The sequence below is a fragment of the Leiobunum rupestre genome, chromosome 3 (assembly GCF_980474605.1).
Source record: "Leiobunum rupestre chromosome 3, qqLeiRupe1.1.hap1, whole genome shotgun sequence".
NCBI lineage: Eukaryota > Metazoa > Arthropoda > Arachnida > Opiliones > Sclerosomatidae > Leiobunum > Leiobunum rupestre.
In genome coordinates this window covers 69,636,839-69,708,927 of record NC_143386.1, presented here as the reverse complement: position 1 = coordinate 69,708,927, position 72,089 = coordinate 69,636,839, and the positions used below count along the sequence as shown (strand labels likewise).

Genomic DNA, 72,089 nt, shown 5'->3' with positions numbered 1-72,089 from the left:
AATTTACCATCCTATGTTAAAGAGTGGCCCCCGCCACCCTCAGGATACCCGGGTGGGCAAACCAATACAAAAGCTGTTCAGGCCATGTGATTTCCTAGCGTGTAATATATACTTTACCATCCTATGTTAAAGAGTGGCCCCCGCCACCCTCAGAATACCCGGGTAGGCAAACCAATACAAAAGCTGTTGAGGCCATATGATTTCCTAGCGTTTGATATATAATTTACCATCCTATGTTAAAGAGTGGCCCCCGCCACCCTCAGGATACCCGGGTGGGAAAACCAATACAAAAGCTGTTCGGGCCATATGATTTCCTAGCGTTTGATATATAATTTACCATCCTATGTTAAAGAGTGGCCCCCGCCACCCTCAGGATACCCGGGTGGGCAACCAATACAAAAGCTGTTCAGGCCATATGATTTCCTAGCGTTTGATATATAATTTACCATCCTATGTTATAGAGTGGCCCCCGCCACCCTCAGGATACCCGGGTGGGCAAACCAATACAAAAGCTGTTCAGGCCATGTGATTTCCTAGCGTTTAATATATAATTTACCATCCTATGTTAAAGAGTGGCCCCCGCCACCCTCAGAATACCCGGGTAGGCAAACCAATACAAAAGCTGTTGAGGCCATATGATTTCCTAGCGTTTGATATATAATTTACCATCCTATGTTAAAGAGTGGCCCCCGCCACCCTCAGAATACCCGGGTAGGCAAACCAATACAAAAGCTGTTCAGGCCATATGATTTCCTAGCGTTTGATATATAATTTACCATCCTATGTTAAAGAGTGGCCCCCGCCACCCTCAGGATACCCGGGTGGGCAAACCAATACAAAAGCTGTTCAGGCCATATGATTTCCTAGCATTTGATATATAATTTACCATCCTATGTTAAAGAGTGGCCCCCGCCACCCTCAGGATACCCGGGTGGGCAAACCAATACAAAAGCTGTTCAGGCCATATGATTTCCTAGCGTTTGATATATAATTTACCATCCTATGTTAAAGAGTGGCCCCCGCCACCCTCAGGATACCCGGGTGGGCAAACCAATACAAAAGCTGTTCAGGCCATTGATTTCCTAGCGTTCGATATATAATTTACCATCCTATGTTAAAGAGTGGCCCCCGCCTACCTCAGGATACCCGGGTGGGCAAACCAATACAAAAGCTGTTCAGGCCATATGATTTCCTAGCGTTTGATATATAATTTACCATCCTATGTTAAAGAGTGGCCCCCGCCACCCTCAGGATACCCGGGTGGGAAAACCAATACAAAAGCTGTTCGGGCCATATGATTTCCTAGCGTGTGATATATAATTTACCATCCTATGTTAAAGAGTGGCCCCCGCCACCCTCAGGATACCCGGGTGGGCAAAAAAATACAAAAGCTGTTGAGGCCATATGATTTCCTAGCGTTTGATATATAATTTACCATCCTATGTTAAAGAGTGGCCCCCGCCACCCTCAGAATACGCGGGTAGGCAAACCAATACAAAAGCTGTTGAGGCCATATGATTTCCTAGCGTTTGATATATAATTTACCATCCTATGTTAAAGAGTGGCCCCCGCCACCCTCAGGATACCCGGGTGGGAAAACCAATACAAAAGCTGTTCGGGCCATATGATTTCCTAGCGTTTGATATATAATTTACCATCCTATGTTAAAGAGTGGCCCCCGCCACCCTCAGGATACCCGGGTGGGCAAACCAATGCAAAAGCTGTTCAGGCCATATGATTTCCTAGCGTTTTATATATAATTTACCATCCTATGTTAAAGAGTGGCCCCCGCCACCCTCAGGATACCCGGGTGGGCAAACCAATACAAAAGCTGTTCAGGCCATGTGATTTCCTAGCGTTTGATATATAATTTACCATCCTATGTTAAAGAGTGGCCCCCGCCACCCTCAGGATACCCGGGTGGGCAAACCAATACAAAAGCTGTTCAGGCCATATGATTTCCTAGCGTTTGATATATAATTTACCATCCTATGTTAAAGAGTGGCCCCCGCCACCCTCAGGATACCCGGGTGGGCAAACCAATACAAAAGGTGTTCAGGCCATATGATTTCCTAGCGTTTGATATATAATTTACCATCCTATGTTAAAGAGTGGCCCCCGCCACCCTCAGGATACCCGGGTGGGCAAACCAATACAAAAGCTGTTCAGGCCATATGATTTCCTAGCGTTTGATATATAATTTACCATCCTATGTTAAAGAGTGGCCCCCGCCACCCTCAGGATACCCGGGTGGGCAAACCAATACAAAAGCTGTTGAGGCCATATGATTTCCTAGCGTTTGATATATAATTTACCATCCTATGTTAAAGAGTGGCCCCCGCCACCCTCAGGATACCCGGGTGGGAAAACCAATACAAAAGCTGTTCGGGTAATATGATTTCCTAGCGTTTGATATATAATTTACCATCCTATGTTAAAGAGTGGCCCCCGCTACCCTCAGGATACCCGGGTGGGCAAACCAATACAAAAGCTGTTCAGGCCATATGATTTCCTAGCGTTTGATATATAATTTACCATCCTATGTTAAAGAGTGGCCCCCGCCACCCTCAGGATACCCGGGTGGGCAAACCAATACAAAAGCTGTTCAGGCCATGTGATTTCCTAGCGTTTAATATATAATTTACCATCCTATGTTAAAGAGTGGCCCCCGCCACCCTCAGGATACCCGGGTGGGCAAACCAATACAAAAGCTGTTGAGGCCATATGATTTCCTAGCGTTTGATATATAATTTACCATCCTATGTTAAAGAGTGGCCCCCGCCACCCTCAGGATACCCGGGTGGGCAAACCAATACAAAAGCTGTTGAGGCCATATGATTTCCTAGCGTTTTATATATAATTTACCATCCTATGTTAAAGAGTGGCCCCCGCCACCCTCAGGATACCCGGGTGGGAAAACCAATACAAAAGCTGTTCGGGCCATATGATTTCCTAGCGTTTGATATATAATTTACCATCCTATGTTAAAGAGTGGCCCCCGCCACCCTCAGGATACCCGGGTGGGCAAACCAATACAAAAGCTGTTCAGGCCATATGATTTCCTAGCGTTTGATATATAATTTACCATCCTATGTTAAAGAGTGGCCCCCGCCACCCTCAGGATACCCGGGTGGGCAAACCAATACAAAAGCTGTTCAGGCCATGTGATTTCCTAGCGTTTAATATATAATTTACCATCCTATGTTAAACAGTGGCCCCCGCCACCCTCAGGATACCCGGGTGGGCAAACCAATACAAAAGCTGTTCAGGCCATATGATTTCCTAGCGTTTGATATATAATTTACCATCCTATGTTAAAGAGTGGCCCCCGCCACCCTCAGGATACCCGGGTGGGCAAACCAATACAAAAGCTGTTCAGGCCATATGATTTCCTAGCGTTTGATATTTAATTTACCATCCTATGTTAAAGAGTGGCCCCCGCCACCCTCAGGATACCCGGGTGGGCAAACCAATACAAAAGCTGTTCAGGCCATTGATTTCCTAGCGTTCGATATATAATTTACCATCCTATGTTAAAGAGTGGCCCCCGCCACCCTCAGGATACCCGGGTGGGCAAACCAATACAAAAGCTGTTCAGGCCATATGATTTCCTAGCGTTTGATATATAATTTACCATCCTATGTTAAAGAGTGGCCCCCGCCACCCTCAGGATACCCGGGTGGGAAAACCAATACAAAAGCTGTTCGGGCCATATGATTTCCTAGCGTGTGATATATAATTTACCATCCTATGTTAAAGAGTGGCCCCCGCCACCCTCAGGATACCCGGGTGGGCAAACCAATACAAAAGCTGTTGAGGCCATATTATTTCCTAGCGTTTGATATATAATTTACCATCCTATGTTAAAGAGTGGCCCCCGCCACCCTCAGAATACCCGGGTAGGCAAACCAATACAAAAGCTGTTGAGGCCATATGATTTCCTAGCGTTTGATATATAATTTACCATCCTATGTTAAAGAGTGGCCCCCGCCACCCTCAGGATACCCGGGTGGGAAAACCAATACAAAAGCTGTTCGGGCCATATGATTTCCTAGCGTTTGATATATAATTTACCATCCTATGTTAAAGAGTGGCCCCCGCCACCCTCAGGATACCCGGGTGGGCAAACCAATACAAAAGCTGTTCAGGCCATATGATTTCCTAGCGTTTGATATATAATTTACCATCCTATGTTAAAGAGTGGCCCCCGCCACCCTCAGGATACCCGGGTGGGCAAACCAATACAAAAGCTGTTCAGGCCATGTGATTTCCTAGCGTTTAATATATAATTTACCATCCTATGTTAAAGAGTGGCCCCCGCCACCCTCAGGATACCCGGGTGGGCAAACCAATACAAAAGCTGTTCAGGCCATATGATTTCCTAGCATTTGATATATAATTTACCATCCTATGTTTAAGAGTGGCCCCCGCCACCCTCAGGATACCCGGGTGGGCAAACCAATACAAAAGCTGTTCAGGCCATATGATTTCCTAGCGTTTGATATATAATTTACCATCCTTTGTTAAAGAGTGGCCCCCGCCACCCTCAGGATACCCGGGTGGGCAAACCAATACAAAAGCTGTTCAGGCCATTGATTTCCTAGCGTTCGATATATAATTTACCATCCTATGTTAAAGAGTGGCCCCCGCCACCCTCAGGATACCCGGGTGGGCAAACCAATACAAAAGCTGTTCAGGCCATATGATTTCCTAGCGTTTGATATATAATTTACCATCCTATGTTAAAGAGTGGCCCCCGCCACCCTCAGGATACCCGGGTGGGAAAACCAATACAAAAGCTGTTCGGGCCATATGATTTCCTAGCGTGTGATATATAATTTACCATCCTATGTTAAAGAGTGGCCCCCGCCACCCTCAGGATACCCGGGTGGGCAAACCAATACAAAAGCTGTTGAGGCCATATGATTTCCTAGCGTTTGATATATAATTTACCATCCTATGTTAAAGAGTGGCCCCCGCCACCCTCAGAATACCCGGGTAGGCAAACCAATACAAAAGCTGTTGAGGCCATATGATTTCCTAGCGTTTGATATATAATTTACCATCCTATGTTAAAGAGTGGCCCCCGCCACCCTCAGGATACCCGGGTGGGAAAACCAATACAAAAGCTGTTCGGGCCATATGATTTCCTAGCGTTTGATATATAATTTACCATCCTATGTTAAAGAGTGGCCCCCGCCACCCTCAGGATACCCGGGTGGGCAAACCAATACAAAAGCTGTTCAGGCCATATGATTTCCTAGCGTTTTATATATAATTTACCATCCTATGTTAAAGAGTGGCCCCCGCCACCCTCAGGATACCCGGGTGGGCAAACCAATACAAAAGCTGTTCAGGCCATGTGATTTCCTAGCGTTTGATATATAATTTACCATCCTATGTTAAAGAGTGGCCCCCGCCACCCTCAGGATACCCGGGTGGGCAAACCAATACAAAAGCTGTTCAGGCCATATGATTTCCTAGCGTTTGATATATAATTTACCATCCTATGTTAAAGAGTGGCCCCCGCCACCCTCAGGATACCCGGGTGGGCAAACCAATACAAAAGCTGTTCAGGCCATATGATTTCCTAGCGTTTGATATATAATTTACCATCCTATGTTAAAGAGTGGCCCACGCCACCCTCAGGATACCCGGGTGGGCAAACCAATACAAAAGCTGTTCAGGCCATTGATTTCCAAGCGTTCGATATATAATTTTACATCCTATGTTAAAGAGTGGCCCCCGCCACCCTCAGGATACCCGGGTGGGCAAACCAATACAAAAGCTGTTCAGGCCATATGATTTCCTAGCGTTTGATATATAATTTACCATCCTATGTTAAAGAGTGGCCCCCGCCACCCTCAGGATACCCGGGTGGGCAAACCAATACAAAAGCTGTTCAGGCCATATGATTTCCTAGCGTTTGATATATAATTTACCATCCTATGTTAAAGAGTGGCCCCCGCCACCCTCAGGATACCCGGGTGGGCAAACCAATACAAAAGCTGTTGAGGCCATATGATTTCCTAGCGTTTGATATATAATTTACCATCCTATGTTAAAGAGTGGCCCCCGCCACCCTCAGGATACCCGGGTGGGAAAACCAATACAAAAGCTGTTCGGGCCATATGATTTCCTAGCGTTTGATATATAATTTACCATCCTATGTTAAAGAGTGGCCCCCGCTACCCTCAGGATACCCGGGTGGGCAAACCAATACAAAAGCTGTTCAGGCCATATGATTTCCTAGCGTTTGATATATAATTTACCATCCTATGTTAAAGAGTGGCCCCCGCCACCCTCAGGATACCCGGGTGGGCAAACCAATACAAAAGCTGTTCAGGCCATGTGATTTCCTAGCGTTTAATATATAATTTACCATCCTATGTTAAAGAGTGGCCCCCGCCACCCTCAGGATACCCGGGTGGGCAAACCAATACAAAAGCTGTTCAGGCCATATGATTTCCTAGCGTTTGATATATAATTTACCATCCTATGTTAAAGAGTGGCCCCCGCCACCCTCAGGATACCCGGGTGGGCAAACCAATACAAAAGCTGTTCAGGCCATATGATTTCTTAGCGTTTGATATATAATTTACCATCCTATGTTAAAGAGTGGCCCCCGCCACCCTCAGGATACCCGGGTGGGCAAACCAATACAAAAGCTGTTCAGGCCATTGATTTCCTAGCGTTCGATATATAATTTACCATCCTATGTTAAAGAGTGGCCCCCGCCACCCTCAGGATACCCGGGTGGGCAAACCAATACAAAAGCTGTTCAGGCCATATGATTTCCTAGCGTTTGATATATAATTTACCATCCTATGTTAAAGAGTGGCCCTCGCCACCCTCAGGATACCCGGGTGGGAAAACCAATACAAAAGCTGTTCGGAACATATGATTTCCTAGCGTGTGATATATAATTTACCATCCTATGTTAAAGAGTGGCCCCCGCCACCCTCAGGATACCCGGGTGGGCAAACCAATACAAAAGCTGTTGAGGCCATATGATTTCCTAGCGTTTGATATATAATTTACCATCCTATGTTAAAGAGTGGCCCTCGCCACCCTCAGGATACCCGGGTGGGAAAACCAATACAAAAGCTGTTCGGAACATATGATTTCCTAGCGTGTGATATATAATTTACCATCCTATGTTAAAGAGTGGCCCCCGCCACCCTCAGAATACCCGGGTAGGCAAACCAATACAAAAGCTGTTGAGGCCATATGATTTCCTAGCGTTTGATATATAATTTACCATCCTATGTTAAAGAGTGGCCCCCGCCACCCTCAGGATACCCGGGTGGGAAAACCAATACAAAAGCTGTTCGGGCCATATGATTTCCTAGCGTTTGATATATAATTTACCATCCTATGTTAAAGAGTGGCCCCCGCCACCCTCAGGATACCCGGGTGGGCAAACCAATACAAAAGCTGTTCAGGCCATATGATTTCCTAGCGTTTGATATATAATTTACCATCCTATGTTAAAGAATGGCCCCCGCCACCCTCAGGATACCCGGGTGGGCAAACCAATACAAAAGCTGTTCAGGCCATGTGATTTCCTAGCGTTTAATATATAATTTACCATCCTATGTTAAAGAGTGGCCCCCGCCACCCTCAGGATACCCGGGTGGGCAAACCAATACAAAAGCTGTTCAGGCCATATGATTTCCTAGCGTTTGATATATAATTTACCATCCTATGTTAAAGAGTGGCCCCCGCCACCCTCAGGATACCCGGGTGGGCAAACCAATACAAAAGCTGTTCAGGCCATATGATTTCCTAGCGTTTGATATATAATTTACCATCCTATGTTAAAGAGTGGCCCCCGCCACCCTCAGGATACCCGGGTGGGCAAACCAATACAAAAGCTGTTCAGGCCATTGATTTCCTAGCGTTCGATATATAATTTACCATCCTATGTTAAAGAGTGGCCCCCGCCACCCTCAGGATACCCGGGTGGGCAAACCAATACAAAAGCTGTTCAGGCCATATGATTTCCTAGCGTTTGATATATAATTTACCATCCTATGTTAAAGAGTGGCCCCCGCCACCCTCAGGATACCCGGGTGGGAAAACCAATACAAAAGCTGTTCGGGCCATATGATTTCCTAGCGTGTGATATATAATTTACCATCCTATGTTAAAGAGTGGCCCCCGCCACCCTCAGGATACCCGGGTGGGCAAACCAATACAAAAGCTGTTGAGGCCATATGATTTCCTAGCGTTTGATATATAATTTACCATCCTATGTTAAAGAGTGGCCCCCGCCACCCTCAGAATACCCGGGTAGGCAAACCAATACAAAAGCTGTTGAGGCCATATGATTTCCTAGCGTTTGATATATAATTTACCATCCTATGTTAAAGAGTGGCCCCCGCCACCCTCAGGATACCCGGGTGGGCAAACCAATACAAAAGCTGTTCAGGCCATATGATTTCCTAGCGTTTGATATATAATTTACCATCCTATGTTAAAGAGTGGCCCCCGCCACCCTCAGGATACCCGGGTGGGCAAACCAATACAAAAGCTGTTGAGGCCATATGATTTCCTATCGTTTGATATATAATTTACCATCCTATGTTAAAGAGTGGCCCCCGCCACCCTCAGGATACCCGGGTGGGCAAACCAATACAAAAGCTGTTCAGGCCATATGATTTCCTAGCGTTTGATATATAATTTACCATCCTATGTTAAAGAGTGGCCCCCGCCACCCTCAGGATACCCGGGTGGGCAAACCAATACAAAAGCTGTTCGAGCCATATGATTTCCTATCGTTTGATATATAATTTACCATCCTATGTTAAAGAGTGGCCCCCGCCACCCTCAGGATAACCGGGTGGGCAAACCAATACAAAAGCTGTTCAGGCCATATGATTTCCTAGCGTTTGATATATAATTTACCATCCTATGTTAAAGAGTGGCCCCCGCCACCCTCAGGATACCCGGGTGGGCAAACCAATACAAAAGCTGTTGAGGCCATATGATTTCCTAGCGTTTGATATATAATTTACCATCCTATGTTAAAGAGTGGCCCCCGCCACCCTCAGAATACCCGGGTGGGCAAACCAATACAAAAGCTGTTCAGGCCATTGATTTCCTAGCGTTCGATATATAATTTACCATCCTATGTTAAAGAGTGGCCCCCGCCACCCTCAGGATACCCGGGTGGGCAAACCAATACAAAAGCTGTTCAGGCCATATGATTTCCTAGCGTTTGATATATAATTTACCATCCTATGTTAAAGAGTGGCCCCCGCCACCCTCAGGATACCCGGGTGGGAAAACCAATACAAAAGCTGTTCGGGCCATATGATTTCCTAGCGTGTGATATATAATTTACCATCCTATGTTAAAGAGTGGCCCCCGCCACCCACAGGATACCCGGGTGGGCAAACCAATACAAAAGCTGTTGAGGCCATATGATTTCCTAGCGTTTGATATATAATTTACCATCCTATGTTAAAGAGTGGCCCCCGCCACCCTCAGAATACCCGGGTAGGCAAACCAATACAAAAGCTGTTGAGGCCATATGATTTCCTAGCGTTTGATATATAATTTACCATCCTATGTTAAAGAGTGGCCCCCGCCACCCTCAGGATACCCGGGTGGGCAAACCAATACAAAAGCTGTTCAGGCCATATGATTTCCTAGCGTTTGATATATAATTTACCATCCTATGTTAAAGAGTGGCCCCCGCCACCCTCAGGATACCCGGGTGGGCAAACCAATACAAAAGCTGTTGAGGCCATATGATTTCCTAGCGTTTGATATATAATTTACCATCCTATGTTAAAGAGTGGCCCCCGCCACCCTCAGGATACCCGGGTGGGCAAACCAATACAAAAGCTGTTCGAGCCATATGATTTCCTATCGTTTGATATATAATTTACCATCCTATGTTAAAGAGTGGCCCCCGCCACCCTCAGGATACCCGGGTGGGCAAACCAATACAAAAGCTGCTCAGGCCATATGATTTCCTAGCGTTTGATATATAATTTACCATCCTATGTTAAAGAGTGGCCCCCGCCACCCTCAGGATACCCGGGTGGGCAAACCAATACAAAAGCTGTTCAGGCCATATGATTTCCTAGCGTTTGATATATAATTTACCATCCTATGTTAAAGAGTGGCCCCCGCCACCCTCAGGATACCCGGGTGGGCAAACCAATACAAAAGCTGTTGAGGCCATATGATTTCCTAGCGTTTGATATATAATTTACCATCCTATGTTAAAGAGTGGCCCCCGCCACCCTCAGGATACCCGGGTGGGCAAACCAATACAAAAGCTGTTCAGGCCATATGATTTCCTAGCGTTTGATATATAATTTACCATCCTATGTTAAAGAGTGGCCCCCGCCACCCTCAGGATACCCGGGTGGGCAAACCAATACAAAAGCTGTTCAGGCCATTGATTTCCTAGCGTTCGATATATAATTTACCATCCTATGTTAAAGAGTGGCCCCCGCCACCCTCAGGATACCCGGGTGGGCAAACCAATACAAAAGCTGTTCAGGCCATATGATTTCCTAGCGTTTGATATATAATTTACCATCCTATGTTAAAGAGTGGCCCCCGCCACCCTCAGGATACCCGGGTGGGAAAACCAATACAAAAGCTGTTCGGGCCATATGATTTCCTAGCGTGTGATATATAATTTACCATCCTATGTTAAAGAGTGGCCCCCGCCACCCTCAGGATACCCGGGTGGGCAAACCAATACAAAAGCTGTTGAGGCCATATGATTTCCTAGCGTTTGATATATAATTTACCATCCTATGTTAAAGAGTGGCCCCCGCCACCCTCAGAATACCCGGGTAGGCAAACCAATACAAAAGCTGTTGAGGCCATATGATTTCCTAGCGTTTGATATATAATTTACCATCCTATGTTAAAGAGTGGCCCCCGCCACCCTCAGGATACCCGGGTGGGCAAACCAATACAAAAGCTGTTCAGGCCATATGATTTCCTAGCGTTTGATATATAATTTACCATCCTATGTTAAAGAGTGGCCCCCGCCACCCTCAGGATACCCGGGTGGGCAAACCAATACAAAAGCTGTTGAGGCCATATGATTTCCTAGCGTTTGATATATAATTTACCATCCTATGTTAAAGAGTGGCCCCCGCCACCCTCAGGATACCCGGGTGGGCAAACCAATACAAAAGCTGTTCGAGCCATATGATTTCCTATCGTTTGATATATAATTTACCATCCTATGTTAAAGAGTGGCCCCCGCCACCCTCAGGATACCCGGGTGGGCAAACCAATACAAAAGCTGCTCAGGCCATATGATTTCCTAGCGTTTGATATATAATTTACCATCCTATGTTAAAGAGTGGCCCCCGCCACCCTCAGGATACCCGGGTGGGCAAACCAATACAAAAGCTGTTCAGGCCATATGATTTCCTAGCGTTTGATATATAATTTACCATCCTATGTTAAAGAGTGGCCCCCGCCACCCTCAGGATACCCGGGTGGGCAAACCAATACAAAAGCTGTTGAGGCCATATGATTTCCTAGCGTTTGATATATAATTTACCATCCTATGTTAAAGAGTGGCCCCCGCCACCCTCAGGATACCCGGGTGGGAAAACCAATACAAAAGCTGTTCGGGCCATATGATTTCCTAGCGTTTGATATATAATTTACCATCCTATGTTAAAGAGTGGCCCCCGCCACCCTCAGGATACCCGGGTGGGCAAACCAATACAAAAGCTGTTCAGGCCATATGATTTCCTAGCGTTTGATATATAATTTACCATCCTATGTTAAAGAGTGGCCCCCGCCACCCTCAGGATACCCGGGTGGGCAAACCAATACAAAAGCTGTTCAGGCCATGTGATTTCCTAGCGTTTGATATATAATTTACCATCCTATGTTAAAGAGTGGCCCCCGCCACCCTCAGGATACCCGGGTGGGCAAACCAATACAAAAGCTATTCAGGCCATATGATTTCCTAGCGTTTGATATATAATTTACCATCCTATGTTAAAGAGTGGCCCCCGCCACCCTCAGGATACCCGGGTGGGCAAACCAATACAAAAGCTGTTCAGGCCATGTGATTTCCTAGCGTTTGATATATAATTTAACATCCTATGTTAAAGAGTGGCCCCCGCCACCCTCAGGATACCCGGGTGGGCAAACCAATCCAAAAGCTGTTCAGGCCATATGATTTCCTAGCGTTTGATATATAATTTACCATCCTATGTTAAAGAGTGGCCCCCGCCACCCTCAGGATACCCGGGTGGGCAAACCAATACAAAAGGTGTTCAGGCCATATGATTTCCTAGCGTTTGATATATAATTTACCATCCTATGTTAAAGAGTGGCCCCCGCCACCCTCAGGATACCCGGGTGGGCAAACCAATACAAAAGCTGTTCAGGCCATATGATTTCCTAGCGTTTGATATATAATTTACCATCCTATGTTAAAGAGTGGCCCCCGCCACCCTCAGGATACCCGGGTGGGCAAACCAATACAAAAGCTGTTGAGGCCATATGATTTCCTAGCGTTTGATATATAATTTACCATCCTATGTTAAAGAGTGGCCCCCGCCACCCTCAGGATACCCGGGTGGGAAAACCAATACAAAAGCTGTTCGGGTAATATGATTTCCTAGCGTTTGATATATAATTTACCATCCTATGTTAAAGAGTGGCCCCCGCTACCCTCAGGATACCCGGGTGGGCAAACCAATACAAAAGCTGTTCAGGCCATATGATTTCCTAGCGTTTGATATATAATTTACCATCCTATGTTAAAGAGTGGCCCCCGCCACCCTCAGGATACCCGGGTGGGCAAACCAATACAAAAGCTGTTCAGGCCATGTGATTTCCTAGCGTTTAATATATAATTTACCATCCTATGTTAAAGAGTGGCCCCCGCCACCCTCAGGATACCCGGGTGGGCAAACCAATACAAAAGCTGTTGAGGCCATATGATTTCCTAGCGTTTGATATATAATTTACCATCCTATGTTAAAGAGTGGCCCCCGCCACCCTCAGGATACCCGGGTGGGCAAACCAATACAAAAGCTGTTGAGGCCATATGATTTCCTAGCGTTTGATAAATAATTTACCATCCTATGTTAAAGAGTGGCCCCCGCCACCCTCAGGATACCCGGGTGGGAAAACCAATACAAAAGCTGTTCGGGCCATATGATTTCCTAGCGTTTGATATATAATTTACCATCCTATGTTAAAGAGTGGCCCCCGCCACCCTCAGGATACCCGGGTGGGCAAACCAATACAAAAGCTGTTCAGGCCATATGATTTCCTAGCGTTTGATATATAATTTACCATCCTATGTTAAAGAGTGGCCCCCGCCACCCTCAGGATACCCGGGTGGGCAAACCAATACAAAAGCTGTTCAGGCCATGTGATTTCCTAGCGTTTAATATATAATTTACCATCCTATGTTAAACAGTGGCCCCCGCCACCCTCAGGATACCCGGGTGGGCAAACCAATACAAAAGCTGTTCAGGCCATATGATTTCCTAGCGTTTGATATATAATTTACCATCCTATGTTAAAGAGTGGCCCCCGCCACCCTCAGGATACCCGGGTGGGCAAACCAATACAAAAGCTGTTCAGGCCATATGATTTCCTAGCGTTTGATATATAATTTACCATCCTATGTTAAAGAGTGGCCCCCGCCACCCTCAGGATACCCGGGTGGGCAAACCAATACAAAAGCTGTTCAGGCCATTGATTTCCTAGCGTTCGATATATAATTTACCATCCTATGTTAAAGAGTGGCCCCCGCCACCCTCAGGATACCCGGGTGGGCAAACCAATACAAAAGCTGTTCAGGCCATATGATTTCCTAGCGTTTGATATATAATTTACCATCCTATGTTAAAGAGTGGCCCCCGCCACCCTCAGGATACCCGGGTGGGAAAACCAATACAAAAGCTGTTCGGGCCATATGATTTCCTAGCGTGTGATATATAATTTACCATCCTATGTTAAAGAGTGGCCCCCGCCACCCTCAGGATACCCGGGTGGGCAAACCAATACAAAAGCTGTTGAGGCCATATTATTTCCTAGCGTTTGATATATAATTTACCATCCTATGTTAAAGAGTGGCCCCCGCCACCCTCAGAATACCCGGGTAGGCAAACCAATACAAAAGCTGTTGAGGCCATATGATTTCCTAGCGTTTGATATATAATTTACCATCCTATGTTAAAGAGTGGCCCCCGCCACCCTCAGGATACCCGGGTGGGAAAACCAATACAAAAGCTGTTCGGGCCATATGATTTCCTAGCGTTTGATATATAATTTACCATCCTATGTTAAAGAGTGGCCCCCGCCACCCTCAGGATACCCGGGTGGGCAAACCAATACAAAAGCTGTTCAGGCCATATGATTTCCTAGCGTTTGATATATAATTTACCATCCTATGTTAAAGAGTGGCCCCCGCCACCCTCAGGATACCCGGGTGGGCAAACCAATACAAAAGCTGTTCAGGCCATGTGATTTCCTAGCGTTTAATATATAATTTACCATCCTATGTTAAAGAGTGGCCCCCGCCACCCTCAGGATACCCGGGTGGGCAAACCAATACAAAAGCTGTTCAGGCCATATGATTTCCTAGCATTTGATATATAATTTACCATCCTATGTTAAAGAGTGGCCCCCGCCACCCTCAGGATACCCGGGTGGGCAAACCAATACAAAAGCTGTTCAGGCCATATGATTTCCTAGCGTTTGATATATAATTTACCATCCTTTGTTAAAGAGTGGCCCCCGCCACCCTCAGGATACCCGGGTGGGCAAACCAATACAAAAGCTGTTCAGGCCATTGATTTCCTAGCGTTCGATATATAATTTACCATCCTATGTTAAAGAGTGGCCCCCGCCACCCTCAGGATACCCGGGTGGGCAAACCAATACAAAAGCTGTTCAGGCCATATGATTTCCTAGCGTTTGATATATAATTTACCATACTATGTTAAAGAGTGGCCCCCGCCACCCTCAGGATACCCGGGTGGGAAAACCAATACAAAAGCTGTTCGGGCCATATGATTTCCTAGCGTGTGATATATAATTTACCATCCTATGTTAAAGAGTGGCCCCCGCCACCCTCAGGATACCCGGGTGGGCAAACCAATACAAAAGCTGTTGAGGCCATATGATTTCCTAGCGTTTGATATATAATTCACCATCCTATGTTAAAGAGTGGCCCCCGCCACCCTCAGAATACCCGGGTAGGCAAACCAATACAAAAGCTGTTGAGGCCATATGATTTCCTAGCGTTTGATATATAATTTACCATCCTATGTTAAAGAGTGGCCCCCGCCACCCTCAGGATACCCGGGTGGGAAAACCAATACAAAAGCTGTTCGGGCCATATGATTTCCTAGCGTTTGATATATAATTTACCATCCTATGTTAAAGAGTGGCCCCCGCCACCCTCAGGATACCCGGGTGGGCAAACCAATACAAAAGCTGTTCAGGCCATATGATTTCCTAGCGTTTTATATATAATTTACCATCCTATGTTAAAGAGTGGCCCCCGCCACCCTCAGGATACCCGGGTGGGCAAACCAATACAAAAGCTGTTCAGGCCATGTGATTTCCTAGCGTTTGATATATAATTTACCATCCTATGTTAAAGAGTGGCCCCCGCCACCCTCAGGATACCCGGGTGGGCAAACCAATACAAAAGCTGTTCAGGCCATATGATTTCCTAGCGTTTGATATATAATTTACCATCCTATGTTAAAGAGTGGCCCCCGCCACCCTCAGGATACCCGGGTGGGCAAACCAATACAAAAGCTGTTCAGGCCATATGATTTCCTAGCGTTTGATATATAATTTACCATCCTATGTTAAAGAGTGGCCCACGCCACCCTCAGGATACCCGGGTGGGCAAACCAATACAAAAGCTGTTCAGGCCATTGATTTCCAAGCGTTCGATATATAATTTACCATCCTATGTTAAAGAGTGGCCCCCGCCACCCTCAGGATACCCGGGTGGGCAAACCAATACAAAAGCTGTTCAGGCCATATGATTTCCTAGCGTTTGATATATAATTTACCATCCTATGTTAAAGAGTGGCCCCCGCCACCCTCAGGATACCCGGGTGGGCAAACCAATACAAAAGCTGTTCAGGCCATATGATTTCCTAGCGTTTTATATATAATTTACCATCCTATGTTAAAGAGTGGCCCCCGCCACCCTCAGGATACCCGGGTGGGCAAACCAATACAAAAGCTGTTCAGGCCATGTGATTTCCTAGCGTTTGATATATAATTTACCATCCTATGTTAAAGAGTGGCCCCCGCCACCCTCAGGATACCCGGGTGGGCAAACCAATACAAAAGCTGTTCAGGCCATATGATTTCCTAGCGTTTGATATATAATTTACCATCCTATGTTAAAGAGTGGCCCCCGCCACCCTCAGGATACCCGGGTGGGCAAACCAATACAAAAGCTGTTCAGGCCATTGATTTCCAAGCGTTCGATATATAATTTACCATCCTATGTTAAAGAGTGGCCCCCGCCACCCTCAGGATACCCGGGTGGGCAAACCAATACAAAAGCTGTTCAGGCCATATGATTTCCTAGCGTTTGATATATAATTTACCATCCTATGTTAAAGAGTGGCCCCCGCCACCCTCAGGATACCCGGGTGGGCAAACCAATACAAAAGCTGTTCAGGCCATATGATTTCCTAGCGTTTGATATATAATTTACCATCCTATGTTAAAGAGTGGCCCCCGCCACCCTCAGGATACCCGGGTGGGCAAACCAATACAAAAGCTGTTGAGGCCATATGATTTCCTAGCGTTTGATATATAATTTACCATCCTATGTTAAAGAGTGGCCCCCGCCACCCTCAGGATACCCGGGTGGGAAAACCAATACAAAAGCTGTTCGGGCCATATGATTTCCTAGCGTTTGATATATAATTTACCATCCTATGTTAAAGAGTGGCCCCCGCTACCCTCAGGATACCCGGGTGGGCAAACCAATACAAAAGCTGTTCAGGCCATATGATTTCCTAGCGTTTGATATATAATTTACCATCCTTTGTTAAAGAGTGGCCCCCGCCACCCTCAGGATACCCGGGTGGGCAAACCAATACAAAAGCTGTTCAGGCCATTGATTTCCTAGCGTTCGATATATAATTTACCATCCTATGTTAAAGAGTGGCCCCCGCCACCCTCAGGATACCCGGGTGGGCAAACCAATACAAAAGCTGTTCAGGCCATATGATTTCCTAGCGTTTGATATATAATTTACCATACTATGTTAAAGAGTGGCCCCCGCCACCCTCAGGATACCCGGGTGGGAAAACCAATACAAAAGCTGTTCGGGCCATATGATTTCCTAGCGTGTGATATATAATTTACCATCCTATGTTAAAGAGTGGCCCCCGCCACCCTCAGGATACCCGGGTGGGCAAACCAATACAAAAGCTGTTGAGGCCATATGATTTCCTAGCGTTTGATATATAATTCACCATCCTATGTTAAAGAGTGGCCCCCGCCACCCTCAGAATACCCGGGTAGGCAAACCAATACAAAAGCTGTTGAGGCCATATGATTTCCTAGCGTTTGATATATAATTTACCATCCTATGTTAAAGAGTGGCCCCCGCCACCCTCAGGATACCCGGGTGGGAAAACCAATACAAAAGCTGTTCGGGCCATATGATTTCCTAGCGTTTGATATATAATTTACCATCCTATGTTAAAGAGTGGCCCCCGCCACCCTCAGGATACCCGGGTGGGCAAACCAATACAAAAGCTGTTCAGGCCATATGATTTCCTAGCGTTTTATATATAATTTACCATCCTATGTTAAAGAGTGGCCCCCGCCACCCTCAGGATACCCGGGTGGGCAAACCAATACAAAAGCTGTTCAGGCCATGTGATTTCCTAGCGTTTGATATATAATTTACCATCCTATGTTAAAGAGTGGCCCCCGCCACCCTCAGGATACCCGGGTGGGCAAACCAATACAAAAGCTGTTCAGGCCATATGATTTCCTAGCGTTTGATATATAATTTACCATCCTATGTTAAAGAGTGGCCCCCGCCACCCTCAGGATACCCGGGTGGGCAAACCAATACAAAAGCTGTTCAGGCCATATGATTTCCTAGCGTTTGATATATAATTTACCATCCTATGTTAAAGAGTGGCCCACGCCACCCTCAGGATACCCGGGTGGGCAAACCAATACAAAAGCTGTTCAGGCCATTGATTTCCAAGCGTTCGATATATAATTTACCATCCTATGTTAAAGAGTGGCCCCCGCCACCCTCAGGATACCCGGGTGGGCAAACCAATACAAAAGCTGTTCAGGCCATATGATTTCCTAGCGTTTGATATATAATTTACCATCCTATGTTAAAGAGTGGCCCCCGCCACCCTCAGGATACCCGGGTGGGCAAACCAATACAAAAGCTGTTCAGGCCATATGATTTCCTAGCGTTTTATATATAATTTACCATCCTATGTTAAAGAGTGGCCCCCGCCACCCTCAGGATACCCGGGTGGGCAAACCAATACAAAAGCTGTTCAGGCCATGTGATTTCCTAGCGTTTGATATATAATTTACCATCCTATGTTAAAGAGTGGCCCCCGCCACCCTCAGGATACCCGGGTGGGCAAACCAATACAAAAGCTGTTCAGGCCATATGATTTCCTAGCGTTTGATATATAATTTACCATCCTATGTTAAAGAGTGGCCCCCGCCACCCTCAGGATACCCGGGTGGGCAAACCAATACAAAAGCTGTTCAGGCCATTGATTTCCAAGCGTTCGATATATAATTTACCATCCTATGTTAAAGAGTGGCCCCCGCCACCCTCAGGATACCCGGGTGGGCAAACCAATACAAAAGCTGTTCAGGCCATATGATTTCCTAGCGTTTGATATATAATTTACCATCCTATGTTAAAGAGTGGCCCCCGCCACCCTCAGGATACCCGGGTGGGCAAACCAATACAAAAGCTGTTCAGGCCATATGATTTCCTAGCGTTTGATATATAATTTACCATCCTATGTTAAAGAGTGGCCCCCGCCACCCTCAGGATACCCGGGTGGGCAAACCAATACAAAAGCTGTTGAGGCCATATGATTTCCTAGCGTTTGATATATAATTTACCATCCTATGTTAAAGAGTGGCCCCCGCCACCCTCAGGATACCCGGGTGGGAAAACCAATACAAAAGCTGTTCGGGCCATATGATTTCCTAGCGTTTGATATATAATTTACCATCCTATGTTAAAGAGTGGCCCCCGCTACCCTCAGGATACCCGGGTGGGCAAACCAATACAAAAGCTGTTCAGGCCATATGATTTCCTAGCGTTTGATATATAATTTACCATCCTATGTTAAAGAGTGGCCCCCGCCACCCTCAGGATACCCGGGTGGGCAAACCAATACAAAAGCTGTTCAGGCCATGTGATTTCCTAGCGTTTAATATATAATTTACCATCCTATGTTAAAGAGTGGCCCCCGCCACCCTCAGGATACCCGGGTGGGCAAACCAATACAAAAGCTGTTCAGGCCATATGATTTCCTAGCGTTTGATATATAATTTACCATCCTATGTTAAAGAGTGGCCCCCGCCACCCTCAGGATACCCGGGTGGGCAAACCAATACAAAAGCTGTTCAGGCCATATGATTTCTTAGCGTTTGATATATAATTTACCATCCTATGTTAAAGAGTGGCCCCCGCCACCCTCAGGATACCCGGGTGGGCAAACCAATACAAAAGCTGTTCAGGCCATTGATTTCCTAGCGTTCGATATATAATTTACCATCCTATGTTAAAGAGTGGCCCCCGCCACCCTCAGGATACCCGGGTGGGCAAACCAATACAAAAGCTGTTCAGGCCATATGATTTCCTAGCGTTTGATATATAATTTACCATCCTATGTTAAAGAGTGGCCCTCGCCACCCTCAGGATACCCGGGTGGGAAAACCAATACAAAAGCTGTTCGGAACATATGATTTCCTAGCGTGTGATATATAATTTACCATCCTATGTTAAAGAGTGGCCCCCGCCACCCTCAGGATACCCGGGTGGGCAAACCAATACAAAAGCTGTTGAGGCCATATGATTTCCTAGCGTTTGATATATAATTTACCATCCTATGTTAAAGAGTGGCCCCCGCCACCCTCAGAATACCCGGGTAGGCAAACCAATACAAAAGCTGTTGAGGCCATATGATTTCCTAGCGTTTGATATATAATTTACCATCCTATGTTAAAGAGTGGCCCCCGCCACCCTCAGGATACCCGGGTGGGAAAACCAATACAAAAGCTGTTCGGGCCATATGATTTCCTAGCGTTTGATATATAATTTACCATCCTATGTTAAAGAGTGGCCCCCGCCACCCTCAGGATACCCGGGTGGGCAAACCAATACAAAAGCTGTTCAGGCCATATGATTTCCTAGCGTTTGATATATAATTTACCATCCTATGTTAAAGAATGGCCCCCGCCACCCTCAGGATACCCGGGTGGGCAAACCAATACAAAAGCTGTTCAGGCCATGTGATTTCCTAGCGTTTAATATATAATTTACCATCCTATGTTAAAGAGTGGCCCCCGCCACCCTCAGGATACCCGGGTGGGCAAACCAATACAAAAGCTGTTCAGGCCATATGATTTCCTAGCGTTTGATATATAATTTACCATCCTATGTTAAAGAGTGGCCCCCGCCACCCTCAGGATACCCGGGTGGGCAAACCAATACAAAAGCTGTTCAGGCCATATGATTTCCTAGCGTTTGATATATAATTTACCATCCTATGTTAAAGAGTGGCCCCCGCCACCCTCAGGATACCCGGGTGGGCAAACCAATACAAAAGCTGTTCAGGCCATTGATTTCCTAGCGTTCGATATATAATTTACCATCCTATGTTAAAGAGTGGCCCCCGCCACCCTCAGGATACCCGGGTGGGCAAACCAATACAAAAGCTGTTCAGGCCATATGATTTCCTAGCGTTTGATATATAATTTACCATCCTATGTTAAAGAGTGGCCCCCGCCACCCTCAGGATACCCGGGTGGGAAAACCAATACAAAAGCTGTTCGGGCCATATGATTTCCTAGCGTGTGATATATAATTTACCATCCTATGTTAAAGAGTGGCCCCCGCCACCCTCAGGATACCCGGGTGGGCAAACCAATACAAAAGCTGTTGAGGCCATATGATTTCCTAGCGTTTGATATATAATTTACCATCCTATGTTAAAGAGTGGCCCCCGCCACCCTCAGAATACCCGGGTAGGCAAACCAATACAAAAGCTGTTGAGGCCATATGATTTCCTAGCGTTTGATATATAATTTACCATCCTATGTTAAAGAGTGGCCCCCGCCACCCTCAGGATACCCGGGTGGGCAAACCAATACAAAAGCTGTTCAGGCCATATGATTTCCTAGCGTTTGATATATAATTTACCATCCTATGTTAAAGAGTGGCCCCCGCCACCCTCAGGATACCCGGTTGGGCAAACCAATACAAAAGCTGTTGAGGCCATATGATTTCCTATCGTTTGATATATAATTTACCATCCTATGTTAAAGAGTGGCCCCCGCCACCCTCAGGATACCCGGGTGGGCAAACCAATACAAAAGCTGTTCAGGCCATATGATTTCCTAGCGTTTGATATATAATTTACCATCCTATGTTAAAGAGTGGCCCCCGCCACCCTCAGGATACCCGGGTGGGCAAACCAATACAAAAGCTGTTCGAGCCATATGATTTCCTATCGTTTGATATATAATTTACCATCCTATGTTAAAGAGTGGCCCCCGCCACCCTCAGGATACCCGGGTGGGCAAACCAATACAAAAGCTGTTGAGGCCATATGATTTCCTAGCGTTTGATATATAATTTACCATCCTATGTTAAAGAGTGGCCCCCGCCACCCTCAGAATACCCGGGTGGGCAAACCAATACAAAAGCTGTTCAGGCCATTGATTTCCTAGCGTTCGATATATAATTTACCATCCTATGTTAAAGAGTGGCCCCCGCCACCCTCAGGATACCCGGGTGGGCAAACCAATACAAAAGCTGTTCAGGCCATATGATTTCCTAGCGTTTGATATATAATTTACCATCCTATGTTAAAGAGTGGCCCCCGCCACCCTCAGGATACCCGGGTGGGAAAACCAATACAAAAGCTGTTCGGGCCATATGATTTCCTAGCGTGTGATATATAATTTACCATCCTATGTTAAAGAGTGGCCCCCGCCACCCACAGGATACCCGGGTGGGCAAACCAATACAAAAGCTGTTGAGGCCATATGATTTCCTAGCGTTTGATATATAATTTACCATCCTATGTTAAAGAGTGGCCCCCGCCACCCTCAGAATACCCGGGTAGGCAAACCAATACAAAAGCTGTTGAGGCCATATGATTTCCTAGCGTTTGATATATAATTTACCATCCTATGTTAAAGAGTGGCCCCCGCCACCCTCAGGATACCCGGGTGGGCAAACCAATACAAAAGCTGTTCAGGCCATATGATTTCCTAGCGTTTGATATATAATTTACCATCCTATGTTAAAGAGTGGCCCCCGCCACCCTCAGGATACCCGGGTGGGCAAACCAATACAAAAGCTGTTGAGGCCATATGATTTCCTAGCGTTTGATATATAATTTACCATCCTATGTTAAAGAGTGGCCCCCGCCACCCTCAGGATACCCGGGTGGGCAAACCAATACAAAAGCTGTTCGAGCCATATGATTTCCTATCGTTTGATATATAATTTACCATCCTATGTTAAAGAGTGGCCCCCGCCACCCTCAGGATACCCGGGTGGGCAAACCAATACAAAAGCTGCTCAGGCCATATGATTTCCTAGCGTTTGATATATAATTTACCATCCTATGTTAAAGAGTGGCCCCCGCCACCCTCAGGATACCCGGGTGGGCAAACCAATACAAAAGCTGTTCAGGCCATATGATTTCCTAGCGTTTGATATATAATTTACCATCCTATGTTAAAGAGTGGCCCCCGCCACCCTCAGGATACCCGGGTGGGCAAACCAATACAAAAGCTGTTGAGGCCATATGATTTCCTAGCGTTTGATATATAATTTACCATCCTATGTTAAAGAGTGGCCCCCGCCACCCTCAGGATACCCGGGTGGGCAAACCAATACAAAAGCTGTTCAGGCCATATGATTTCCTAGCGTTTGATATATAATTTACCATCCTATGTTAAAGAGTGGCCCCCGCCACCCTCAGGATACCCGGGTGGGCAAACCAATACAAAAGCTGTTCAGGCCATTGATTTCCTAGCGTTCGATATATAATTTACCATCCTATGTTAAAGAGTGGCCCCCGCCACCCTCAGGATACCCGGGTGGGCAAACCAATACAAAAGCTGTTCAGGCCATATGATTTCCTAGCGTTTGATATATAATTTACCATCCTATGTTAAAGAGTGGCCCCCGCCACCCTCAGGATACCCGGGTGGGAAAACCAATACAAAAGCTGTTCGGGCCATATGATTTCCTAGCGTGTGATATATAATTTACCATCCTATGTTAAAGAGTGGCCCCCGCCACCCTCAGGATACCCGGGTGGGCAAACCAATACAAAAGCTGTTGAGGCCATATGATTTCCTAGCGTTTGATATATAATTTACCATCCTATGTTAAAGAGTGGCCCCCGCCACCCTCAGAATACCCGGGTAGGCAAACCAATACAAAAGCTGTTGAGGCCATATGATTTCCTAGCGTTTGATATATAATTTACCATCCTATGTTAAAGAGTGGCCCCCGCCACCCTCAGGATACCCGGGTGGGCAAACCAATACAAAAGCTGTTCAGGCCATATGATTTCCTAGCGTTTGATATATAATTTACCATCCTATGTTAAAGAGTGGCCCCCGCCACCCTCAGGATACCCGGGTGGGCAAACCAATACAAAAGCTGTTGAGGCCATATGATTTCCTAGCGTTTGATATATAATTTACCATCCTATGTTAAAGAGTGGCCCCCGCCACCCTCAGGATACCCGGGTGGGCAAACCAATACAAAAGCTGTTCGAGCCATATGATTTCCTATCGTTTGATATATAATTTACCATCCTATGTTAAAGAGTGGCCCCCGCCACCCTCAGGATACCCGGGTGGGCAAACCAATACAAAAGCTGCTCAGGCCATATGATTTCCTAGCGTTTGATATATAATTTACCATCCTATGTTAAAGAGTGGCCCCCGCCACCCTCAGGATACCCGGGTGGGCAAACCAATACAAAAGCTGTTCAGGCCATATGATTTCCTAGCGTTTGATATATAATTTACCATCCTATGTTAAAGAGTGGCCCCCGCCACCCTCAGGATACCCGGGTGGGCAAACCAATACAAAAGCTGTTGAGGCCATATGATTTCCTAGCGTTTGATATATAATTTACCATCCTATGTTAAAGAGTGGCCCCCGCCACCCTCAGGATACCCGGGTGGGAAAACCAATACAAAAGCTGTTCGGGCCATATGATTTCCTAGCGTTTGATATATAATTTACCATCCTATGTTAAAGAGTGGCCCCCGCCACCCTCAGGATACCCGGGTGGGCAAACCAATACAAAAGCTGTTCAGGCCATATGATTTCCTAGCGTTTGATATATAATTTACCATCCTATGTTAAAGAGTGGCCCCCGCCACCCTCAGGATACCCGGGTGGGCAAACCAATACAAAAGCTGTTCAGGCCATGTGATTTCCTAGCGTTTGATATATAATTTACCATCCTATGTTAAAGAGTGGCCCCCGCCACCCTCAGGATACCCGGGTGGGCAAACCAATACAAAAGCTATTCAGGCCATATGATTTCCTAGCGTTTGATATATAATTTACCATCCTATGTTAAAGAGTGGCCCCCGCCACCCTCAGGATACCCGGGTGGGCAAACCAATACAAAAGCTGTTCAGGCCATGTGATTTCCTAGCGTTTGATATATAATTTACCATCCTATGTTAAAGAGTGGCCCCCGCCACCCTCAGGATACCCGGGTGGGCAAACCAATACAAAAGCTGTTCAGGCCATATGATTTCCTAGCGTTTGATATATAATTTACCATCCTATGTTAAAGAGTGGAACCCGCAACCCTCAGGATACCCGGGTGGGCAAACCAATACAAAAGCTGTTCAGGCCATGTGATTTCCTAGCGTTTGATATATAATTTACCATCCTATGTTAAAGAGTGGCCCCCGCCACCCTCAGGATACCCGGGTGGGCAAACCAATACAAAAGCTGTTCAGGCCATTGATTTCCTAGCGTTCGATATATAATTTACCATCCTATGTTAAAGAGTGGCCCCCGCCACCCTCAGGATACCCGGGTGGGCAAACCAATACAAAAGCTGTTCAGGCCATATGATTTCCTAGCGTTTGATATATAATTTACCATTCTATGTTAAAGAGTGGCCCCCGCCACCCTCAGGATACCCGGGTGGGCAAACCAATACAAAAGCTGTTCAGGCCATGTGATTTCCTAGCGTTTGATATATAATTTTCCCTCCTATGTTAAAGAGTGGCCCCCGCCACCCTCAGGATACCCGGGTGGGCAAACCAATACAAAAGCTGTTCAGGCCATGTGATTTCCTAGCGTTTGATATATAATTTACCATCCTATGTTAAAGAGTGGCCCCCGCCACCCTCAGGATACCCGGGTGGGCAAACCAATACAAAAGCTGTTCAGGCCATATGATTTCCTAGCGTTTGATATATAATTTACCATCCTATGTTAAAGAGTGGCCCCCGCCACCCTCAGGATACCCGGGTGGGCAAACCAATACAAAAGCTGTTCAGGCCATATGATTTCCTAGCGTTTGATATATAATTTACCATCCTATGTTAAAGAGTGGCCCCCGCCACCCTCAGGATACCCGGGTGGGCAAACCAATACAAAAGCTGTTCAGGCCATTGATTTCCTAGCGTTCGATATATAATTTACCATCCTATGTTAAAGAGTGGCCCCCGCCACCCTCAGGATACCCGGGTGGGCAAACCAATACAAAAGCTGTTCAGGCCATATGATTTCCTAGCGTTTGATATATAATTTACCATCCTATGTTAAAGAGTGGCCCCCGCCACCCTCAGGATACCCGGGTGGGCAAACCAATACAAAAGCTGTTCAGGCCATATGATTTCCTAGCGTTTGATATATAATTTACCATCCTATGTTAAAGAGTGGCCCCGCCACCCTCAGGATACCCGGGTGGGCAAACCAATACAAAAGCTGTTCAGGCCATGTGATTTCCTAGCGTTTGATATATAATTTACCATCCTATGTTAAAGAGTGGCCCCCGCCACCCTCAGGATACCCGGGTGGGCAAACCAATACAAAAGCTGTTCAGGCCATGTGATTTCCTAGCGTTTGATATATAATTTACCATCCTATGTTAAAGAGTGTTCCCCGCCACCCTCAGGATACCCGGGTGGGCAAACCAATACAAAAGCTGTTCAGGCCATATGATTTCCTAGCGTTTGATATATAATTTACCATCCTATGTTAAAGAGTGGCCCCCGCCACCCTCAGGATACCCGGGTGGGCAAACCAATACAAAAGCTGTTCAGGCCATATGATTTCCTAGCGTTTGATATATAATTTACCATCCTATGTTAAAGAGTGGCCCCCGCCACCCTCAGGATACCCGGGTGGGCAAACCAATACAAAAGCTGTTCAGGCCATTGATTTCCTAGCGTTCGATATATAATTTACCATCCTATGTTAAAGAGTGGCCCCCGCCACCCTCAGGATACCCGGGTGGGCAAACCAATACAAAAGCTGTTCAGGCCATATGATTTCCTAGCGTTTGATATATAATTTACCATCCTATGTTAAAGAGTGGCCCCCGCCACCCTCAGGATACCCGGGTGGGCAAACCAATACAAAAGCTGTTCAGGCCATATGATTTCCTAGCGTTTGATATATAATTTACCATCCTATGTTAAAGAGTGGCCCCGCCACCCTCAGGATACCCGGGTGGGCAAACCAATACAAAAGCTGTTCAGGCCATGTGATTTCCTAGCGTTTGATATATAATTTACCATCCTATGTTAAAGAGTGGCCCCCGCCACCCTCAGGATACCCGGGTGGGCAAACCAATACAAAAGCTGTTCAGGCCATATGATTTCCTAGCGTTTGATATATAATTTACCATCCTATGTTAAAGAGTGGCCCCCGCCACCCTCAGGATACCCGGGTGGGCAAACCAATACAAAAGCTGTTCAGGCCATATGATTTCCTAGCGTTTGATATATAATTTACCATCCTATGTTAAAGAGTGGCCCCCGCCACCCTCAGGATACCCGGGTGGGCAAACCAATACAAAAGCTGTTCAGGCCATTGATTTCCTAGCGTTCGATATATAATTTACCATCCTATGTTAAAGAGTGGCCCCCGCCACCCTCAGGATACCCGGGTGGGCAAACCAATACAAAAGCTGTTCAGGCCATATGATTTCCTAGCGTTTGATATATAATTTACCATCCTATGTTAAAGAGTGGCCCCCGCCACCCTCAGGATACCCGGGTGGGCAAACCAATACAAAAGCTGTTCAGGCCATATGATTTCCTAGCGTTTGATATATAATTTACCATCCTATGTTAAAGAGTGGCCCCGCCACCCTCAGGATACCCGGGTGGGCAAACCAATACAAAAGCTGTTCAGGCCATGTGATTTCCTAGCGTTTGATATATAATTTACCATCCTATGTTAAAGAGTGGCCCCCGCCACCCTCAGGATACCCGGGTGGGCAAACCAATACAAAAGCTGTTCAGGCCATGTGATTTCCTAGCGTTTGATATATAATTTACCATCCTATGTTAAAGAGTGGCCCCCGCCACCCTCAGGATACCCGGGTGGGCAAACCAATACAAAAGCTGTTCAGGCCATATGATTTCCTAGCGTTTGATATATAATTTACCATCCTATGTTAAAGAGTGGCCCCCGCCACCCTCAGGATACCCGGGTGGGCAAACCAATACAAAAGCTGTTCAGGCCATATGATTTCCTAGCGTGTGATATATAATTTACCATCCTATGTTAAAGAGTGGCCCCCGCCACCCTCAGGATACCCGGGTGGGCAAACCAATACAAAAGCTGTTCAGGCCATTGATTTCCTAGCGTTCGATATATAATTTACCATCCTATGTTAAAGAGTGGCCCCCGCCACCCTCAGGATACCCGGGTGGGCAAACCAATACAAAAGCTGTTCAGGCCATATGATTTCCTAGCGTTTGATATATAATTTACCATCCTATGTTAAAGAGTGGCCCCCGCCACCCTCAGGATACCCGGGTGGGCAAACCAATACAAAAGCTGTTCAGGCCATGTGATTTTATATTATCTCGGTGATTAAATTAGTATTTTCTTAGAGCAGATATTTAATATGGATTATTAACAACTGCATAAATCATGTTATTGCAAGTATGTATTTATGTCCTAAGAATATGGCAAGATGGAGATTGCATACTTTTCAGCTTAAGGGCCTGTTGCCAAAGCCCTAACCAAAGTGCTAGCCCATTGAATTTAACATGTTTGGTTCTAGCAAAGCAGACTTTTGCAACACGCCCTAAGTTCGACTGCTTTGGATTTTTTGGTCTCACTTTTTCAAGTAGACGCGAGCGTAGACGATTCCAATCTTTTACTTTTATTGTTCTACATTCTTAAAAATAAAGGCGTTATAAAGTTGTTTAAGGTGTTATAATGGTTTAAAAGGGGTGTGAAAATGGTGTATAGCCTCTTGTTAAGGAATGAAAAAGTCTCCAAAGGGTGTTAAAAAGGAGTGAGATAGGTTTAAACACCATTATTACACCTTTTGTGGGAGTTACACTACACCCTTTAGGGCAAAAGATAATATAATAGAGATGTTTTATTTTACAAAAAAGGTGTTTAGGGACACCTTTAAAAGCGCCCTTGTAAAGGATTACCTCTACACCCTATATTACGAATATTGAAACAAATGGTATTAAAAGTACCTTTTAGGAAGGTGTAGTTACTCTTTTTATACTGTTAAAAACACCATTTTGAAGATCGAAGTGACACCCATAAATGATTAAATTACACCATTTATGTTCTAATTAACACCTTTAAAGATCTGAATTAACACTTCTCGGGATCGAAATTAACACCGACTTGCCAAAGTGTTAATACGCCTTTTTAAGAGTTAAATCACACTTTTAATAGTGTAAATAAGCCCTTTTGTTAGAGATAAATAACACCTTTGAAAGTGTTACTATGTCCTTTTTAAGAGTTAAATAGCATATTTAAAGGTGTTAATAGGCCCCTTTGTTAGAGGTAAATAACACCTTTAAAAGTGTTAATACATCCTTTTTAAGAATTAAATCACACCTTTAAAAGTGTTAATACGCCCATTTGTAGAGTTAAATCACACATTTAATACTACACATTTAAGCACATCGTTAACTAGAGATTTTTCATATTTCTTTATTAACTAAAACATGGTGTAATTGTTTACCATTTTACACGGTTAGGTGTAGTTAATCCCAATAAGGGTTTCCTAGAAAGATAACGTTTCTGTCAAAAATGGATTAAATGACAATCAAAAATCGAATAATTGCACAAATAACTATCTAGTCTTATAATGTGCATTTTCATTAACGCTTACCGTGCCAAAATGTTTAATTACGTGTTTAAAATAAATGTATTTTAATTTATATATATATATTTGGTAAATATTAGTGAATAATTATCTGTTTTTAAATGTTATTGGAATTTCAATTTAACTTATTGTTTAATTTGCTTATTGGTTTAAGCAAGAAGTGTTAAAATTTCTATAAAATGCGAATTAAAGAAGAAATAATGACCAATAAATATCATGTTTTTGATTGACCAATAAATATCATGTTTTTGATTGATAGTGACACCTATTATCACGTTAGTGTCAATTTTTGAGTTCTTGCTTGAAAATCTACAACGCCTGGGCCAATGAAATGATCCACTACCCCAAATTTGCCCATTGCGCAAAGCGTATCAACATCCGTGAATTATATATAACAGAGCTGGTCCGAGATGGTCAGCCATTACGCCTCAAGTAATATCTTAATCGAGGGTGATTAGTAAAATAAAATACGAAAAAAATATTTTTTCCTGCTTAAGCTATCAATAAGTTTTTTATACATATTTTATCTCTCCGTCATTCGGTTTTTTAACCGATTTTATCTATCCGTCATTCGGTTTTTTAACAGATAAGAATACTTTTTTTACACGTTTGGTGTTCGGTATAAAACACCCTGGCATTATTATTCGTTGTCGCAGTTTTATTTACGTCGTAAGTGTAGGCGGTGCCTTGTTGTGTTGCTTTAGTAATACTGAATTTTAAAAACTGTCTCGATTACTTTGCCGTGCTGAAAACCTTAGCACTTTCTTCATTGAAAAACCACTTCTTCGAACTAGTTTAATTGAAACCATAAAAATATTTATTAATTTAAAAATGAATATCAATTTGTATTCAACTACACTAGTGTTTTGTATTTTCACTGTTTCTATTGGTAAAATAGTATTTATTAGAAACACAATTCCCTTAACAATGTTTCAATGGTGTTTTTCAAACCAACAAAAGGTGTTATTGAACATTTTAATATGGCATACTAAAACCATTACAATTGTTAGTGAGCTATTAGGTGCAATATACTTTTTAAAAGGTCATTTAAGCCGATTTATAGGTTCATTTATTTATTAAAGGTGTGCTTTTACTCTGTAAGGGGCATATTTACACCTTTAAAACCGTGATTTTACTCCTTAAATGGGAATATTTAGAAAATCTAAAGGTGTGATTAAAGTCTTACCAGGTGCAACTAAGCTGTTTTAAAGTGTGCATTTACACCATTGAAAGTGTGATTGTACTCTTTAAAAAGGTGTTTTTACACCTCTGTAGGTATTATTTATCTCTTACCAAGTGAAATTTCTCTGTTTTAAAGTAAGCATTTACACCTTTAAAGGGTGATTTTACTTTTTAAAAGAACCTCATTACACCTCTGTAGGTGCGATTCAACTCTTATCAGGTGCAATTTGTATCTTTTAAAATGCGCATCTACACCTTTTTTATTGTGATTGGACACTTTAAAGGTGAGATGTAACTCTCACCAGGCGCAAATTACACCTTTAAGAGTGTAAATTTTAAAAGGGTTTTGAACTCCTTCACGGGTTCGATTTTACCTTTTAATACGCGTATTGCCACCTTTGAAGTCATGATTTAATGCTTTAACGTGCAAAATGACTCTTTAAAGGTGTATATTCTGCGGCCAAAAGGTATACATTGTAATTGTATATTTTTAAAGGTGTAGTTACTGCCGCAAAAGGGTGCAATTGCATACATTTAAAGGTGTAGTTTCTTTTTCAAACATTAGTATTTTCGTTTAAAAAGGTGTACTCGGTATCCCGAAAGGGAGTACATTAAGTATTTTCGGTCACTTTCCCTTTAAGGGGGTTGTTCGGAGGGGGCGGAAATTAACGGCACTGCGTGCGCGTCAAAGAGTTCTATCGAATGAGACCAAATCTCTGGACCAACTATACAAACTATACAAGTTCGCCAAGAAGGCGATAATATTATTTTGTGCCGCACATAAACGACTTCGATAAGAAAGTGCCACACTTATTTATTACTTCTGACCAAACACGGTTTCGATAAGAAAGTGTCACACTTACTTATTACTTCTGACCATACACCGTTTCGATAATAAAGTGCCACACTTATTTGTTACTTCTAACCACACACGGTTTCGATAAGAAAGTGCCACCCTTATTTATTACTTCTGACCATACACGGTTTTGATAAGAAAGTGCCACTCTTATTTATTACTTCTGACCATACACGGTTTCGATAAGAAAGTGCCACACTTATTCATTACTTCTGACCATACACGGTTTCGATAAGAAAGTGCCACACTTATTTATTACTTCTGACCAAACACGGTTTCGATAAGAAAGTGCCACACTTACTTATTACTTCTGACCATACACGGTTTTGATAAGAAAGTGCCACACTTATTTATTACTTCTGACCAAACACGGTTTCGATAAGAAAGTGCCACACTTACTTATTACTTCTGACCATACACCGTTTCGATAAGAAAGTGCCACACTTATTTATTACTTCTGACCATACACGGTTTCGATAAGAAAGTGTCACACTTATTCATTACTTCTGACCATACACGGTTTCGATAAGAAAGTGCCACACTTACTTATTACTTCTGACTACACACGGTTTCGATAAGTCAAGTTAAGGATGTTGCTATCAAAGGATAACCTCTGGGAGGTGGTAAACTCGGTCAGGCAAGCAAAGGAACCTCCTGCAGATTGGGATTATCGCAACAAGCAAGCCCATGCAGCGATAGCCTTGACGGTAGAGGATGACCAGTTGATTCACATTGTAAACCTTACCACGGCCAGGGAGATGTGGAGTACACTCCAGAAGCTGCATGAGCAGAGCAACATGACCAGCAAGCTTTATCTGCTAAGGAAGATTCATAAGATGCGTCTCCAGGAGGGTCAGAGCATGCAACAGATATCTCAATCACGCTGGAAGTTGTCGACCGTCTTCAGGGAATCGGTGAGCAGATACAGGACAGTTATGTTGCCTGCATGCTGTTATGTAGCGTCCCAGATTCTTATGAGACTCTGAGAACCGCCTTGGAGGTTAGACCAGAAGCAGATCTGACCTTGGATTTTGTCCGAGGTAAGCTCATTAAAGAATTCAACAGGCGGAAAGCAAGGTCATTTCCAGGCAGACTGTAGAAAATACAAAGCCTCCAAGAAACCGGTGCAGTCCAATGATATTAAGGAGTCACAAAGGTCTAACAATGTGGTATCTCAAGAATCTACGGTTTCCAGACGGGAAGATCACCTCTTCATGGTCTCGGAAGGTAAAGCGGGAAAACATTGGTATGTCGACTCAGGAGCGACTAGTCACATGACAAGCGACTATTCATTCTTCGAAACCTTGGAGGAAAAATATCAAGTCCGTCATCAAGGCTGAAGGCATCGGGCAAGGCCGTCTTCATTGACAGGGCGATAGAGGGTGTTTTAATCGGATTCAGTACCAAATCTGGGACACATACGTGTCTTCGGATCCAAGGCCTTTGCCTACGTCCACAAAGAGAAACGAGGAAAACTAGATGACAGGGCGATAGAGGGTGTTTTAATCGGATTCAGTACCAAATCTGGGACACATACGTGTCTTCGGATCCAAGGCCTTTGCCTACGTCCACAAAGAGAAACGAGGAAAACTAGATGACAGGGCGATAGAGGGTGTTTTAATCGGATTCAGTACCAAATCTGGGACACATACGTGTCTTCGGATCCAAGGCCTTTGCCTACGTCCACAAAGAGAAACGAGGAAAACTAGATGACAGGGCGATAGAGGGTGTTTTAATCGGATTCAGTACCAAATCTGGGACACATACGTGTCTTCGGATCCAAGGCCTTTGCCTACGTCCACAAAGAGAAACGAGGAAAACTAGATGACAGGGCGATAGAGGGTGTTTTAATCGGATTCAGTACCAACAGTAAAGCGTATAGGATTCTATTCCCAAAGACAAACGAAGTCATTTTATCCAGAAGTGTCCGGTTCGACGAAGGTAATGATGGAGGATTCTATACCCGAGGTCCAGACGAAATTCAGTCACGGCCAGAAGAGGATTCTATGGAAATAAACCTTGGAAATCTGTTACCGAAAGTCATCGATCCAGAATCCGTACAACCAAAGAGCCGGCAAAACTTCAGCAATCTGAAAGGAGGTTGTCTCAGAGAGTAAATAAGGGCGTTCCGCCGATCAGACTGGGATGCAACTCAGCAATTACGAGTGTCCGAGAGCCGTCTACTTGGTCTGACGTTATCAAGCTACCGGAGAGAGAAAAATTTAACTGGGTTATCGCAGCGAAGGAGGAAATCTCTTCACTAGAAGAAAGAAATACTTGGGATATAACTTCACTCCTAGTTAACAAGAAAGCCATTGGTTGCAAATGGGTATTCAAAGTCAAGATGGATCTTCTAAAATGCAAAGCTCACCTTGTAGCGAAGGAGTTTTCCCAAAAGTACGGGGAAGAATACGATGAGACGTTTGCGCCAGTGGTCAAGTTCGAGACGATCCGAATTCTCTTGAGTATTGCTGCAAGTAAGAAATTGAGAGTCAGACATTTCGACGTAAAAACCGCATTTTTGTATGGGGATCTCTCAGAAGACATTTACAATGAACAGCCGCCCTGTTTTATCAAATCTGGGGACGAAGGAAAAGTCTGCAAACTGAATCATACTATTTACGGTCTCAAGCAGTCAGCCAGAGCCAGGAACCAGAAAGCTAATGAAGCGCTCTTTAAGCAAGGCTTCATAAGGAGCAAGGCAGATCCTGGACTTTACTCCCGGCACGACGACGAAGATCATTGGACATACATTCTACTCTACGTGGACGATCTTCTAGTAGCAAGTCGACGCACCACTACGATGGATCAAGTTAGTGAAACTCTCAACAAGTTCTTCGAGATCAAGGACCTTGGAGAGGTGTCACATTATCTTGGCGTTCAAATCGAGCGGATGGAGGATGGAAGTTTCCAAATCCACCAGTCCCCGAAGATTCAGTACATGCTTGAAGACTTTGGACTAAAAGACGCTAAACCAGCTATCACCTTAAAGGACCTGGCCTATACGAGGCTCACGGGAGAAGAGGAGAGTCTTCCAGACAACAATCTCTACCGGAAGGCCATTGGTATTCTTCTCCATAAAGCTATGAGTTCCAGACCCGACAAATAAGCTAGCATCTCTATCCTCTGTTGGCGAGTCACATCAACACTGAAAAGAGATTGGACAGCAGTGAAGAGAGTTATTCCTTATCTCAAACGCACTGTCGACTTCGCACTGATGTTTCCTTCAAATAATGTTCCGGAGCTAATTTGTTACGTGGATGCTGACTGGGCTGGAAATCAACAAGACAGGAAGTCTACAAGCGGATATATTTTTCAGTTGGGAACGTCAACTATCTCATGGTCCAGCCGTAAGCAAACCACCGTGGCACTCTCGTCTACGGAAGCAGAATACATCGCTGCATCACACGCAGCTCAAGAGGTTATTTGGCTGCATCAACTCTTTGATGATATTGGTATCCCGGATTCGGAACCTACGATTCTGTTTGAGGATAATCAAGGCTGCATCAACTCCTTGATGATATTGGTATCCCGGCTTCGAAACCTACGATTATGTTTGAGGATAATCAAGGCTGCATCAACTCCTTGATGATATTGGTATCCCGGCTTCGGAACCTACGATTCTGTTTGAGGATAATCAAGGCTGCATCAAACTCAGCTTATCAGAGAAGTGCAGCGCACGTACAAAACACATCGCGGTCATGCATCATCTTCTACGAGATCTCCAAGGGGAGGGGATAATCAACATCCGATACTGCCCTACCGATCAGATGACTGCAGACATTCTCACCAAACCACTCCCAGGTCCGGGGACAACTTTTCTCAACGGCAAAATGGGACTTCTTCGTATACATCGAGAAGAGGTATCGGAATAAAACAACGATGTAAACAAACAAGTCTAATCGGTCCTGTCGTATCAATATTATGTTTTATACCGTACCATATAAAGATCGTACACATTTATTTTATTGTCAGCTACTCATTGTTCACTTGTTTTTATTAAACATTACTGTTGGATTGCTATGCTTCGTCTTTGAGTCAGTTATTTTCTATTGGTAATTACGGTGAAAAATCGTTGCGATCTCTGTTAGCTCGGCAAACATTGACGTTTATCTATGATAAAACAATTTATATAATATAGCCCAAATCTAGCCAAGATTGGGGCGGTTTTTGGGCTGGAAAAATGAAATAATTAAAAACAATTACGAAACTTAAATTTACTCAAAATTGTGATGGGCACTCTGCTCTCACCGTGAGATCAGTGAGAGCAATTGAGAGGAGTGAGATGATCTAAGCTTAGGATAGGAGCGTGAGATGAGTCTCCAAGCTATAAATTTAAGTGAGAGGAGAATGAGTGGAAATCAGATTTTTCAAAAAAAAAGTGTTTGGAGTGTAAGCGAGGTTAATTTAATTAGTGAAATGCGATGAAAGGAGATCAGCCAAAATTTTATTTTGCGGTGGTGAGAGGAGGTGAGTTTTAGTTTATATCCAAGAAAACCAAAACAAAGGAAATATAAAAACATGGCCTTCTTGGAAATAATTATGTAACTTTGGCCAATAACAAAGCCCAAACGTACAATAACATAATATTCTGATGTCACAAGGCTATAAAGAAGCTAAAGACAGTAAATCTAATGTGGCCACCGGCTAGTGATGGTCTTTGTTCTACCCCTGTGAGAACTATGTGAAAATCTGAGAGGAGGTGAGATGCGCACAACTTCAAAAGGAGAGGACCGCGAGAGAAGTTTCACAAAGTATGCATTTCAGAGAGAGGAGATTGAAAGGAGATATTTTTTGACTTCCATAAACGGAAAAGAGCGTGAGATGAGATCAGATATTTCAACAAAACTAGCGCGAGCGTGCGCGAGGTTAGATTAATTAGCGAAATTCGATGAGAGCAGATGAGCTCAAAAGTTAAAGTTGGTTAGAGGAAATGAGTTTGAGTTTTCAATTTTAGAAACGGGAATGAGGTGGAGTGAGAGTTATCACAAAATGTTTTAAAATGCCCATCACTGCTCAAAAATAGTATTTTTTCCCTTTCTTATTCCAAAATAAACTCTTATAACGTTTGCGTACAAAGTTCAAAGATGCATCTTTCAAAAATAGCTTCATATATCCAATGTAAAAGTCAAAAACTGTCCAAAACGCAATGAGAAGCTATCTTGGCCGCTAGGAGTCGCATGAAAAAAATATTTAGATTTGACAAATTCAGGTTTTCTGAATAAACGAAATATGTACAAATATTGATTACATGCAATCTCTGGACAAATTTATAGCATTTTTTTTTCAACATAAAAGCTTTTTTTTTTCGAAGCTCCGGGTGCTTGCCTTCCCCCCGGAGAGATACCTGAAAGAAACACTGAACACCCACACCAAAAAAATACGTATAAGATGTTATCACACTTGTTAATAGTCTTTGTCGATAATTCAAAATAATGATCTAAAAAGCCACCAATTGCAGAGCTAGGATATTTGGCGAAGTAGCATCAACTCAGACTGTTCATGAATCAGACTATTCCCAATGAGGAACTCCAGGACCCGTTGATTTTGATCGAGTGTTCAGTCAGTCAATGCCCTGCATTTCAAATCATTATTATAGTAAGAGTACTTCACTTTGATCTTAGCAAAAATATTGATAACCTTACAAAAATAACTTGATGTAATGTTCAAATTTGAATCCCACTTGGAATCAAGACACATTCCATAATTAAGCCTAACTGGCACATTTATAGCTTTAGTCCCATTCGACCGAAATCCCATTCGACCGAAGGCGGTTTTTGAGGTGTCCCATTCGACCGAATTCCGCCGAAACGTGCGGTTTTTATGTGTCCCATTCGACCGAACGCTTTTATGTGTCCCATTCGACCGAACGCTGCTATATAAATTGGCTTTTGGAATGAGCATGAATTATATTTTTATCTTCACCTAGTCAAGAAAAGTAACTGAACCAAAACTGAAATAGTAAACTTAACCAACTCTAACCTAACCTAACCTAAACATGGATCTTCGATAGTACATACCTTATAAATAATATACCAAATCACCCCGCCAATTGGGCTACATTTTAAAATTCTTTCGGTCGAATGGGATTTCGGTCGAATGGGAATAAACGCATTTATAACTCGTAATTCTAAAAATGACGTGTAAATACACCCTTTCTTTGCCTTTACGACAAAGCTAGATGAGTGTATCGTATAATTATGTGCAGACCCATTGTAAATTCCTCACGGTTTAACACGGGAGGAGGCTCTTCAATCAAAAATCAGCTAAGCTAATATTCAAGGAGCAACACTGTCCTAAGTCAACTACTGACTTTTGAATCCAATGCCGGTGGCCGGGTTAAATTATGTCGGAGGGTGGTGGAAAGTGCTTCAAGCCACGGGAACCAACAACTACCTACACTTACTATTGCCATTAACCTAAGCAAGTTTTTATGAAGTTGGGATACTGAAGAGCTCAGGGGAAACCCCTCTAACAAGCAGGGAGATAACTTGGAAACTCTGTTGAGAACCAGGGGTAAGTAGTAATTACGCGATGTATTTAAACTTGCGCTAATCTACCCTAGTGTAGAAATAACGACACTATATTATTTTAGAAAGTGGAAACTGAAATATTTATTGTACAAAATTTACAGAAGACTATAAAAAACCGTTTGACCACTGTGGGTCTTTCCTTGGAACTGCCCGTTCCTTTCGGGCATCGAATTTTCGTCCCTTTCAAAAAGAGGAGTGCCCGGTTGCAACCCCCCACTGTTTTTCTCGGAGAATGTCCCATTTCTCGGCTAGGTACAAGAGCAGATACTCTCAAACAATGGCACTCTGCCCGAATACCAGCGCTTGGGGTTTTACCACGTTCAGGAATGTTCTAGTCGCGAAAAATATTGGAAGGGTCAATTTCTTTCTATTTCGCAACAAACTCAAAGCCGGAAGGAGCGGTTTCGAGTTTTCACCCACGGCCCCAAATTGGGATCGAACTCGACTCCTCTTGCTGCGAGGCGAGAGTGTTGACAACTCCGCCACCCAACATCCAACAGCCATTTCAAAAAAGGATACAGTTCGTAGACAAAATATTTGGAGACAGGTGACGCTTGTTTCTGAATCTTCAATTGATTTTAAATTCAAATAACACAATGCATACGTAAGTTGTGGGTTCCGAAAATAGCCGAAAAATATTACTTTAAATTAAAATTTATTGATGCAATTAAACATGTAATAAAAAAATTAAGAAGGCTAGCAAAAAAAATGATTTTCAAGCAAAACGAACTTAATGTAATAAATATATGTATATTTCAAGAATTGATCAACGAAATGAATATGATTGTCTACGCGTTTTTGAAGTGGTTGAGAAATACATTTTTTCTTGATGTTCTCGGATTGGCTAAATTTGAATTTAAAAAAAAAAACAAAAAATACGTTTTACGAATTCGCAAATTATTTTACTAATCTCAATCTGCTAATTAGTGTTGTGGCAAAGGATCTTGGGGTGGCGGTAGTGACTTTACGAAATGTCGCCTGCTAAGAATTAAGTTATTAGAGGACAAATATGAAGGAAAACCACTTTATTGGTTGGAAATTTGCCAGAAAAACTAACAATTTATGAAAAATATAAAATATACATAATATATCTTGAAACAAATAATTAAATTTATGAAAATGAGAGGAAAGAGAAAAACAACTTATTTCGTAATTTTTGTTCTAAATTGAGAGGTTAGGTGCTAAATTGAGAGGTTAGGTGGATGTTGTTGTTTTTAAGTTATTTTAAGGACACTTGTACATAAAATAACTTAAAAACAACAACATCCACTTCTTGTACAATAAAAGGTTTTTATTTATAAAAACCTTTTATTGTACAAGAAGTGGATGTTGTTGTTTTTAAGTTATTTTGAGATTTTTTTATAAAATGTAGTAATTTGGTATATTTTTTAAATTTAAATTTTGCCTATTTTGATCTATAAATTCGAATTTTTATCATTCTTGACAAAAATTAACCAAAATATTTTTTTTTCAAATAAACCAATTTATCTATATATTAACCAACATTTCACAAATAATCTATCTCAATCAATTCCGATTAATTACAATCCTTTTATATCAAATTTACTGCTTTTGATATATATTTTTTTAATTTATAAATTTTTTCAATTTTTAAAAAATAATTCATTTCAAACAATTTCTAAATATTTTTTCAATGTTTATACTTCTTAAATTTTCTCTCATTTCCCCGATTTTAGCCATCTGGCTTCATTTTTACGGTTTTTACCCATTTTGTTCAAGTTGATCAAAAGTTGATCAATTTCGATTTGTTTCGTCAATTATTTTCTATTTTGGTCATTTTAAAAATTTTGTTACATGGGAGGGGGTAGGCTAGGAATCTGTCAAAATCCCATGTTATTTTCATTGGGAAAATTTCCTTTTTTTGATTGTACAGAGTGTTTAATTAATCATTATTGGGAAAAAAGCAGCAATAATCTACATAATCTACATAATAAAACTCTAAGCCCCTTTCCTCGCATTTTTTTCTGACTTTCATTCGCGACTCTAACGTGGTATCGCCGCGGGTACCCGGAGGTAAACACCGAAGGTATGCCTAGCGCTTCTTCTTAATACTTGGTCAACGTCGCATTTTTTTCTGACTTTCATTCGCGACTCTAACGTGGCACCGCCGTAGGTACCCGGAGGTAAACACCGAAGGTATGCCTAGCGCTTCGCCTTAATACTAGGTCATTGAGTATATTTCAGAAATCGGGTCTAACGTGATATCGCCGAAGGTAATTTCTCTGTGTATAACCCGTGGTCGTTGCGCTTCGCCTTAATACTAGGTCATTGAGTATATTTTTGCCTTTGGGTTTTTTTTGGAATTTCGGATCGGATTTCGCACTGGCTCGAATTTCGCACTGTAAATCGGGACTCAAGGCCAAGCGTATTTTTATTTGTTCGTCATGAGAGTAAATCAGCCATTGGATACAGGGGGTTTAAAGGAGTACGGAGGGGTTTGGGACGGCGGCGAGTTTTTGAGTTATTTTTGCGGGAAAAAGGGTACCACGGAAATTATCGCGTAGGAAAAGGAGAGGGGAGTACCACGATAACTATCACATGGGAAAGGGGGCAGTGGCGGCGCCAGGATATTACTATGGGTAGGCTACTTAATTCTTTAATTTGGTGGCCCCCCTTTACAGTACACTAACTAAACAAAACTGTGACAAAACCGGTTTATTTTTAATAATTTACAAAAGAAATGTACATGACTGTTTAAATGTACTCGGAAGTTATTTTTTTTAGTCGATGAGCATAACAATGCACATATGGGCAACATCCTCCAACAGCATTCTCCATTTTCACTTACATTTGTTGCAAAAACACTTGTTGCCACGCTTTATTTCATCTTTATTTTGGAAATTGGGACTCGGAGCACGGCCAACTTCGATCACGCGTACCGCGCTTTAGCGGCCCCGTCAATCGCCTCGCATCTAATGTTAATTTGCGTGTATGAATAATCCCGATAGGGGCGCTACATACGACCAAAAACCTACTATCACCAAAGGCGAGCAATACAAGCGAAATCGCGGAAAAATATTTTTTCTTCGGTTTTCCACTTTCCTATATAGAAATAACAAGGTATAGTAAGTTAAACTATCTTTTCGCAATATATTTATGTATAATTTATAATTAAAAAAATATTACCTTATAAATATTAAATGAAGAAAAAGAGACGCGTTTTTTACGCGAAGGCGCCATATTAGAATACATAGTTTTGAAGGCTGTAGAGGTGCTTAGAGCGTTTTGACGCGTAAATAATGTCTCTCTTAAATTTTATAAATCTTTAATAATAACAAATCTTTATTAATAGTGTATATATATATATATAGCAAATTCACGAGTTTATAACCTTTCTTAGGTAGTATTTTCTGTAAATCTAATTTAATAATTTTAAGAGTAAGAATATTAAAACTAAAGCAGCGTTCAGACTAGGTGAAAATATTACGTTTGCGTCGATCGTGTCGGTTCTTTCGATTTCTTACACCGTTCAGACTTCTCAACAGAGACTTTAAATTTTCGCGCGTGTCGTTTACATTTTTGCATTTTGTTGCGCTCAAAAAGTTCATAGCAGACAATTAGCCTTATGCCTCATCAGCGCTGACTCTAGGTAGTGGCACCCTTTAGAACCATCGAAATACTATAACCAATCAGAGGTGGATAAAAAATTATTTCAATTTTTCCGCCGCTATTATGTTAATCTCCGTGCAAGGTTGGTTCCTTTCTGAACAGTCAAATGAACGAATCGACGCGACCAACATAACCGAAACGACACAACCGATGCTAACGTTATATGTTCACATAGTCTGAACGCTGCTTAATATAATTGAAGATAAAAGATGCTTAGGTTATCTTTGGAACTAAATAGGTAAAAGATAGATGGTCTTCAGCCTGCATTTCAAGGAGGATGATTTCTGTTCAGGTTAGTACCTTTATTATGGAAACAAATTTCAGTTAGATAAAATTACAATATTATTCTTGGTTTAAAAAGACGAAAGCTTAAAACTTGTTGAAACCTAAAATTATAATTCATTGCGCTTATAATATATTTAACTTAATATTATTTAATGAAAATTGTTAAAATAATATATTTACCCTGAAGTTACAGTGAATATTCTTTTCACTTTTTATTTTATTTATTTATTTACATGTGTTTCAAGTATTAAACAATAATACTATGTTGCTGGCAGCATCTAGAGGATGTTCTTGGTTTATGTTTAACTCTTTTATAATTTATAAACACCGTTATCAAATTAGAATCATTAAAAAAATATTATACTATTAGTTAAATATTAACCTACATTCGGTTTAATTCAATGTTTTTTAAAAAAAATTTAAAAATAATTGTCTTGTGGTTTTTTCCTATCTGACTAACGTTAAATTTTGGTCGTAGTGAAACCATGGTGGGAAAATATATACACGGTAAATTCAGGCGATTGATTGGGCCGCTAAAGCGCGGTACGCGTGATCGAAGTTGGCCGTAATCGGAGAGTCGGAAAATCATAGAGTTGGGAATATTAATCTAGAGGTCCAATCAAAACGTCGGATTTCAGTATTTCGCGAAACAAGTTTTTAAAAATAAGAATACTGTCGTCTGCTCTCATCGGCGTCCCAAATGACGAGAAAACGTTATCATTCTACCCGTGGCGCCGTCTATCTCTCAATGGTTCGTTCAAATAAGACGCGTTTTCAGCAAAAAGATTTTTTTTCTTCAAAATAATGGATGGCGCCACGGGTCATATGATAACGTTTGCTCGTCATTTTAGAGCAGACGGCACATTCGTATTTTTCAAAAACTTGTTTCGCGAGGAGCAGATTTGATTGGATCTCTAGATTAATATTCCCAACTCAATGCGGAAAACCGCGCAATTTATCATCTGTCTAACGATGCAACACTTTTTGAAGTAGCTAGTTTCGCAACTACAACGACTCAAGGCTGCGTTCGAAAAAATATTAGAAATCACTGTTCAGTGTTCGCAACTTAAAAACAGCAGGCTTTTAATTCGGATTTCGATATTTCTAGTTTCGCAAATCATTTTAGGGGGCTGAACGAGGCCCCTTCATCTAGATTTGGGGCCCCTACAAGCGAAATAAAAGTAAACTGTAGCCTGCGTAGCCTACCTCTGGCGCCGCCACTGCCTATTGTTGAATAAATCAAAAAGATCATTCATGTGGAACTCGGCTGTGAATGTGCTATTTAATGTCAGGTCTCCTAATCCCAATGAACACGCTGTTTGGATACAGTTGGAAACACTTCGGCTGAAAACTTGGGCTACTAAGCTAACTTTCATGTTGGAAAATGCCGGTAACTTGACATGTTTGGATTTTAAATTGTGAGCACCGCGGAACTTTCCAATTTTTTGGTCTAACTCAAAAAATATTTCTAGGTCTTTCCAATAAACTATGTTGCCTTCTACCATAATTGGATATTTCTTGAAATTGTTTCTAACACTTTTTAAGAGATGAGGCGGATCAAAGAAGAAATATATTTTCTTGGCATCAATTTCAATGTAAGACTTTTCCATGGTTATTCCGAGATTTTTAAATAGATTTTGGTTGCCTGTTCCTTGGTCGCAAACTACGGCTTTGACAATTAGCCTAGCCTAGCAAGCATCCTTAGTGAGGAAGTAACCAATTAATTGTTTCCATTTGAGTTTTATGCCTTTAGCCATGAAGACAAGGGCCTGATTTGCGTAATGCTTGGTTCTTCCATGTGGCCCATAATCGACAAAGCCTTCAATAATATCATTGCATTGGTCAAGGGTGAGTTTTTCTTTTAAGCCCATTTCATCAAAAGAAATTAAAACCACTTTATCACTTAGTTTCTTATTCTGGAATTTCATCTTCAAGGCTTCGAGTGTTTTATGATCAAAACCAGGAGCAATTTTCATGCGACCAAGCCATTTCTCCAAGGTCCTTTTCGTTGGAAGACATAACACAGCTCCTATATGCTTGGGGACTATGGTAGAATAGAGAAAGTGACCATTTCTTAAGCATTGTGGAATACCTCCTTCCCTTTTTATTTCTTTGTCGAAGTTTCAACTCTGAATCGAAGAGTTCTTTCGAAAAACCAGTTAAGAACCTTGTAGCATTGCTAACATCGCAAATCTTTTCACTGTCTGCTAGTTTTTCTTTTAAGCTTCTTATCTGTTTCTTCATTCTTTGAATTTTGGAATTTTGCTTATTGTTTTTTCTAATAAGTCTTGACTCTCTTTTGGTTTTCAATCCTTTTACTTGGACAGAATGATCATTGCTTTGCTTCACTGAAACTTCGGCTCCTACATTTAGATGTGCTGTAAATAATTTGAAAAGTCCTTAATTAAATGCCCTAAATTAAAAAATAATATTTATTATACCATATTCATTGTGGTTATTTATTATGTAGGTGTTGTTTGGATTGATTGTTTTTGTTGGATCGCTTGTTTCGGTTGGATTGCTAAAGCTATAACTTTGATCTAGTTGTACGCGTTTAGCTGTCTCTGTAATATCCGGGTTTAAATCCAAAGTTCTTTTTCCATTTTGATTCACTGTAGGCATTGTAATGTTTTATCAATTAAAATCTGATAGCTATCAGTGATACAAAGTATATTTTGCATTACCATTTTCTGAAATTTCCAATGGTGTAGAGTCATTAAGACTGAAAATTGTTGGAACAGCGGATGGTGTGAGCCTATTTTTAGTTCTAATATTCATAAAACTGTCATCAAGGAAATGATTCGCGCCAATTCGATGGTTAACGTGTAAATATTCCGTAGTTTTATTTGTAAGCCCATCATTATTTAAATTTTTCAGCCACAAAATGGAACTAAACTTTATATTAAGTTAATATACCAATAAGCGTATCTAATGAAAATGCGAATTTACCGATCTTATTCCTATGGAAACTTAAAAAAATATAAACGAGGATTTCTTGTTTTTGATGTTTTACAATTTAAAACGGAACAATATACCCCAGGCATACTAAACTATTTAAAAACCTTGAAAAACTAGCATTCAAAATCGGGAAAGTTTTTGCGTCTCTTTTAAACCTAACATCGAAATGCGCGCGCTGTGAGACCAGCGCCACTGGTGGCGCCATCTCTCTTACGGTAATAGTGGACATTTTTGGGAAAAAAAGGTTAGTACGCCTAATTATAAAGATGAATTTCGTACAGTCTTCTCAGAACAGGTCCCGCGTAACCATGGCAACCTAAATCGTAATTGTAATTCTAGCAGTATTATTCCCAATACAATGATTGGGACTCGGAGAGTCGGAAAACCGCGCAATTTATCATCTGTCTAACGATGCAACACTTTTTGAAGTAGCTAGTTTAGCAACTACAACGAATAAGGGCTGCGTTCGAAAAAATATTAGAAATCACTGTTCAGTGTTCGCAACTTAAAAAAAGCAGGCTTTTAATTCGGATTTTGATATTTCTAGTTTCGCAAATCATTTTAGGGGGCTGTACTAGGCCCCTTCATCTAGATTTGGGGCCCCTACAAGCGAAATAAAAGTAGGATGTAGCCTGCGTAGCCTACCCCTGGCGCCGCCACTGAAGGGGGGAGGGATTACCACGGTAATTATCGCATGGGACAAAGAGGGAGTGGGTACTGCGGTTATTATCAGATGGGAAAAGGGGAAAGGGGTACCACGGTAGTTATCACATGGGAAAAGGGGAAAGGGGTACCACGGTAGTAATCACATGGGAAAAGGGGGAGGGAGTACCAAGGTAATTATCACATGGGAAAAGGGGGGAGGGGGTACCACGGTAGCTATCACATGGTAAAAGGGGGAGGGGGTACCACGGTATCTATCACATGGTAAAAAGGGGGAGGGGGTACCATGGTAATTATCGCATGGGACAAAGAGGGAGGGGGTACCACGGTTATTATCACATAAGAAAAGGGGGAAGGGGTACCACGGTAGTTATCACATGGGAAAAGGGGGGAAAGGGCTACCACGGTAATTATCACATGGGGAAAAGGGGCGGAAGGGGAGTACCACGGTAACTATCACATGGGAAAGGGGGGAGGGGGTACCACGGTAATTTTCAAAGGGTGGTTCTACTATGGGGAAAAGAGTACCATGGAAATTATCCCCTGGGGAAAAGGGGGAGGAGGCCTTACTGGGTGGGGTCGACTATAGAATAAAGGGTACCAAGGAAATTATCGCGTGGAAAAAAAGGTCGCGGGCCTTACTGCGGTGGTTCGACTATGGGGTAAAGGGTGCCACGGTAATACTCGCATGGGAAAAAGGGGGAGGCGGCCTTACTGCGGTGGTTCGAATATGGGGAAAAGGGTGCCTCGAAACACACCACTAGCTGAGGGCCCGCCTGTAAGGCGGGCTTCTCAGCTAGTACATGTATAAAAAAACCTGTAACGTTGTAAAAAGCGCCTCTCGGCATGTTACATTGCAGGCAGTGTGTCAGAATTTATAGCCCGGTGTATCTAGTAACAGAGACCATACCACCGGAGGCCAATCATCATAGTGCCCTACGCCAGAGTCCAACTAGCCCGGACAGGTGACAAATCCAGCATGGGTAGCAGTACCCTACTACTGATGGTCGTACCTTTGACGCAAGCCACTCAACCTAGCAGAAGGAGCAGCAATGGGTGAACCAATCCCCACTTCGCACACAGCAGTGGGATTCTCGGATTAAGAGTGGATGCTGTAGCAACTCCAGCCGACACCCTACCTACGTAGGTAAAGTCAAACCCTTTGGAGAGAGCTCCTAAAGGGTCCGCCGTCCCATAGCAGGCTACCCAATCCGCCGAGGCGGCCAGTTTGCCCAAACCTGACCGAAGTCGGAGGTGGAGATAGGACCATTTGATCAGAGCTAACATCTCCCAGTGAGCCACCGCCCTTATGGGTTTTATTTGAATTGAATTGAATTAATAAATTCAATAATTTATAGGGTAATTCGAAATGATAAAGAAAAATTAAAACCCAAACTAAACAAATATATTGTTTACTACACCTTACCGAAATTTTCAAAAAATATGGTATAATGACCACAATGAAAAATATTCATAGTTAACCGTTTTAAAAAGTGGAATATTACATACTATAACGGATAACTTGCTAATGTAAATATAGGTTGTAAGCCATCAAGCGCTTTCTCCTTTGCCTTAAACCAAAACAAAAACCCCGAAAGGGATCCTTACAAATAACTAATTTAAAGGGAAGACTATCTTTGGGTTGAAGCAACGTGTTATCTTTTTTTCTGTTTTTTTTTCAAACGGCCCAAAGAAGTAAAAATTTCAAAAGGTGATTAACAAAGCATTGATTATAATTTCTAATACACATTAATGCGTTCACACCATAAGACAAAAATAACTTTAATTACTCTACTTGGAAAATTAGTTACCCTGGAAAGCATCTTTTTGGGCCTCAGAAACTCGTCCAAAGTATGAACATTTAAAGTGTTAACCTGCACCTGACTAATAATATTGAATATAAGAATATGCTTAAAAAAGCTTTATTTTTCCTCAAAAATGAACTTTTGGGCTTGAAAAACTCTGAGTTTACAAAAAATGTTCTAACACAATTTGTTGAAGATTAAATTAATTAAATTTGACCTAAAAGTTGTGTAAAAAGGTTGCAGATTCCTTATCTAAGATGTAATTGATTATTATTATTATTACAAAAAAAGTTTAAATAAATGAAGTAAGTCCGTTCGGCTGTTTATTATCAAATTGTGCGGTTTTATTATAAGTAAAATGGTCGATAGAGGGCTTATGGAGTGGTCAGTGTGTCCGTCTTGTAGCGTAACAATATTTTAATATTATCACCCGACTAGAATATGCACGATTTCTCAGGTTCACAGTTGAAAAACCTTTCTCTTATTTATTTTAATTAGTACCACAATCTAAATTGATCACACGATTTCTTCTTCGAAACCACATTCGACCTTGACGGGGTTCAACGCGACACCCGCGTTATTATCCCCAAGTGGCCGATATCCCATCTCTTTCAGTTTGACCACTGACGGAATACCCACAAGATCCCTGATGTCATAAATGGGCTCTTTTTGGATGGCGCTAGTATCAACTGGGAGACATTCTGTATCAAATACCACATAGTCGAGTGGCTCGGTGCAAGATTGAATCTGTTCATTTGTCAGGCGTCGTAGCTGCACCGAGCAAGACTTCAATCCCGATGGACGACAAAGGCTCTCAATCAGCCGTGGTCGTGACATTGTTCGGTGTCCTGGATCTGGTTCATGAATGGTCGAAGCGCCACTTAGGTTGGCGGGAAGACCCTGAATTTGAAGGTGAGTTCGGAGGGTTCTCTTCGTGTCGAGGTTCTGATCGGAAATTGGGCACTTGTGTGGCCTTGCCTTCTGAGCGTGACGCACTTTTTCGTTTTGGATTAAATTTATATCGTATCTGGTACGGTATCCACGCTTTGGACATCCAGATGGTTCCTCTCTCTTTTAAGTTCTTTTGGGGGCATTCAAATGGGTGTTTTTCGAAGATGCGTAACTACACTGGTCACATTGAAAAGGTTTCTCGCCCGTGTGAGTTCTTTTATGGGAAATTGAATGGATCTTTTGTGAACATGCGTAGTTACACTGGTCACATTGAAATGGTTTCTCGGCCGTGTGACTTCTTTTGTGGGATATCAAATTGTTATTTTGAGAACATGCGTAACTACACTGGTCACATTGAAAAGGTTTTTCACCCGTGTGAGTTCTTTGGTGGGATATCAAATTGTTATTTTGAGAACATGCGTAACTACACTGGTCACATTGAAAAGGTTTTTCACCCGTGTGAGTTCTTTGGTGGGATATCAAATTGTTATTTTGAGAACATGCGTAACTACACTGGTCACATTGAAAAGGTTTTTCACCCGTGTGAGTTCTTTGGTGGGATATCAAATTGTTATTTTGAGAACATGCGTAACTACACTGGTCACATTGAAAAGGTTTTTCACCCGTGTGAGTTCTTTGGTGGGATATCAAATTGTTCTTTTGAGAACATGCGTAACTACACTGGTCACATTGAAAAGGTTTCTCACCCGTGTGAGTTCTTTTATGCGAAATCAGATTGATCTTTTGTGAACATGAGTAACTACACTGGTCACATTGAAAAGGTTTCTCGCCCGTGTGAGTTCTTTTATGGGAAATTAAATTAATGTTTTGCGAACATGAGTAACTACACTGGTCACATTGAAAAGGTTTCTCGCCCGTGTGAGTTCTTTTATGGGAAATTAAATTAATGTTTTGCGAACATGAGTAACTACACTGGTCACATTGAAAAGGTTTCTCGCCCGTGTGAATTCTTTTATGGGAAATTAAATTGATCTTTTGTGAACATGCGTAACTACACTTGTCACATTGAAAAGGTTTCTTACCCGTGTGAGTCCTTTTATGGAAAATCAAATTACTCTCTTGGGAACATGAGTAACTACACTGGACACATTGAAAAGGTTTCTTGCCCGTGTGAGTTCTTTGATGGGTAATCAACCAATTATTGAATGCAGATGCATAACTACACTTGTCACCTTGAAAAGATTTCTCGCTGGTATGTTCTCTTTTGTGAACAATAAAATGTCCCTTTTCGTTCGTGGCATAAACGCACTCAGTGCACTTGTGTTTCTTCTCTTCTCGGCTGCTCATTTTGCCAGTTCCACGTATTAATTTCTGGGCGAAGTCTCCTTTCGATTGAAGAATCTCTCTCGCTGCTACCACTGGGAGGATTTGTAGCGTTGCTTCTCGACGAAGACCACTTATAAAGATCTAAACAAAATAAAATTCCAAGATTAGCAATCACGAAATGTTCCGTAAAAATAGATTCAGCAGTCAACCCTTCTGAAAGTGATTTCTGAATGAAAGTTAATGTTGTTGACTAACATCAGAGGAATCATTCTGCTAGCTCAATATCATTTTAAAGAGCAAGATAAGTGAAATTTAAGTCCGTTCTATACGCGTACTATCATAACGGAAATCATTCCGCAAGGAGAAAAAATACAATAATTTATAAACATTTAAACAAAAATAAATTTAAATATAAAAATAATAATATATAATAAAATTATATAGTAAAAACGCTAAGTTTTGTCATTTAAAAAATATATAATGTTTAGTTTAGTTTTTAACAAATAATGATTTGCAATAAAATTTATTAATAAAAACAATTAGTTTTGTCGTTTTTAAAATGTGTTTAGTTTCCTCTTTCGTTTAGGATATTTTATATTTCGTTCTGAACGAGTCCAGCGTTATCCAGAAGAAATCGTCTCGTTGCTTTCCCTATTTTCGGCCAGATTTCCATGCGAATAAAGAAAAAAAAAACTGGTTTCACAGTGGGTTAGGAACACCGCTTTTATCGGGCACTGTTGATTTTGAAGAACCATTTTTTCGTGACCGAAATATTTAAATCCAATAAAATGACAGAATAAAACTAAATGTAATCGTTAAACTTTTGCCTACCTTTATTTATGAAATATGACATATCTTTTAGTGGTCTTTCTTTTACGGTTTAAGGTGCATTTTTACCGAGAATATTGATCGCCGGAAATTTCATCGATACGAAAGGACTCGAAACTAACCAAAGAAATGAAAACTGCTAAACATAACTAAACAATATTGTGTTTTTAATATATCCAGCTATTTCGACGTAATCGCAACGAATGACCTTTAGCTCTGAATTACGGAAATTTGTACATCGTACACGCCTCTTTGGAATGGGGGAACATCAATTCGTAATTTCATATTGTCATTTTCATCTTTGATTTGTTATTTTTAGAGATTACAACGACTAATTTACATATAGATAAAATTATAAATATATCATTTTCATTATAAAAAAATATATTTTACAATATACGATGGTTTATTTCGAAATTAAAGGTGGTAACCCTGCAAACACTGAATATTTGGTCAGTCTATAATCCATTTTATAGGCCCTTGAATTAAGGTTGAGTCGTTTTGTTTTCTGAAACGTGAAATAAAATATGGGCCTCAGGTTCCAGAGTAAACCGAATTTTGATTAACCCTTAAGTTATTTAGAAAATATGTGTAATATGGGCTGTGTGCTCAAAAACTAAATTTTTGACAAATTTTCGGACAATTTTGTGAGAAAAATGGTAAATTCTACTCATCACTTGGTTTCGGTGTCCTCCGCTACGTTGTCGTCTCTCCGTTTACGGGTTTTCTCGTTCCTCGGTTTACGTAAGATGCCCAACACACGCACTTCACAGAACGGGACGTCTTTGGGGGCTGCTTGTTTACGCTTTTCTTTATTCACACTTTCTCTATTTCTCTTTATTTACTCGTCTACGGTTTGGCGGCCGGATTGCGGGTTTCTTCCTATATTCTTTTACTTCACAAGCTGACGGGGGCGTAGGTACTTCGGGTTTCAGTCTGAAATATCTGGCTAGGCTAAGGAATCGGTCTCAATCATCTGGCTTTCTCCTCTCGGAATGGCTAGATATTGGGTTTTCAACAGGTGATTCGAGGGTGTTGAGGGCATTACGCTTCCCAGACCTATTACTGCTCGGCTTATGTTCTTCCGGTCGGAATGTCGTGGCGGTAGGTCATCTAGGTAGTCAGTGATGGTTGTTTCGATCATGAGGGTGGCAACGGGGGTTAATTAATATTTAAGCGCGACTTCATCGCGCATTATTTTCTAGTCTCGAGGTTACTTTAATTTTTGTCTCCAAGCGGAAATGTCCAGACTCCTCTGCGACCTTATGGCGGCAGCCTTGGAAAACGTGCGTTTTTAGTTTATCATTAAATTTAATTTATATTTAACACTGATTAGTTTCACTAAATAGAGCTCGAAATTCTAAGATATTTGATGTAGGGGGCTTTAAGAATACTTAACAATAACAGCCAATTTAGAGGGTGGGGGAAAATGTAATAACAAAAATAAATAAAACACAAAAAAAAAGTAAGTATCCGGGGGAAAGTGAACCTGAAGGGTAACAAATTGCTAAAAAATTATCTTCAGTATTGCATGTTATGCTTTCAGCGAATCAACCCTTCTAAAGGCGATCTCAGCTATTTTTTATTAATTTACCTAATTTACGGTTGAGATATTAATTAACAGTTTAGAGTAATTTATGTTACCTGATAGTAGAAGTACAAAAATATTGGGGTCGTCTAGCCCATAGAGTAACACACTCACGTAGAGTGGAAAGCTATCAGTGAAACTTGTTAACACTTTTCGTACGCAACGTCTTGTTTTCGATGCGTGAAATAAACAAATTGGCCTTAATTTAATGTAAAATATCTGGATAAAAAGTAAGTTTCTACTCTAAAAAATGTAGAAACAACAACATCGCTCTTCGGACTATATTTATTCACGCCTCGAAAACCAGGTGGCCCGTTAGGATGCAAGGGGTGCTCACGCTTGATTTGAAATGGTAATTTTTTTGCCTTTATGTTTCAAGGGTCTGTCACCAACGCCACGATTTTAAGAAGTTGTTTTATGTCCTCGGACTATATTTGCTCTGACTTTTGCCGTACCCAAGCAATGTATTTTTGATATATTTTTCAGCATTCTTTATTACGTCTGAGGCGCTAATTGAATGTTTTCGTGACGTCGTCGTCATACCCTGTCACTTTCATCTCGTCTCCTATTTCGCTACCTGAGGGCAAAAGTCAAGTAAGTCGAGATACGTGACTATTGAAATAAATTCAAAATAAGAATCCTTGAGTGTTTTTAAAGTAAGGTGACTCACAATTTTTCGGTACAAAATTTTCAATATATATTTTCACTCTATTTTTTATTAATTTTCATTATTAGATTATCATTGTTATTATGCTAGATTACGAACTTAAAACTGGTTTTTCTCAGTTAGGGGTTTTCAGACTTGCTTGACTCTTGCTCTAAGGTAGCGATTTGAAGGCTTTAACAAGAGCTGCGCGAGCACACCTATATTAGCGTCTCTAGCAACCTTGGTTAGGATTAATGTTTCATGCGCTTCCATAGGGCCTTCCACTCTATGTGAGTGACTTACTGTATGGTCTAGCCTTTGGCAGTGCCAGTATTTAAGTGTTTTAAATTAGTTTTCCCCGCGCCGCGAGGTGGCTATACTGGGTGGTTTTTTTCCCCGCTGGTTCCGCGATTTCAGAGTAGGTTAAGAAGAGTAAGGCTATGACGTCATTTTACTCCGATTCTTCTGGTGGTAGCGAATAGTTTGAGTCGGAGTAGAAACGTTTTTCCAATATGGCTGCATGTGGCCTTTTCAGCAGATAAATTCTGTCTAGCAGACGACAAAATCCGATTTCCTCCTTTACACCGTCCTAAGAGTAAGAAGAGTAGCCCTAATTCGGAACAAGCGAATAGTTAATGAGGCGGAGTATTTATCATCCCCGAAACAGGCGAACAAAACGTTTTAGGGTAAAAAGAGTCACTTTTAGTCCGAGAACAGGCGAAAAGAAACCACCTAATGTTTCTGTGAAGGCGCATTATTTTATATTACGAATTATAACTAACAAAGAAGCCGCGATATGTCGTGCTAAACGTTTTCAAATGCCGGTAGGCGCGGTTACTACGGCTACGGGGGCAGAAATATTCAAAGCGGAAAGACGCTGATGCTGTAAAGAAAAAATGATGACTCATCTGCCATGGCCTGTGGGGGCAAAGACTCGTGGTCTGCGCGAGTTTAGAGTGAGAAAATTTATAGGGATGTTGAATTTTGGGAAAATTCTATGAAGTGACCTATACTGAAATTTTGTAAACAATGCCTTTTGCTTGAGATAATTTAATGCAAGTGTCGGCTCGACGTCAAGTAGCTCTTTTATCAACTGTGACTGTGATGTCGCTATCGTCGTAATAAAAACAACAGGGCTGATACTCAAATTCATAACTAATTTTAGTGGAAATAGTAACTAACCTCTTCCAAAATATTAACCTAAAAGTCAAGGGTTTTTTTTTTTAGAAGCTCCTTATGAGCGATTGTAACGGGTGGGACAATTCAGTCCGCTCGTCCATTTGATTAATCAGGTGCGAGATATGTGTTACGGCCACGCCAACGGGGGGATACTTGGGGATAGGGTTGGGACACCCGTGGCGGAAGTATGACAACCATCCGTTGGGGGAATAGTGGTCGTCCTCACACGGCCATCCACAAACTCTGCCTCCCGGACGCCTGGGATTACAGGAGTGAGCCACTACTCCCGGCTAAAAGTCAAGGTTGCTAGAGACACTAATATAGGTGTGCTCGCGCAGCTCTTTTATAGCCTTCAAATAAGAGACGAGATGAAAGTGACAGGGTATGACAACGACGTCACTAAAACATTCGATTAGCGCCTCAGGCGTAATAAAGAATGCTAAAAAATATATATTAAAAAACATTGCTTGGGTACGGCAAAAGTCAGAGCAAATATAGTCCGAGGACATAAAACAACTTCTTAAAATCGTGACGTTGGTGACAGACCCTTGAAACATAAAGGACAAAAAAATTTACCATTTTAAATCAAGCGCGAGCACCCCTTTCCTAAATTAGTAACTGAGAAATAATGATAATAAACTAAGCAGACGATCTTTTAGACGAGATACAATTGTGGCTGCCAAATAGGAGTAGACATAAGTTGGTTTAGAGAGCGGCTGTTACATTTCCACGGAATCCGTCGGTGGCTGCTTCTCCCGCTAGTTTTGTAACTGAAAAAGCCTACTTTCGTTACGTATAAAGGATATTGTTAAAAGATGGCGTTTCTGAATTCTATGGGCAGTACTAAAATTAAATATGGTAAAATATTGTTGCGTAGAGATAACCTAATAAATTTCAATATAGAAACTTTTAGTAACCAGATTAGAAAAATATTAATTTTTAGTAAACGATTTAAAAAAGTAACCCAGTATCAGCCCTGAAACAAGTTAGTTAAACTACATTTTTATCCAAAAGGCGGGTACTTATAGGTACCCCTCTCGTTGATTGGATCGTTTGTAAATTGGTCAATGACAAATTACAGTAATTTTAAACAATATTTTTACATTGGATATATAGTTTAGATTAAAGCCCGCTAAATAAAGTAAAAGTTGTCTAAATATAATACTCTACAATGGCTCTCTGACGACGTTATTATTTGGCTATTTTGAATTTTAGCTTCCTTTGCAATAAATAGATGGCACCACGGTCTCCACTAAAGTCGCATTTTTCGAAGAACCGGATAGATTCATGGCCATCTCTAATAACAGGGGCCCTTTCATAATACAGGTGGCACTGATAGAGCTGACACACAGAGTGGAAAGCTATCAGTGAAGCTATCATGGAAGCGCATGAAACACTAATTCTAACGGGCCACCTTGTTTTCGAGGCGTGAATAAATATAGTCCGAAGAGCGATGGTGTTGTTTGACTTGTTTCTACATTTTTTAGAGTAGAAACTTACTTTTTATCCAGATACTTTACATTAAATTAAGGCCAATTTGTTTATTTCACGCCTCGAAAACAAGACGTTGCGTACGAAAAGTGTTAACAAGTTTCACTGATAGCTTTCCACTCTATGTGAGTGGGTTACTCTATGAGCCGACAGTTGCTTTAAATAGTTTAAGAAACAATCAAATAGGGAAAAAACGCATAAAAATTAAAATTTAATAGTGAAAATAAAAATCCAAAAATCTTTAAAATAAAATCCATTAAAAATAACACAAAATTATGCGTAATTGTTTTTTTTTAATAAAATACCCACTTTTTGATTCTTTACTTTTGGTTAGAACTGGGGTGGCGGAGTGGTTAGCGTTTTCGCCTCGCAGCAAGAGGAACCGGGTTCGATCCCAACTTGTGACTATGCAAGTTCTCTCCTCCGTGGTTTAAGAGGTTTTCCCCCGAGTTCTACGGTTTCCCCTTGCCATAAAACTTGTAGAGGTTACCTCTGGGTAATAGTAAGTGTAGGGAGCTGTTGGCTCGCGTGGCGTGAAGGGCTTACTACCACCTTCCTACCAGGCCACTTGTTTAAAGGCATTCTAAGTCGCTAGGTAACTTGGGCCTAAGGTGGTGCCTAGCTGATTATTATTATTCAACGGCTGAATTAATAGAATGTGTACTATATAAATATTAAATTTTCTGAAACTTTAATCAGCTATTTAATGATATGTTTTGTGCTCTAAAAATTGGGTTGTAGGCTCTCAGTAAAAATATTCAACAAAAAACTCTTAAATTTAAAATTTTATAGACTCATGACAACGTTTTTAAAATCTTAGTAAACATGGAAGATTGTAACCCGGCCACCTGAATTTTTAAAAGTCGCTTTATGACTTAGGCCTATGGTGGTGCCCTGGGTATTAGCCTAGCTGATTACTTACTTTACTTACTTACTAAGATAATGGAAGGATATATAATTCACATTAAACGGAGAGTAAAACTAATAGTATTAAGTTACGCAATTATTAAACGGTTTTTTAGAAACGTCTCACAAGGAGACGTCCCGAAGTGTAACCCACCGACTTTTTTCAAACTCGGGAGATAGACCTTCGTGTAACTGGAAAAATCCTAAAGGGAATTTATTTAATGGGTAACCATTTTGCCATGGCAAAGAAAAATGTTTTTGACAACAAAACATGAAAATTTTCCCATTGAAAATAACATGGGATTTTGACCGATTCCTAGCCCATGTAAAAAATGTGAACAAATTTCAAAATTAATTTTAAAATGCCAAAAATAGACAAAATAGAAAATAATTGACGAAAAAACTCAAAATTGATCAACTTTTGACTAATTTGAACAAAATGGGTGAACATGAACCAAAATGGCTACAATTGGGAAACTGTTAGAAAATTTAAAATAGTACAACCATTGAAAGATTTTTTCGGAATTGTTTAAAATAAATTTTTTTTTCAAAATTAATTTTTTTTTATCAAAAGCATTAAATTTGATCAAAAACTATTATAATTGATTGAAATAGATTATTTGTGAAATATCGGAATAATATATAGACAAATTTAAATTGGTGTATTTGAAAAATAAAATAATTTTGGTCAATTTGGTCAACAATGATCAAAATTCGAATTAATAGATCAAAATGGGCAAAAAATATTTTTAATTTTGCTAATTTTTATTTATTTTTTCCAATTTTGGTCAATAATTTTTTCAAAAAACACAATTTATCTGTATATTAATCCAATTTTACACAACTTATAAATTTCAATTAGTTTCTTTTAATTTTGATCGAAACTACTGCTTTTAATCAAACTGGTACAAATTTATCCAATTTTATCAATTTTGAAAAAAATATTTCATTCCGAACTATTTTGAGATTATTTGTAAAATTTAGTCATTTTTTATATATTTTTTAATTTAAATTTGGCCTACTTGGATCTATTAATTCGAATTTTGATAATTCTTGACAAATTAAACACAATAATTGTTTTTCAAACAAACCAATTTATCTATATCTATATCTTAAAATATTTCACAAATAATTTATTTCAATCAATTCCTATCAATTACAATCGTTTTGATCAAATTTACTGCTTTTGATTTCAGCCATTTGGCTTCATTTTCACCCATTTTGTTCCCAGTGGCGGAGCTTGGGTAAGATTTTGCGCCCCTTTCTATATATTTATATATCTATATCTATATATATATAGGCTAATGCTGCACAGTTAGAAAAAAGGGTTTCCATGGGTTTTATTAGGGTTTGCTTTGGGTTTCAAAAAGGTTTAGGAAAATATTATAAACCCTTAAGGTTTGTTTTGGCAAATTGCATGGTTTGAAAAGGGTTTAAATGTTTAAAGGAAACCCCTATAGGTCAATGAAAAACCCTTAGGATTCCAATTTAAGAACCTATAGAAAAACAATAATAATTTATCACTTTTTAAAACCCTTTTCAAACCCTGCACGTTTTAAACTATCTCACGCCATCTACGCCAAAATTTGATATCAAGCCCTATAATAATTTCATAAAACGTAAAGGAAGACGGACTTTCCCCAAAATGGTTTCTCTAAACATCGTTGCAATCATACATATCTCGGTGGTTCTGTGGTAAAACGCACGCCTGTCGTGCTAGATGGTTTGGGTTCGAAACGCGCCCGTTGCAATCGCCAAAATTTTTAATAAAGTCGTAAATTAAATTAATTCATTTTAACCCTAGAAAGTGTTTAAAGGGTTTGAAAAGAGTTTAAATAAAAACCGTGTTGTGTCGATTGTCTGTACTTACGGGGTTTTGTTGCAAACCCTAGGAAGTTTTAAAAGGGTTTCTAATGGTTCAATTTATAATCATACAAGTGCTCATTTTTAAGCCTTGTGGGTTTGAAAATTTCCGTTAAAGGGTTTTGGAAGGTTTGAATTTGTGGAATTTTTTTTAAGAACCTTGGGGGTTTATAATCAACCTTCGGCTTTCTTCTTTTAGAATGATTCTTCGTTTCGTCGTTACCCCTATTTCGTATAGCTAATGCCTTGCCTAGACCAAAATCTTCACTGTCTTCTTCTTCTGCTCTACGATCTTGTCGTTTTTCTTTTACCGAAAGTCGTGATTTTACTAGTTGGGTAGTTAATGCGTTAATATCGTGCTCGAGATTTAATATGACATGCTCATAAGCTTTCGGCAATCCCATCAACATGATCAATGCCACAGTGGCGGAGCTTGGGTTAGTAGCGCCCCCACGCCACGTAAGATTTTGCGCCCCTGTCTATATATATATATATATATATATATATATATAGATATTTACGTGACGGTACTTAGACAAAACTACATCGAATATCCAGTGAGCTATTCCAAGTGCCAAAAATTGACCCCTTATCCGCGATTAATTCAATGGGGCTTATTGCTGGGAGCAGCGTTGCCAGGCAGAAATGATATTGCAAAGACAACAGAGTGTATTAAAACAGAAGTCTCAATGCAACTGGAATATTTAATATTCTTTGGTTTGTTTTAATTGTGTCAGTAATGGCTTGAATTTACGCGTATACAGATTATTTTGACCACTATGAGGCAGACGTGGGCAAAACTCCGAGTGAGATTCCGAGAGTGATCTAACCCGCCACTCTTTTCACTTTACTCTTTCGAAAAACACTCCACTTTTATGAGTGGATTTTCCACTTTTCCGTCACTCGCGAGAGCGATCTCGTTGGAAGAGTGAATATATTCAAGGTCAAAGCGTTCACTCTTTTCTTTTTCTTCGCCCGCAATGGACGGCGGGAAATTTGAAATTTAAAGCGGGAAATTCGAATTTCGTATTGAAATTTTATTATTTCCTGTTATGTCCCCACATTTTTAAAATAGAAATGAATTATTCAAAACCGTATTATGCACGTAATGCAAATAACAGTTAATTACAGCGGGAATTATTATTGTATAAAATTTTAACTAAAGCGAAGGGATCAGCTTAGAGTCTAAGGTTTCAGCTATATTCATTCATAACACGAGTTATAATCATTTTTATTAATTGCAGACGTTTCGCGAAGTTATACTTTATTAATCCATCATTTCATTCTTATTTACGCCCAATGGATTGATAAATGCTTTGAAACGTCTCCACTTTAAAATTTTATTATACCATGAAATGTCCTCCATTTTTTTTAATAATTTTATTACACCATGGTAATTTATATGATTAATATTTTGAGGCTACGGTAGTGGTTCATATTCCTATCAGTTCTTAATTTAAAAACTTATAAATTATATAACGTTATAAAAGTATTTATAATAAAATACTAAATAACCAAAATAATAATAAATAATAATAAGAATGGGATCAGTATTATGACGTTATCTCTGGACATACGTAGAACGTCTACGAAGGAAAACCGGACAATTTCCATTTCGCATATAATATTATTTATTGAACCAGTAATTATGCTCAATTTCTAATCAAATGACATGATGAAAACACGTAGTTATGTTTATAACATTCGCCCCTCACCAAAACGTACGACCCCTCCCTTTCGGCCGTCGTTCTCGTATTCCCGGCGGGCGGCCGCCGGTCGGTCTGGTAATATGGGGTTCAGCTTAATCCTATTGTGATTTAAGATATAAAAATGTATGTAAGGTTGAGGAAAGGAGCCACGATAATTAACTCTACTGGTGCTCTTTTAGACCCCAACCTCCTTATTTCACACATTCTTTATAGTAGACCTAAAATTCTAAGCCGAAACGGTTTAACAATGTAAAATATTACAATTAAATATTATTAGGCTCGCGATCTTCTTTGACCCGAACAGCCATTTTCTTCTCTTGTTGGAATAGTTCTATTAAATGGATCCATCACTTACAACAGGGGGAGGCATAGGGGCAACGTAAAATCCAGACTTGCAGTGTGCTTCACAACCAGTTTTTTTGTGATCCCTATGCCTTCCCCTGTTGTATTTAATAAACTTAGATCATCATCTTAATTTGTAGTAGATTTATTTTATTATACATATTACTTCACGCTCGTCACTATAATTGACAGTTCGCCGAGCCCCCCCTCAAGCTTAATCCCTTCTTTATTTCCAAACCGTCACCGGTCCGGTCCCTAAAAATAAAATGCCATACCAAGGGTACCAACAGACCAAGGTCAAGGTCCGAAGGTCGTCTTGACCCCCTCTTTTATTTAATTGTATTCATTCGGGCGGCCGCCGCGGCCGCTATACTATTGAACCTTGTTTACATTGGTACTAAAAATAATAATTACAATTCCGAAGCATTTAACGTATTTTATTTAAAAAAAAGTATTCACACTAAGAAAAAAAAAACAAATTTTACATGATACGTTTCCGTCGAAAAATCGTGGAAGCCATGATGTTCTAATATACCATAGGGTACTTACCGTACTTATACCTCCTTAAGTTTGAATTCTTGGAGACCTGGTTTTCAACCTTAATATAAATATAAAAAATAAAATTGTACTAGCGCTAGGTAAATATCAACCAGTAGGAAGTTCAGAGTTCACCATGGACTCTAGATCAGGACTGCCACCCTATTATACAAACCATCGAGCCACTTTTGTGAGAGAATGTAAGGTCAAAAAACAATTAACCACCCACCACACTTTTTTGATAATGAGAGAGGCGTCTCCTCTATTCCTCCGGGGTCACCCATGACCCCTTTGGCATATGAGGTAAACACAAAACTCGCTAAAACGTTCTCCAGAATTTCCATGGAGTACCAACAATACATTGAAGAGTGAACCTTTTTTACCAAAATGGGGTGGCCCTTAAAAGGGCCGTTTTTTTATATTTTTCCAAAACCTAAAAGTTATCTTTTATTATTATAATGATAACTTTCCCAAATAATATTTGGCATAACTTACGAAAATTTAGTCAGCCTGTAAAGCTCTGTACTCTCTGTACATTAACAATCCAGCAACTCGAGCCAGGGTGATCCGGCTCCGCCGGTACCGAAGAATCGCTCCGGCTACAGAAAACATCCGCTCTACGTCCCCCGTGCACGCTGGTATCGAGAGCACCCTCGCAGCTAATGCACTTAGGAAAGGAAATTTCCCGGAATACTGCCTCCAGAAATCCAACGGCGCAGTTCCATCATTTTGCTCTGAGAAATATATTTCTATTTCCCTATCCAGAGATTGGAGTCCCTCTTCTCCAGAATCATCGTCGTCGCTTCCGTCGTCGTCACTGCTGCCCCCAAAAAGTAATTCCGCGGGATCTATTTTTTTTGTTTTAACCTTCGGTGGCTGCGTCCCGTCGGCCTTAACTACAACTGCGAGATACGCCTTTAGCGTCTTCCTCGCCTGCTCTTTGGTCACGCAGTGAAAGTTCGGTAAAGCTAAGTAGCAATAATAATGTAATTGTTATGTAAAAAGATGAAAGTTACTTCCAATTACCTAATTTTAATATAGACCTACCAGAGAATTTCTCGAACACATATGTTTTTTGGCGCGGATCCAAAAGGGCCGCAACCACGTAATCCTCGTCGAGAATTTCGTCAGCAAATCTCGTTGCAAGTCGAGAAAGCAGCTCGTCCCTAAAATCCTTGAAATATGGAGCTTTCGCATTCATCAGCTCTTTATTGGTCTTCATAAGCTGACCAATGACTAAGTTGGCCACTGGCCCTCCCCTCTGAAATATGTCTGTCGCCACCTTAAATGGCTTTAGCAGCCGCAAAAGCTCATGAAAAACATGAACATCATTGTCTCTGGGCAGAGGCAACTCCATCGCAACTTTGTCTAAATGCGCGGATAAAATAGTAGTGCCCAACGCCACAAGCATCCCGGGCTAAAAGAAATAGTTTAATAAAAATGATATTGAGCAATTTTAAAAGTCTGATTAATACCTTAGCTAGACGCTCGATGGCCATATAAATGGAATTCCATCGAACCCCTCCAATGGTTTTAACGTCGCATCCCTCGGGAGAGTTTTGACGGAACGTCTCGGTCCATTTTGGAGATCTTTGTAAAAAATTTAGCCACGAATTTACACGGGCAATGGCTTTTTTGGCACGGGGACACGCGTCAATGGCACCATTCACTACAAGTTGCAAGGAATGGGCCACACATCGTTTCCTGTTCCAGTTTGCTGGTATATCCATTTCTACTTCATAATCTCCGAAGAGGTTGAAAGAATCTTCTACATCTTCCGATTCCGAAGATTCCGGCGAAGGTTCTCTTTCTTCTTTATCTTCCCCCAAAATTTGATTCATCGTGTTCCAGCCTGAAAAATATTATAATATATTATTAGACCAAATTTACTTAGCCTGCACCACAGATAATTAAACAAACCGTCGTCCAGCAAGTAGCTCTCATCGGAATCGGATTCCGAATCCTCTAAGTGGCCGGACGAAAACGACGACGAGCACAAGTTGAGGTCTAGGTTTGACAACTCAACCTCCGCGCTGGCGTTATCATTTTTCTCCGCAACGAATCCTGTCTGCGGAACTATCCCTGCTAAATTCAGGGCTTTTGTGATATTTGAGGCGTTATCGGCACAAATGCACGAAATCTAGAAAAACCAAAATTTACAGAAATGTTAAATTTATTTTTTAACCAAAATAAACAAGTATATCTCTTACGTGGGATGGCTCAATATCAAGACTGGCCAAGATTTCCTTTAGCTTTGCCAAAATGGCTTCGCCAGTATGGCTGCCCGGGAAGTGGGCAAACGCCACCAAAATGTTTTTAAATTCCATGTTCCTATCGATAAATTGGGCTCTCACCCCAATTACCGACTGCCGTCGGCGGCTGCTCCAGATATCCATTGTAAGGTGCAGGTTTTTTTCCGGAATGGAATTCAGAATTTTCTTTAATTTAATTTTGAGAAAAAAATTAATTAGTTGATCCGGAAGCTAATCGTCCATTGAAGACTTACTTTAATTTTGGGCTTTAATTCGTTTTCAACAATGAAATCCAAGTCGCGGACAACTTGGCGGCGTGAATGCACAGTCAGTGCAGGGTTAGCGACAAAGATTGCTTGACGAAATCCTTCGCTCTCCACTGCACTGAACTGTATACCACTAACCGCCACCATGTTAACCAGGGCACGGCGGAATTGTATTTGTTGGGGGTGGTTAGCCGCCAGCTTTTTTACCACCTTCATCTTATCCGTCGGAGGCTGTGGATAAATATTGATGGTGGATGGTGGCACGATCGGCGAAAGATTAATCTTGTGCAGTGACTATATCAATTTTCAGATTGCATAATTAAAATCAAAACATGAAATTAAATAAAAGAGAAAACGATACTAACTTTAAGATGACGTCGCCAATTAGAGTCACTTCCATTGGAAAGCATGAACGTTTTGCTGCAATAATGGCAGACACCGTACACAGTTTTGGAGGGGGTCCCATTATCTAGGGGCTTACTCCCTAAATAGTCGAAGTGATTGGAAATTCCGTAGGTTCCGAAATTACCAAACTCATTGAGAAATATGTCGTCTTTAACTAAATTGGTGAGTTTTGAAGGTACCACGTCCTCCGTCGGTGAGAATGCAATGAATTTCTTCACAGGCGCCGTATGTCCCGAAGTGACCTTTCTCTTCGACGTTATAGGCGTTGATTCACAGGAGAAGCCCGGAACTGCTAAAACTCCACCTAAAATGGGCGAATTGGTGTCTCCTGACCTATTACCCCGAATAATTGGAGGAGTGTCAGTATAGAGACAAAGACAATAAAAAATAAATAAATATTAAATTTGAAACATTACATTTTGGATGTCCAAAGATGAAGAAGAACGAAATATCGAACTAAAACTTGGTAAGCAGTTTTATAGCCTTTCAAATGAACGGTTGACAAGAAACTGTGATATACTGAAATTCGATTACTCTATTTATACTCTTTTAGGACGCTAGAATAAAAGGTAAAAGGTGTCGTACAATTCAAGCACCCCCCCCCCCCTGACCATGGGTTATTTTCCTTCCCTGATCTTTGTAGTTGAAATGAAGAGCAAAACCGAATCGTCGCCAATATGTCGCGGGGGTTGAAGTTCCGACGCTGGGGTCAGTCTTGCCAAAATCCATTTCGCCAATTAAACACTTCGGGGAAAACCACTCAACTCTTCCAAAACCTTTCAACTGTCGCCTCAAAATCGTCCAAGAGCCCAAAGAGGCGCCAGCTTGTCTGGAATGTATTGGCTGATAGCGGCGGAAAGAAGGACCGTAGGGGATAAACCAAATAGTAGCATATGAATAGCAAATGCGTTAAGAATAAAATTAAAACTAGAATTACTTTTATGAATACCGGAATCGCGATTTTATATTTACTGTTTTTGATTTAATTTGACATTGATTTTACCCAACTTAATCGACTTATCTAATTTAGTCCAATAACCCAAATATAATTGCAGTTACTCAACTTAAGATATTATTTCTGTGTTTTAATCGGAATTGTCTCAATTTATTAGTATTTAACCATATCGTCTTGAATTTACATCAATTAATCGAGTTTTCCAATTTCAATCCAATAATTCAATTATATTAATTATAAACCCATTTTAATAATAGAGATATAAATTATTTTTAGATAAAACAATTTTATCCGTTGTTCAATTATAATTAATTAATTTAGTAACGAACCGTCTGTTTACCGAAATACAGTTATAAGTCTACATGTGTAAAGAAAAGCTACTTTAAATGAAATCCCGATCCTTTTTTTTGCTCCTGTTCCAGTAAGAGCTAGGGCTGGGTAGCCTTAACAGCTCTGTAGTGTTCACAAGTAAATAAAGTAATTGATCACATTGTCAATCAGAGTGGGGAATCATTGGGACAGATTAAGAATGTTATACAATTAGAAAGTAGTTAAATTTAGTATTAGTGAGGTCCTATAATTCCTATAAAATCCCTAAAAAATCCTATAATTTAGATATTTTGGCCATTTCAAATCCTGCCACTCTGTTAAATTGCTAGATTTAGCGATAGGATAAATTCCTATACAAAGTCACACTAGTCTATACTTTTGTTATTGTTAACATGGTTAGCTACTCGTATATTTTTGTGATGAAATAGTTAAATAGTTTCTATTTTTCAAGTTAAAATCAAAGATTTATTTCACTAAATATAATTTTCTTTTTTAAAAGCATAAAGTTAGTAAATGAAATAGCATATTTAGTCCTATAAAATCCTATAATTTGAATGGATTCCAGATCTGACTAGAGAATTCCAAAAGTGGACGTACGTAACATTCGAAGAGTCGGGTTAAGGACGATTTTACTTTAAATATAAATATTAACTAGCAAATTCAAGTTTTTAAATGGTAGGGTAAGCTTCCCTGCATTTCTTGGGTGCCTATTATTGACATCATTTGCGGGTAGATGTTTATTTATAACGTCAACAATGAGTAAGATTTCGGCGAATTGATTAACATATAAGTGTGTTAGAGTTCATCATTAAATATTTGTTTTAAGAGCAATAACATATATATTTTAGAATTCCGGATATAAAAATCTATCTATTGATGTACCCTAAATCACAAAATCAAAATGTGCCCAAGCTGGCGGTATCTCTTTAATGAAATCTAAATTCATCATTAGAAATATCAACCGGAAGTATCGGAATCTAAAGCTAAGACTAGAAGATCAAACAATTATCTCAATCGAAATTAAATTTTCGGCAAATAATTTATATATCGTTTCTCTTTCAATATTTTAAATATCAAACTTTTTCAAAGCCACCGAAAGATCAAACCTAAAAAGTGAAAAATAAATAATGTTTTTACCATTTTACTATAAATTTCGATATAAATAATCATTCGGCTAATATTAACTTTGAACCCCTAAATAAGAGTTCAAATTTGATCAAAAACCCTCGTTCCTTGATAACCCAGTGAATTATCCAAATGTTAATTAAAATAAAATTAATATATTTTATGGTGGTTTATATGTGCTCTTTTTGTCTCAACATTTGGGACAAGAAAACTACTATTGAAATACTTTGATTGTATGCCTATTCGCATAACGCGGTTGACAGGACGGTCGGCGCCAGAGTTGACAGGTTCCGTTTGAAGGCTGTGATGATTTATACCAAGAAAACGGTGCCTAAATAAGCGAGTGCGGGAAGGGCCTAAAATATCCAGCAGGTACCCGGAAAATCCCCAGCCCTCAAAAATCGCGTACAGTTTTGTCAAGATGCACAAAGAAGCGTCTTCGTGTCTGGACTGCACCTAGGAGCTATAAAGCAGGGGTAAAAAGATGGGTCAGTTTGAAAGGGGGGATGACAACTAGTTACAGCAACGCCCGAAACGGACACAACGGGATAAGGAATATTCATTTATCATTTCGGCTTTGACATGGACACATCATCTCTAGACCTTTTTACGGATCCTGAGGACACTCAGCTTCTGTTTGAGATGGATCAGTGGAAGGCCAGGCTCGCTGCCAGTAAACTTTCGGGTAATATTCAGCTTTCTTTATCATAATCTAATTTTAAATTGAAAATTGCATTGAAACATAATATATATTTTCCGTTTATAATATAGTGAGTTCAGATTCGGAAGCTGAATCGAAAGAGGAAGCTAGGCGCAAAGAGCGACAGATAATAAAGCTCGAAGCAGAAAACCGTGCTTTAAAACGTAAAATTTTAATACTGTTTTCACCTATAGGTTATAATAATAATAAAATTCTTTTTATTGGAAACACCTTTTAAGTTTAACTTGTTTACAAAAGGGTCCGGGTCCAGTTAGTTAAATTAAGTTACATTACATAAATAATAAATTATAAGTTTACAATTTTAAGCCCTGCATATATAAATATATTTGACTTTTAAAAATACTAAAAGATTAAATTGATTTTAAATCAGTGCGTCCCTTAATTTGAGTTCGGTACCATTTGCCAACACATGGTTATCTAAATGTTAAATTCGTAATTTGCAGAACAACTCGTTCAAAAGGACGAAATTCTTGCTGAGAAAGACCAGCGCTATTTTAAAGTGGATGACCAGTTCTTGGACGCCAAGCTCCTTAACGTTAAATTGGAGTTCAAGATAAAAAAACTAAAAAATCAACTGGACACGGCGAACCAAGCGCTTTACGCTTTATCGTTACAGCTCCCAGCACGGAAGCGAGGTAAAACACGCAAAACAAAATTAATAATATTTCACATATTTTAATCTACGATACTTACTCGTTATAGAATCCAGCGCTGAGTGTTCCTGCTCCTCCAAGCGACCCAAGCTTGAAGACTCTGAAGATGCCATTTAAATTTTGACGATAAAAAAAACGGCCCTTTTAAGGGCCACCCCCCTTTTGAAAAAGGTCACCTTGAAATGTATTGTTTATTGTGGTGTCAGCCATTGGGTTATACCAGGTAGAGGTTTATTTGAGTTCCAGGTATAGAAAATTCATATCCAATAAATAATTATGAGTGGGATTGGTGGATAAAGTTTATTTTATTGGGAGCGTTTCCTTACAGGGTGCCATGCCAGTCTATAGGGTGCGAGAGTTTCTGCACCTCCTGCTTGCGTCTTCACGTCACCGCTTAAAACTCCTTCGCTTACCAAAATTAGCATTAAGCACCCGATATGAACCGAAACGTCTAGTCTTCCAATTTTTTCTGGCGAATGTTTCCTTGAAATGCCTTCATGCGTAACTTCTACTTCTCTAGAAGTTAAGAAATGTGATAGCTAAGCAGCTGTCAACAATCGTATCCCAAAGTGTTTATTTCATCTTTATATTGGTAAGTGTTATTGCCTAGAATCCGTAGTTCAAATATTTGTCGTTTCGTTAATATGCAAATAAAAAATAAAATTATTTTAATGCTTTTGAAATTGCAATTATTTTTCTTATACCTTATAAACTTTAACATATGAAAAGCATTTAGATTCTTGCGCTTCTACTACATACAATATGTAATGGTTGCTGTCAAAAACGTCACCGGTAGCGTTTATACGCGTGACGCCTTTGGTCATTCTTCTACTAGACGGTCTTCTTACGCACAATAGAACATATTCGCCCGCTGGCCGACCGCCCGCCTTCTCCCTCGCATTGACGAGAACGATGACCAAAAGGGGGTGTTCGTTATTGGGAGGGGAGAATTTCATAAACATAGCCACGTGTTTTCATTGAGTAACTTTTTCAATTTGCAAAATAAATGGTATATACAAAATAGAACTTACCCGGTTTCCTACGTCGACAAGGGATGTTTACTGTGTTCAATTACACTCATTCATCCTTCAGCCCCCCCCCCTTTAAACTTTTACAAAGACTAAACCCACCTTTCAAATACGAATTACTAGGTATTTCAAACCACTGATCACATTTGTTTTTGCAATGTAAACTGAACCGTCTTGCTTAGCATCCTAATTGCTAAAAGATAATAACGGATTTTCACACAAAAACAGTGTGTGAACGCTGATTGACCGCCTATATATACTGAATGAAGGAGTGATATAACAATAAAACATTTTGCGTTTGCAGTCTTACCAGTCCTACCAGGAACGTATATGTGTATACACATGAAAGCCACACCATTTGGCCCTCATGATTCTCATAGAGACTGGCGCGCCACCCTCTAATGAAGTAAAATTGAATTACTTTTAGTGGATTTTTAATGAAATTTCGTTTCTTTAACGAAAGACGCAATTTGTACTAGACGTCATTTTCCGCCGAAACCGCATCACGACTCAAAATTTTATACGTGTATTTCTTCATCTAGGTACTTAATTATAAGTCATAATATATGTTATTGATGTAATCCTTTTAGAAACTTGTAATATTTATTTTGAAAAATTAACTGAAGCCTTCGAAGATGCGTGTTTTAAACAATAATATAAGAGATGTGTTGTATACTTTTGATTAGATAGGCTAGTTTTGTGCGTGTCCGACTTTTGTAGCTTAATATCATACAAATAACTTGATTTATACAAATAACTGTAATTGAAACTGATAACAAAAGCAACACCTTCCCCTTTAAAGTCTATTTTCTATACCAAATTCGAATTTCCCGCCTTGAAATTTGAATTTCGCGCTAATAAAAAGAGTGAAAATGGTGACCTTGACTAGCTTCACTCTTTCGCCGAGAGTCCACTCTCGGAGTGACGAAAAAGTGAAAAATCCACTCTTTGCAATAACCGCTCAACTGCGAGAGTGAGAACGGAGAAGAGTGATAATTTTTATGTTTTACACTTTCACTCTTGAGCGAGAGTAGAATGATTTGATTTTGTCACTTTCACTCTTGAGCGAGAGTGGAAGGCTAAAATTCACTCGATATTTTGCCCACGTCTGGTTAAATACACCTTTTTATTACATATTAAACATGAAATGGTCAAACTAAAAAATATATGTATACAGTTGAAATGGATTTTGACCAACAGGCAGGGGCATGAAATCATTGACTGGCTGCTGTCGCGTTAAAAAATGTAAGACACTTTCAACAAAATTAACTTACCAGGGAATGCAATTAAGATACCCTAATTCGAACTCACACTAAAGTTTTAGAAACATTTGTAATGCTCTTTACATAGCTGGACTATTTACAAAAATTGAAGATTTTTTATGGATGAAAAAAGACTAAATTAGTTTGTAAGTGCACTGCTTCTATTCAAGACAATGCTTAATCTTAAATTAGTCTGGAATTCATTATAATGCCTCCTATGAGAGGCACCTGGCCTACACTGGCCTTGTGTAGACATTCCAAGTGTACACATATATAATTTTCTTAAAGGTTTAACAGAAGCCAAGACAATTGAAGTCAAAAAATTAAATTTGAAACAAATACTTTGTCAGACTCTTTAGGATCTGTGCACACCTGTAAGCATGATAAAAAAAATTACATTAATAAACCTAATTTATGCAATAAATGGAGTGGAGTAAAATTCTTATAAAATCCAGCTGAAAGAGAAAACCTTTGACAATTTCTCTTTCTAAATACACAATAAGTGTCTAGCACTTCAGAATTAAATATTTTTGTGGCCAAAATGTTACATAAATTGCACAAGACTAATTCCCATCAAGGTATACTTAGTATACCATATTATGTAGGTCATTAAAGAGAAATTACACACTAAAAATTTCAAACTTGCCAATTTAAGTCCATAAAAATATTAGAAAACTTACTGCAGCTGTAGGTTGAAGTTTTAAATAATTGCGATCTTTATCATGGAGCGAATGATTCTTGTTTGTAGATTTTACAAACAAGGGGGGGAGGGGGGCACCAGAAATTCAACAATAGATAGGGACCAGTAAATTGTGAACACAAGACCAAAACGCACCTAACCTCGTGCTGTCACGAATAAGCGATTGTATACAAAAAGATCTCAAACACCCGCAAAACTTGTTAGGGCCGCTACTGAATAATATAATAATAATCACCAAGTCATTTAGCGACTTATATTGCCTTTTAAACAGGTGGCCAGGTTACAATGCGTAGGAGGGTGGTGGCAAGCCCTTCATGCCAAGCGAGCCAACAGCTCCTTACACTAACTATTACCGTTAACCTCGACAAATTTTTATGTGAATGGGAAACCGAAGAACTCGGGGAAAACCCCTTAAACCAGTTAGGAGAGAACTTGCAAACTCAACACAGAAGGAGTAGTTTCGAGTTTTCATCCAGTGCCACAAGTTGGGATCGAACCCGGCCCCCCTTGCTGAGAGGCGAAAGTGCTAACCACTCAGCCACCCAATACCCATGTTTATAAATCTAAACATGTTTTTTCAAAACAATAAAAAGCTCAAAGACTGTAGTGCCCCTGGTGGAAAGAACTTCATCCAAATGTTGAAAAATCTAAAACTGTTTTGTAGCTTTGTAACTCTCACACATATATATATATTAAAATATATCCAACTGTAAAATGCATTGTGGTAAATTTCACACAATAGGCCTTTCCATAAATTAACGTGGCCTTCTTGTTTACTGTTTTTTCCTCACTTCTACAATGCTTCCCCTACTCTCCCACTAAAGAGAGCGAGTGAATTCGTTAATAGGTTTGACTGCACAATTTCAAGAACAAGTTGGGCAATCATAGCGAATTTATGAAAAGGTCTATTTTCCATTCAAAACTCATCTGTGAAAAGAATTAATCTGATCTATAGAAGTTGAATTTGCAAGTGAGTGGTGTGCAACTTTGTAAGAACTTTCACCATTTAAAACACGTTCAGAAGTATTGGGGAAATTCACTGCAGGTGAAACATGATCTAGCTTGTTTAAACATGTAAAATACCACTTTACTTAACAGGAAATTAAGTACTTAAAATTAAGTTTTGTTGATGACGTTTTAAAAATGAATACAACTTTAAGTCACAAATTATGATAATAGGATTCTTTTGTTAATTGAAACTAAAAACGTCACCGCTTACAACTGTAGGTAATTCTAATTTGTTATTTTCATTTAAACTGGAAAGTATACCTAGTCACACGTTTACTTAATGACAATAATTTCCTTGTAATACGAAGAAAACTAAGGTAACTTATGTTTTAATTTATCCAATAAAAGTGTGCAATTATCACTCAAATACTGGTAACACTAATTCCATAATTCTAGATATCACCATACGAGGTTCCCAGTTTTGAAATATTGAAGTAATACCTTGTACAATTTGTGATCCAGGAGATAAATCATCTGTTAAGGAACTACATTGTTCTTCTCTGGGGATATTAGCTTGAGAACTTGTG

At 40.7% G+C, this 72,089-nt stretch overlaps 1 protein-coding gene and 1 long non-coding RNA gene across 2 annotated transcripts; one reads left to right on the top strand and one right to left on the bottom strand.

The window, feature by feature from the left end:
- Positions 1-48,446: 48,446 nt before the first annotated feature.
- On the bottom strand, positions 48,447-50,619 carry LOC149954477 (uncharacterized). Its single transcript, XM_090170348.1, has 2 exons — positions 50,590-50,619; positions 48,447-49,881 (listed from the first exon to the last, which is right to left on the bottom strand). Exon 2 carries the CDS (start codon positions 49,787-49,789, stop codon positions 48,605-48,607), a length of 1,185 nt encoding a protein of 394 aa, XP_090026474.1. The 5' UTR covers positions 49,790-49,881; positions 50,590-50,619; the 3' UTR covers positions 48,447-48,604.
- Positions 50,620-64,229: 13,610 nt separating this feature from the next.
- LOC149954476 (uncharacterized) lies at positions 64,230-64,532 on the top strand. The gene is made up of 3 exons (XR_016479956.1): positions 64,230-64,246; positions 64,334-64,349; positions 64,424-64,532. It is a non-coding gene; the product is annotated as an uncharacterized LOC149954476 (long non-coding RNA).
- The last annotated feature ends 7,557 nt before the right edge of the window (positions 64,533-72,089 follow it).

Excerpts from the sequence above, each read along its gene's own strand:
- LOC149954477 (XM_090170348.1), bottom strand. The coding sequence starts at position 49,789 with ATGAGCAGCCGAGAAGAGAAGAAACACAAGTGCACTGAGTGCGTTTAT.